Below are 62,036 nucleotides of genomic sequence, written 5' to 3' on the forward strand. Positions count from 1 at the left end.
TACCAGTATTTACTACATAAATATTCAATTGAAGCGATTCTGCAATTAATTTTTTATTTAAATTGTCATAGCATATTTTTGCAGAAACTGATGCCATTTAGTTTTAATTATTTACATTAAAAAATATCTTAGTGTCAGCATGATGTTAAAAAAAATAAGCATGTTTAAAGTGGGGTGGTTTCACATGAATCACTATCTAAATGTATCAGATACCCTCAAATGTTCACAAATGACACATTTTTACATTTAACAACATCAAAAAAGAGGAACCTGAGCTCAGAATTTAACTATGGAGCTTTTATAGCTTTTATATGGAACCCTTTTGTTTTTGAAGAATGATAAACCACTATGTAATTTACACACATTACATACAGTTCATGTAAGCACATCTTGCAGTTTTCTTTTTCTATGATAATTCTTCAGTATTTTAATGCCACTTTCAGTAAGTGACTGTATTCAGCACAGTAATGGTTAACATTCTTTCAATGGCTGTTGTACCTGTTCTACGACTTTTCAAAACAAATGAAGGGCGTCCCTTTTCCCTTTTCCTTTCCATTTCAGACTTCATTTTTATTTCACCAGTGTGAAATAGAAGGTCAGTTTTCACTTCTCCACACCATGGCAACCTGCAGTCCTCATCTGTATCTTTATGTCCTGGGGCTACCTGTAATGATAGGATTGATGGCACATTGTGATTTAATGCAGTCTCATTTTGGAGCTTATTTGCAGGGTGACATTGTCATAGGAATTCTAGAATCAGTTCATTCTAACGTAAAAGCCCTTGAAAATCGGACAAGTCCAGAAATGTATACTTGCAATGAGTGAGTATTAAGGAAAAATGTAATGTGTTATATATATATATATATATATATATATATATATATATATATATATATATATATATATATATATATATATAAGTGTGCCTCTTTCTAACCTGTTTTTTTATTTATTTATTTTTCTTTCTAGCTATGATTATATACCATTTGTAACGTCTTTAGCTGCAATTTACACAATTGAAGAGATCAATAACTCTAGCTTCCTTCCTGGTATCAAGCTTGGATATCTGATGTGTGATGCTTGTGCATATGGTACCAAAGCTTTGGAATGTGTGGAGCGCATGCTTGCTGTTAATGGGTCACCTGCTGTCCTCTCTGATTACACAAACTTCACTTCACCCATAAAAGTATTCTTAGGTGAAAGATACTCAGAATTGTCTATTCCTGTTGCAAAGCTACTCAGTCTCTACATGATTCCCCAGGTAAAAATATTGAAACTTTTTGTTTCAGCTTTACTAGAGTTGGTTTCATCTGAAAACCTGATATGAATTTGTGTTTTGGAAATACTTTTAATAATTTGAATTCTATTTTCCAATAAATTGCGATTTAATACTGAATATACAGAAATTTTGATTTTTAAAATATTGACATTGACAAAAAAAAAAGATGTGTACTAGGTCCAGCAAGAAAATAAATAATTTCGACAGACACATAGAGCGATATTTAAAAAATTGTGAACCCTTGAAGATCATGCAGCCAGTTTCTTTTTGATCCTTCAAAATAGGTTGAACAGCGCATCTTGAAACCCTAGCCTTCTTTGAAATTTTTGCCTGAAAAAGAGCTTTCTGATGCAGTGTAACTACTTTGTGGCTTGTTGCTGTTTCAACTAAATGACTGTGTTTCAACATGCATATAAAATGTATTATCATTAGCACCTGCTTGGTATAATTGGTTGATCATACAACTGACTGATCCTACAATCCTGATCCTCACTTTGTGCAAGTGTATTGCAAAGATAGTCACACCATATATACATGACATTGCCAAATGTATTGGGTCACCTGGTCATAATTATGGTATGTGATATTTGAGCAGTGCATTCCAAATTTAGTCCCAATTTGCTTGTATAACTCCCTCCACTCTTCTGGGAAGATGTTCCACTAGATTTTGGCATGTGCTTATGGATATTTGTGTTCATCAGCCACTAGGGCAGGGGTGGCAAACCCGCGGCTCGCAAGCCGCATGCGGCTCTTACGTTCATATCGAAGTTTGTGTTTGTTTGTTTTTTAATGTGCGTGTTCGCTTTGCTTAAGTTCAATACGGTATTTTTAAGACTTAAATGAGCTTGCCCCTACTGGGAAACTTCGCGGTATATCAGACCTTGGCATGAGGCCAATCGTAAATTACAGGGATGCACCGAAAATTTCCGGAAATACCTCAATCACCGAAACAACACGGCAGAACCACAATTGTAATGACGCAATAAAAAAGCGCAGCAGCACACGGTTATCTGGATAAGAGCAACATGTCTGCGGTGTGCGGAGAGCGATGTGCAAAACATGCAATGCTGAAATTTGAAGAGGAGGTGTATCTGCAAAGAGTTTTCCCAAGTCGGGTTTAATTTATCACCTGAAATACAAACATCCCGATTGCCATTCTAAATATGAGAAGAATGCGGCGCAGAAAAGTAAAGTCAATCCGAGCATGCGCACTCCGTCTGTACAGGACGTTTTTGAAAAGGCAGGAAAGTTTTCCAGTGATGGTGCTGAGGCAAAAAGCATAACACAAAAAATTATGGATTTCATTGCCATTTGAATTTAATTTTCATTTCGGTGCATCCCTAAAATATTATCGTTGGTGTGGACCTCTGACACAAATCAGGTTTCTCATGTGGCCCCTTGTGAAAATTAATTGCCCACCCCTGCGGTATATTCATCTCACACACATGCGCGTTTGACGAAAATACCATATTGAATTCTAACGAAGTGAACACGCACATAAAAAACACACAAAGTCTGTGTTTTCTACCCTGAAACACGTGAAATCAAAGCACCGATCTGTTCTGACTGACACACGTGAAAGCATTGCTTCGAGAAGCAACAACGGAATACGAGGCAGATTGGATTGAGAGAGGATTGTTCAAGGCAAGGAATGCCAAAAGTCCCACTAAGTAACATGCATTGTAAAAGAAAAACGCTATTGTAAATTATTATATTTTTGTTTGTGGACTTGGTTAAACTAAGAGTTTGTGTGTGTGAGGCAGTGCACACAATGTTCATTGTTGAAAATGACTGGCCTGTGGTCTTAGTACTGTAGGAGTCAATTTCTGTCATTATGTTGGTGTGTGATATATACAATAAATCTGGCTGAGCAGAGGTGTGTGTGTGTGTGTGTAAGAGGAAGGGATGGGTGATGTTCATGTGTGCCATGTGTATGATGTGGCTCTTTGCGGTAACACAGTCAAAAATGTGGCTCTCGGTCTCTGACTGGTTGGCCACCCTTGCACTAGGGTATTATGAAAGTCAGGTACTGATGTAAGCGAGGAGACCTGGGGTGCAGTCAGTTTTCCAATTCATCCCTAAGGTGTTCAGTAGGGATGAGATCAGAGCTCTATAGCAGGCCACTCAAGATCTTCCTCTCCAAAGCATGTCAACCATATCTTCAAGGAGCTCACTTTGTGCACAGTGGCATTGCCATGCTGGAGAAGGTTTGGGTTTCCAAGTTCAAGTGAACGCAAAATTTGATTATTGTTCATCTAAAGACGTACAATTGAGTGCCTCCAGCTTTGTGGTAACAGTTTGGAAAAGAACCACCAATGGCAGGGGAGGTCTGGTGAATACTTTTGGCAATATAGTGTATATAGATATATTTGTGTGTGTGTGTGTGTGTGTGTGTGTGTGTGTGTGTGTGTGTGTGTGTGTGTGTGTGTGTGTAAATGCCAATTTCTATGTAAATGTTTTTAATTAATATTCTTTTTTACTACCTTAACAGATTAGTTGCAGTTCTACTGCACCAGTACTGAGTGACAAATTACGCTATGCTTCCTTTTTCCGCGTTGTTCCGAATGATGTGTACCAGACTCGGGCACTGGTAAAGCTCATGACACATTATTCCTGGAACTGGGTTGGAGTGGTTACCCTGGATGATGATTATGGCAGAGCAGTCCTTGAGAACTTTGTAAAGGATTTACAGGATGAACTTGTGTGTATTCAGTTTCAGGAAGTGTTACCAAATTACTTAGGTTTGATGAATATTAAAGAGAAAATAAAGATGGCAGCTGATCGGATTGAGTCCTCGAATGCCACGGTCATTCTGCTTATTCTAAGACCAGAACATGTCCAGATGTTATTTGAGCAGATGATTAAGAGAAACATTAGTCGTGTCTGGATTGCTAGTGATGCCTGGTCTACAACACGATTTTTAATGAAGATGAAAGACATTAACAAAGTGGGAGACATATTAGGTTTTACGTTTGTCACAGGGAATATTCCTGGCTTTAAAGACTATCTGGGGAACCTTAGGCCAAGTCCAGGGGCAAGGAATGATTACATCAGTGAGTACAAACAAATTCGCTCCAACTGCAACCAGAGTCAGCAGTCAGTGAGCTCATTTCATCCAGATTGCAACGAGACAGATGATAACTACCTTCTTCACAATGTGGATCTGACAATAGCTTACACTCAGAGAGTGGCAATCTACGCCATTGCTAATGCCATCAAGAAGCTTTTAAAATGCAACAGCACATCTTGCTCTGAAAACAGTAACTTCCTGCCTTGGAAGGTAATAATCAATTTTTAATACCACTAAAACCTTTCGGAGGGGAACACTCACTGCTTACTGTAATCAACTGTATTTATAGAAATTAGAAACCTCATGTGATAATGTTCACATTCAGACATCATTATTGGGACATTTCAGACAAGCAAAGTTAAACAGTACCAAAGTGCTATGGGTTTACGCAGGCAAGGTTTTAACCACAAAATCAAAAAAATACCTATGTTATATAATGAAAATTCTACATCAAGTAACAGCATGCATACATTGTACAAATTCAGAAAAACAATTACACATAAGGTCATGAATTTCTTACAAATGTACACTGACTGTCTGCCTTCTGTATGTGTTGTTTGTATTTTACAAACTTTTTCATCACTTTTATGTTCAGCTTATAAGCATTCTTCGTGAGATAAACTTCACCGTGGATGACCAGACATATTCCTTTAATAAAGATGGTGATTTTGAAAATGGTTACGATTTTGTCATGTGGAAGAAGAACGGTGAGGAAAGAGTACTTGAAGTGGTTGGGAAATACCTTATTAGCAGTAACAATATCGATGTCTATGAGGACAAAGTATCATGGTTTAACAACACAGTAAGAGAAAAATAAAGCATTAGTATATATGATACATAATTAGCACAACCGCATCATTAAGGATTGGTTTGTAATGAAATTACACCTCTCTCTTCATATTAAGGTTCCCAAATCCAGGTGTTCAAAAAATTGTTTACGAGGAACACACAAGCTTTTATTAAATAAGCCATGCTGCTTTACCTGTGTCAACTGTACTGCTGGAGAGTATTCTGACCAGGAGGGTGAGTACAATTAAATACATGTAAAATTAAACAAAACATCCTAAAATTAAGAAACTAGTTCAATTTCAAGTTCAATATAGTTTTTCTTAAAGTTATAATCTTAAAAAATTACTATAATTTTCTCAGCGAGCTAGCTGAAGCTTGGCTTAACCACAAGAAACATGATTCCCTTGTAAACAATAATAGCTGACTAATTATATCATGTATTGGTTGATATAAAAAGTAAGAATTAAATTGAATTAAGCTCCAAAACACCTATCTTTCCCATCTCCCTGTTATGTTTCCGATGGTTTTATATCACTGTCTGATTTGAATACAATGCCTTTTTTTACAAATACAACCCCAATTCCAAAAAGTTGGGACACTGTAAAATGTAAATAAAAACAGAATGCAATGATTTGCAAATCTCGTAAACCCATATTTATTCAAAATAGAACATAGAAAACACATCAAATATTTCAAATGAAATGTCTTTATGGAAAGAAATAATGTAATTTCTAGCAGGTTTGAAAAAGTTGGGACAGTGCCAAAAATTATGTTCCAGTAAGTGCTATTAAAATTAAATATTTGGAAAAATATTTTGCAACTAATTAGGTTATTTGACAAAAGGTCAGTAAGATGATTGGGTATAAATAGTGCATCTTAGAGAGGCAGAGCTTCTCCAGTTTGTGAAAGACTGGGTCTACAAATTGTGGAAGAATTTTAGCAGAATATAATTTTTATGGAATAACAAAAAATTGCAAAACAGTTGAATATCTAATAATGAACAGTACATAATATCATCAAAGGTTTCAAAAAATCTGGAGAAATCTCTGTGCACAAGGGACCACTGCGAAAATTAATATGGGATGCCGGTGATCTTCGAGCCCTCAGGTGGCACTGCGATTAACACAGTATTAATTCTAAAATGGAAGTCACTGCATGGGCTTATTAACAACCCCAAAAATCATTGTCCGTGAATACACTTTACCCGGTCATCCACAAATGCAGGTTAAATCTCTATAATGCGAAGAAATTGGCATGCGTAAACATAATGCACTGCCATCCTCTCTGGGCCAAAGCTCATTTAAAATGTAATGAGACAAAGTGGAAAAATGTTTTGTGGTCAGACAAATTGAAATTTTGAGAAATCATTCCTCTCCCAAAACTCAAGCAACTGTCAGAAACTGCCTCCTCAGTTCCCAGATGTATACGAAAAGAAGACATGATGCTACACAGTGGAAAGCATGGCCCTGTCCTGATTTTTCTGACACCTGTTGCAGCCATCAATTATTTTTATTTTATTTTAAAATAGTAAATCTTGAGGTGTAACGGTATACAAATTCATGGTTCCGTATGTACACTGTTTTTTAAGTCACGATTTTGCTCAATTTAGGTACAACATTTATTTATTACATTTTATTGTTAATAGAATATGGATTTAAGAGGTTGCAAATCATTGCATTCTGTTTTTATTTACATGTTGCACATTGTCCTAACATTTTTTAAATGGGGAATGTATCTTAGTCCAGCTAATCAAATATATGGTAAAATTTTTAAGTAAAGGCAAGGACCGCAGACGATTCACATAAAAACTTTGGCTTTATTAGGCTTTTGCTTTTAATTAACTTTTTTTTTAATCCAGAGCAGACACCTGACTCTGTAGATAAAATATAGATCAGATAATTCTTTTAATTCAAGGAGAGATACTGGTATTTGCGATATATGAGAGATGTCGCATCAATATACAGTATGTCTAGATCAAATATAACATAGGGAATATAACACAGAAATATTTATTAAGTTTTTAGAATAACAAGCTTATCCAATGTAATATTACTTGTGGAAGCCTCTTCCTAGCACTCATTTCAAGCTATTCACTTGCACTTAAAACTGTAAAAAAAAAAAAAAAAAAAAAAAAATGAGCCGCTCCTTTGTTATTATTTATAATTAGTTAAGGTACGCTCAAACAAAAATAAAAAAAATAAAAAAAGAAGTTTAATTTTGACTCTATATTAATTTCATCACCAGATGTTATTTATGTCTAGATGGATGGATAGATGGATATATTTATTCAGTTTCAATATTTTGTTTATTTATTTATTTTCATTACAAAACAAAAAGAAATCATAAGTAATAAGTGGTAATTGTATATATAGTCTATATGTGCAAATGTTTGTGGACACCTGACCATAATATTTTTTTGTGCTTTTAAACATAACCTCTATTCTTTTGGGAAGATGTTCCACTAGATTTAGGAGTATGGCTATTGAGGTTTGTGCTCATTTAGCCCCAAAGGTGTTAGTAAAGTCAGGTACTGATGTAGGTGAGGAGGCCTGGGGTGCAACAGCGTTCCAATTCATCCCAAAGGTGTTAAGTAGGGTTGAAGTCAGAGCTCTATAGCAGGCCACTCAAGATCTTCCACTCCATCCCAAATCTGCATGAAGTTCACTTTGTGCACAAGGACATTGTCATGCAGAACATGTGGTAACATTTTGGGGAAACACCACATATGGCAGGAAAATTGAGGGGTCGCAATACTTTTGTTCATTCATAAAGTAGGGAATATAAATTTGTGCTAGTCATCCTCCTGCATTTAAACTTATAATGTTCCACTTTTTCTCCACACAGATCAAGCCTTGTGTAAGAAGTGTCTAAACGGTACTTCTCTTCCTGGATCATCAGAATGTGTGGAATGGCGGCTGGGGATTTTGAATTGGTCAGCAGGGCATTCTATTGTGGCGATAATTGGAACAGCAATAGGCATACTTCTGTTAGTGTCCTCAATTATCATTTTAATTAAGTACAGATCGTATCAAGTAACACAGGAAAATTTGATTTTGCTGTGTATCATGCAGATTGGATTAATTGTAAGCTTTGGAAGTCTAATAGCCTTTTTAGGTGATCCAAGCTCCCAACATTGCATGACACAACAGGCAATGTATGGTCTTGGATGCACGCTCGCTATATCATGCATTCTAGTTACAGCCTTCCATTCATTCTTAATCTTTATGTCCATTGACCCATATACACAGCGCTACTTAAGCAGGTTTAATAAGTCTTATGTCAACATATTCATCCTCACTGCTGTTCAAGGTCTCATTTGCCTTTTCTGGTTTATATTTGATCCTCTTACAGTTTACGAAAGTCAATCAAAATACGATCCTCTTACAATGAACCGTCTGTGCAATCAAGGGTCATTTGCTGGCTTTGCCATGATGCATATATACATTGCTCTTCTGGCTCTGTTTTCTTTCATACTTGCCTTTAAAGGAAGAGAGAATGAGACTGAGCCTATAGCCTTCAGCATGCTCTTTCATTTGTTTGCCTGGCTATGTTTTATCCCACTCTTTGTTGCATATGAGGAACAGCGGCCAATTATTCAACTCTCTGCGATTATGGTCTCCAATTACGGAATCATCTTCTGCCATTTTATCCCGAAATGGTACAAGATATTTCAGTTGCGGACCAATCAAGACACACGTAGCCCTTCAGTGGTGTCCTTCCTGAATCAATCCACCTCTTAATACCATTATTATGACAACATGGCAATAGAAACCATAAATATTATACAGAAATGCATACAGTATTGCAGAGCACAGAAAGGTATCTCATGCAGTGTGAATGAATCCCATTACTAAAGCAAGAAACACAATAAACACAATTCAACCAGTCTCATTTCACTGCAACCACAGCTGAAGCATCAATATTAACCTCATAAAATGACCCCGGCTTTTCTGTGCATTTTGTGCATTTTTTGTGTGCATGGTGGCACACAAAAATGCCTTCAGCATGCTTTTTATTAAGGCAGGTGTTTATTAAGGCATGCTAAAGTGCAAATACTCAGGTTTTCCTGAGTATTTAAAATTAAGGCAAATTGTGTGTTTTTGTGCAAATTCTACAGAAAAGAAAATGTATTTTAAAAAAAGGTATTTTTGAGCTTGTGCAGTTTGCTACAGATGCAGTTTGAGAGCTCTGAATAGCACCCTTTCTGAACATCTAATCAAAGAAAGTGAAAATGCAGATGTGATTGGTAGTTTTCTGTATAAATAAAAGTATTAGCTATTATTACCAAAGCATATTATTACCAAATTGCCAAGTCCACAATTGAAAAAATCAATAATTAAGTCAGTAGATGCAGGGCAAAAAAAACCCAATGATTAATAAAGAGCATAACATTGGAAGGATAACAATATTGAAAATCTTTAATCTGAATTGAGTTTGTAACGATTTGTATGTTAAGAAGTTGTCTGTAAATTGAGTTGTAATTGAATTGAACAGTATATAAAGGCTCTTGAAATTGTGAATTAAAGTTGAAGGTCTCTCTCCAAAACTAATTGACACTCTAGAAGGAAGATTTTAAATTAACACTTTACAGCTTAGCATATGACTCAATTTTAAATTTTGTATTATACTTCGCGTGAATAAGTGCTAATAATTTTTATTTTTTGGCGTAAATGATTTTTGGTATACATGTCCTTTTTTTTATGAAATATATTTGAGTTATTGTATTATTAAGGTTTTGCTGAAGGGTTTTTGGATATATTTGGATATATTCAATTATTTGTAAATGTACAATATAAATTGTACAATTATAAATATAAATAAATAGTTATAAATTCATCTTTTTCTTTTTTAGATCATTTTTTATTTATAAACCTTGCACAAACCTTTTTAGGTAATCTTGTTGATGAACAAAGATTACACAGGCATATGGCATATGGAGTCCAAAAGGAGATTTGAAATACAAGCTTAGGTGCTCTTCAAGTAAATCTTTTTACTTGGAGTTGGATTTAATGACAAGTTAATTTCTAAATAGCAAGTCTATCATGCGTAAAAATATCTACACGTTGCAATAACATTATTGTTTTACCACATGTACCTTTTTTTGTGGCATTGTGCATTGGGCCTAATAGCTTACTTGCTGTTTTTGTAGCAGGGTCAGGTCGATAGCCCAAAGCCCATCCTCTTCCTTCTTCTTCAGCTGGGCTTGGGAGGGTCCCAAGAGTGGCAGCCTGGTATGGCTGGGACTCAAGCCAACAACCCCAGATCTGAAGTCTAAGCTACCACCTCACTCACATATGTCCATTTGCTTTTCTCAAATCTACATAGAATTTCAACTAAAAGATGTATGTGCACAAAAACCATTTAGCATGTTTAGCACAGGAGCAGACAAAAAACAGAAAACTACAATTTAACCACTGGAAAAATAAATAAATAAATAAATAAATAAATAAATAAATAAATAAATAAATAAATAAAAAGAAACACATGCAACCTTCAATAGATCTGTTCTGTCATCATAGAATATACTGAATTACAGAAAAAAAATTAAACAATAAGGCAGATGATTATATGATTCGAGTTATAGATAGAAAGAGCTATTAGTCTTCCCTTTTGATTAATCTTTGGCAGCCCGCAAATACACTACATGGTCAAAAGTATAAAGATACCCAACACGTTGTCTTTGTATGCTATAGCATAAAAAATATTATTAACTGTAACTAAGCAGTATGCTTGACTGCCAGTAGTGGTGTACAGTAACAAATTAAATGTAATTTGTTACTGTACTTAAGTCACTTTTTCTCGTATCTGTACTTTAATTAAGTATTTCCATGTGGGAAGACTTTTTACTTTTTCACTACGTTTTACAGTTAAATATCTTCCTTTTTACATCTACATTTCATGAAATCAGTCATTACATTCATACATTCATTTTATCCATGAGTAAATAAAAACTGTTCAAACACACAGCAAGCCAGTGATTGCCACTTGGTGGTATTTACCTAGCACAAACATACACTTTAGCATCAGTACAACAGCAAGCAGAACAATTTGAGAGTAATAAACGATGAAAGAATCTCCTGACTTTAACTTGCCACAACACCTATGGCCATATTTACATGATTTTCTCTGCTTAAGTACAGTAACAAAGTATTTGTATTTCGTTACTTCCCACCTCTGCTGGTTGTATTCCACAGATACAATCCAAAGTCTAGTGGAGAGTGTAGGTAATTAAAACAGCAGAAGTGCTCTAAATCTGTTTTGCAGAATTATGTGTTTTGCATATGTGTTATGTGTATAATAGTATATGCATTAGTTATTGTAGTATTGTATACTAATAGTAATAAGGAGGAAGAATGTAAACCAACAGCCACCTTGTTTTCATAAGATTAGGCTCTTACGTGTGCACTTTATACTTTTATTATGGCCATCTGTACATACTAAGAGCAAGGATCCCCAATCCCCCTTTATCCTCTCAGCCACTTGACTATTTGAGGACACAGCATGGATGAGAATGGACTGGTTTATTTTTAGGTGAATACAAACGAAGAAAATCTTGATAAAGCATTCCAAGGCAAAAATTACATCCTAAGGCGAAGGGATTTTTGGCAGATTTACCCAATTTAGGGAAGCATCATCTTTTTTTGAAGGATAAAATCCTGTAACAGCATGAAGACACCATCAGCGGACATGGTGGAGAAAGCATAGACATTAATAAGGATTTGCTGTTTTGTTTATCTTCGACTACACTGACACCACGTTGATCATCATAATGGGCTGCTCACCATCCAAAGGGCATTTTGCTGGAATCTATAACCATCAAAACAATGCTCTGCAGTTTGGATCAAATGAAAACAACGTTAATCATTTCTCTGGTGGGACAGAAATTAAGAGCCAAGCCGAGACACCGATAGTTTCCAGTGGATTAACTTTATTACAAGAAGAAAATGCTGCTGTACAACTCCAAGGTAAAAAGCCCACAGAGTCTGCTATAATTATGGGAAGTGCTGATATAGGAGCGACAAAGTTGCATTCCCAAGAGGAATTATTGATGAAAGAAAATTCAAACAGAAAGCATTACAAAACAGAGAAAAATGATGGATGCAAAAGAAGACAGAGAGAGAGAGTGGGAAAAACTGTCTACATACAGTCAAATTTAGATTTTCCACAATCCATGCTAAAAGCTCACCAGGCAGCCTATGCATATCTTAAAAATAATATCCCTAAATATGAGTCTCTCTTAGGGATCTTGGAAAAAGCAACACAGACACAACTTTCTTTACAGCCTATGGTCACCTTATTAGCATTACAATATGAGGAAATAAACCAGGCCATAGATGAAGTTGCCTCGGAAGGAGAGCAGATGCTTAAAATGCATGGATACCCCATGTCCTTGCCAGCAGTACAAAATTATGTTTTGGTAAGCCAAGACATGCCAGAGGCTGAGATTAACTCAACTGAAAGTTCTTCAGATCTCCTGCAGCAAATGCTTCATCAATTGATTAAAAAAATGAGATTAGTGGGAGATTGTGTAAAAGAGCTGGGGGAGACATCCTTAGAAGAAACAGTCGACTACTATGGCTCACTTTACCAATTGCTGTCCAGAAAGCTGGAGGCAAAGAGAGCAGCAGAGTCACATTTAAAACAGGTATTGGCTTGTGTGGAATCATATGCTTCTAGAACACTAAATTCAGAAGACTCTGCATTGCACAGTGAGGACAGTGGCATTGGTGTAGAGAATGAGTGCCTCAATGGCTCAGTAAGACATTGCAGCAAACTTGAGAACTCTGGAACTGGCATTCAGTCATTATATGGCTGTCCTGAGGACAGTTTACCAGATCATCCCTATGTTAAAGGGAACAAATATGATGACGTTGACAACAATATTGTCAAAGAAGACAGCAATGAGGATGAAAAAACAAAACATGAACAAGGGAACAAAACCGATGTGACAGACAGAAAAATCTCGACTACGTCTAAGGCAGACTCAAGTCAGCCACACCAAGTAAAGCACCAGAACAAGAGGTCAACCAATAATACATATGATTGGAATTATAAGAAAGAGAGACACATCACTAAATCAAAAACTGCAGAAGATCTGGCTGAATTTTGTCAAGCAAAAAAGCACAGACATTCTCTTTTATGGGGTGCACAGCGGTCACTATCAGCTGATTGTTTATATAGAAGAGTAAATGACTATATGGTACAGGGACAGAATAAAATCCCAAATGATAACACGAAACCTGAATGGATTAACAAAAAGCACAGTCCATCACAGTTCTGTGGTCTTCAAGATGGAAACAATGGGCCATTTAAGAAAGTTGTAACATCTTGGACTATTCCCTTTTCACCGTTACCCCCTGGTAAAAATGCTGTGAAAAGACTCATTAATACATTTAGCCAGGGGGTTTGTGACACTTCCAACCAAAAACCCCTTAATGAGCCTACAAGAGGCAACTTTTTACCTGTAATAAACAATTACAGGGCAGGTGTTACCACCAGTGATAACAAAAATACTAACAGCTATAAAGTTGTCCAGCGATTTCAAGTGAGATCTAATAATATGGACAGCCTTCCACCTCCTCCTCCAGAAGTAATGATGGACAACTCTTTTAAAAGAGATGAAAGTACTACCAGGGATGAAGATGACCGTGCATCCCAAACTCAGAAGTGTTCCACACAAAGACAGAAATGTTGTATTTCACAGTGTCCACGAGCATCAAGACAGACAGTATCTTTACCCCCCAGCCAGGCTAGTATTTCAAGGGGCTACCTGAATATGAATGAAAGCCACACAGAGCAAGACCATGGCCTGTCAATTTTAGATAAAGATGAAGAAAAAGATGAATCAATTGGCCCTTTCCAGCACTCTCAAGCAACCGGTCAATTATATCATTCCACTGATATATTACCTAAGTTAAGCTTATGTGATGAGGGTAGTACCAAGTCTTTTTCTGAGAGGGTGGAAGGCAGAGTGAGCTTGGGAAGCAGGGACTTAGGTGAAGGGGAAGCATCAACTCTTTATGCTAACTGCCACTGTCCAACTATTCCTCCAGTCACCAGAGCTCGAGTCCCACCCTCAAATTATTCTACATGCCTCAAAGTTTCAAATGCTACTGCTTTACCTCCATCCCCTGCCTGTCCTGTCAACAGTCAGGAGGAAATATTTACAGCCTCATTTGCTTCCCACATACCGAGGTGGACTAGAAGAGACAGTGATAATGAAAATGGCTTCATGACTGCCTCTAGTTCTAAGTCATTTTATAATGCTCGCTCTGTGTTTAGTCAAGAGAACCAATCAGCCCTCAATCTGTCAAGACTTCCTGTAGGTCCACATTACCAAGGCCATGGGGAGAGCCAAAGGTTTCCAGAGGGAGACTGCAGGCTCCTTACCTGCCCCAGATATCCCAAAGAAGCATTCCTAATAGGACCACTCTAGCTGACCACCAACTCTTGGTACCTAATGTCACAGAGCCCGACAGCCTGGACAATGGAGGTACCACTTTAAATAATAAGAGGTAAATGCCCCACTTTTGTCAATAAACTGTGTAAATTGTATTTATTTATTTGATAGACTGTACGAAATATCAAATTGCAGACTCTGTGATCCAACTTCATAACATTAGTCTGCATATGTTTAGTATTGTCATTTATCTACATGCAGTGGCTTATATACAATGGATTGAAATATCATTTCTCTAGGACCATGGTGCAGTACAATAGGAAAGTGTACAGAAGTCCGTAATAACGATGCTTGGGAATAATAAACCAGTTATGTGTCAACTTGAAATGAACCTGACTGCTATGTGGCATGTGATGTCTTGTTACTCATTTACAGTAAAAAAAAAAAATTCACATTACCTTAAAAGAAACTGGGTAATTGCATTTTTCAGCCAATTTAATGGAAACTGCTATGAGGAAAACATTTAGAAATTGTCAGTTATTAAATGTTGTTCTGAACATCACTCTTGATCACCGTAGGAAAACCGCAAAGAATCAGTTATTGAAATTCTCTGCATAACTGAAATGCTTTTTAGACACATAGCTCTGAGGTACTGACACATTCAAGATCATTGGTACAGTTTTGAACTTGAGATCTGAATGTAGAGTATACATGCACAGCAGTGGTCCTGCAAATCTCCTACTTATCATAATCTTATTAACAGTATTAAGACAATTGCAGTTTAGTCTAATTCCTCGTCTGTCTCTCTGTCGCTCTCTTTCTCTGCCATTGCTTAACTACTGCTCTGTAACTTAACTACTGTTTTTTTGTCCTGATGTCCAAATGTAATTGCATTCTTAAAATGGCAACTGAATTGTCAGACAATACTAAAAAAAAAAAAAAAAACATTTTGGATTTGTAATAGCAGTCTTGTGACTATAAAGGTTGTTTAGTGGTAATTCTAATTTAAGGTCGGTGTGAATGATGGAAACATTCCCTGTGTTTGAGACCCACATTAGAATATCTGCACAATTCATAAGGCATTTTCAAAATTCTATGATTACTATGATTAAGATGATGAATATGAACACAGCATATCTTCACAACATCTCTCCACATATAATATTCCAGTCTAACTATTGTCTGTGCTTTCTTCCAGGAATGAATATGTAGCTAAGACAGCCCAGTGCTTAGAGCAGAAAATTCCAGTAATCTGCTCAGTGTCTGGTTCACAGGAGGCCGAGGCCAAGATTATGGATTAAAGGGATTAAAATCTTTTCTTTTCAGGAGACTGAGCTAAAATGTGGCTACACTAATTCAGAGGCTAATGTAGCTAAGAAGGGCCTAAAAAAGTACATAGAAAAAGAATAAACCTAAAACAGTCAACTTAAAAAAAAAAAAAAGATAATTTTAAATAAGATCAGTCAGCTTTAGATAGTTTACAGGTGAAACACTGTTCAGAACTAATTATGTTTTTGTTAACAATTTATGCTAGACACATATATATATATATATATATATATATATATATATATATATATATATATATATATATATATATACTGTTATTGTTTATTTTAGACTTTTTATCTTGTTACATTGTCAATGAAATTCAAATATTGAGTTATTTATTATTTGTATAGTTCAAATACATCATCATGTAGATATTAAATGTGTTATATAACTAATGTTTTAAATGCCACTTAGAATTCTTAGAAATTGCTGGGGTTTTTTTGTTGTTAATGGAATTTTGAATCAAGTAGAAATCAGAACAGCACATCCTTCTGTATTATGTATTATTTTGTATTATTTAATGTATTAAGTATAATTTATAAGTAATACTTTTCAGCTTTAGTCTTTTCATATAATACCTGCTGATCTAGATTATCTAAACTTCCAAGGCCTTTGCTCTTTATGTTTTAAGGTCTGAATTATGTCAGGGTCACTACTGGGCGATGCATATGCTGGGTTAAATGAACCAAAGTACTTTTTTAAATGCTTGGAAGAAACTCATGTGTCAGTACTCTTCCAGTACATTTTCTGATGCAGTAAAGTCTTCATAAAAGATCAATTTTCTTTTGGTGATTTAGTGCATCTGACTTTGAAGCATCTTTCAATAGTGGAGAACCAAATAATAAAAGGAAAATAAAACTCCATATTGCAAACACTGCAAGCTGCATTACATGTGTGTAGGACCGTTTTTTTTTTTTTATCCCATTTCCAAGAATATTCTTCATACTCATAAGTGCATTTGACCTAATGAAGTTTAGTTTAAACAAGGCTGGTTTTGTTTCCCAATACTGCAGCATCCCTTTTTTAAATTATGTCCTACCAATTTTCTACCTGATTGCCCACATAAGCGAAAAATCCAGGCTGATTGTAAACAGCTCTGAAGACGACGCTAAACAAGGTCACAGTGACACCTAGTGATCAACTCAAAGGTCAATGTAAAATAGTAGCGCAAGCATAATACCAGTGGCAGGCTGGCATTTGGAAACCGGGGCCTTCGGTGGGGACTTACCCGACTTAATTTACCTCTTAATACCACCACTATCACGTCGCAATTATAGAAACCATCGATACTATACAAAAATGCTATATATGAATATTTCACATATGGAGGGTGAATACCATTTTACTAAAGCAAGAAACCAAGTAAGATATCTCCAAACCTCTAAACTACAACTGCGCCACCTACGTCATCTGGAGCAGTTCAGAATCACTATTTGTCTAATACCATAACAAAAACATAAAAATGTAAATATATACAACCTACTCACCAGAGATACATAGTCATAATTTGCACCGCTCTTCAGAGGCTGTAAGCCAGTGGTACTGTTTGTATTCACCGGTCTGGAAGTGGTAAACAAACCCTTTTCGAGACAAGCTAGCTAGCTTTGGGGTTTGTGCATGTATCGTCTTTAGGGCATCACCAAAAAAGTCTGAAAAGAGTTTTTGATACTTCATACCTAGAGGCATCTAAATTTTTGACTGTGCTAAACTTTTAATTAAGAACTGCAAAGACTCTGCTTCATTTTCCTTCCTTCTCATTGGAAGAATGAGTGCTGAATTTAAACTTCTTTTCTCCCTGGTGAATTATCAAACATTGAACAAACACAAAACTTGGTAGGCATGTTCTAATCATGATCTGGGATAAGTTTAATGACTACCTATAGGTCAGCATTTACAATAAGATGCTATAAATATTTATTGACATCTGACATGCATTATTGCAATTCCTGCTCCAAATTTCTTAATTTTTTTCATAAATTGAATTACAGTCTTTGCATGCTGCTTCTCATTTGTTTATCCAAACCTTTTCTTGAGGGCCAAAAGTAAATGTGGCAAAAAGATAAATCTTCTCACCATCGTACTTTGGGAAAACTGAATAATGTTTTGATACATCAAATCAGCAATTTCCTCTTGTCTCTGTTCTACTGCCTGTTCTACTTGCTGAATGTTCAGTGTGAAAAAGCATGCAGCAACTTGAAGTGCACGTGTACAATAAATAAAAAATAAACTCAAATTCATTTTTATTGTCTACATTTATAAAAAAAAAAATTTACCTTAAAAAGATAAGAAAATTTATGTCAATGGCATTCCACACCACAGGCCCTAGTTTGGGCATCTCTGATCTAGACATTTACTCCTACAGTCAGAGAATTTCACCACTGTATGTGGTCAAAACCTACACATCAAAAGTTTTATCTATGGTTATGGTCCTGTTGTGATTGCTTAGACAGCGATAGTCTGTTAACGTGCAGCTCAAAACATAAATAAAACTTATAACAGTAATCTTATTACAAATCTTAGTAGTTAGTCTTGAGTGACCTATGTGGCATCATATGTACAGTCTGATTACTGTGAGTCTGTATCATGCCTATAATAGGAATGATTTCATATACATATACATACATATATATATATATATATATATATATATATATATATATATATATATATATATATTTCACTTACTTTACATAACTCTTACAATAAATAATTGAAACTACAAATCATAATTAATAATTTTCCTTAAAGTTGTTTAGCCCTCCAATGCTGTTTTAATTGTAATAAAATAAAATAAAAAGGTTTCCTGTTACTGTAGTCACACTGCTTGTACTTAGGAATGTACATAACACGTACATTTCATCAATGATTCAACTGCTGAATTTAGCTAAAAATGTACAAAAATTGTCATCTTTCAGCCGACTAATGGGTTTATGGGTAATGGGTACTGATTTATTTTTTTTGCAATTGCAAATATAATAGTATATACAAACTAATAATGTGATAATGCATCAATATGACAGTAGATACAGTGTAGCCTGTATTTTGTTTAAGAATCCAAAAAGATGTAATGCTTGAGCAAGACCATTTTATTAAGATCAAATGAACACATTTATCACCACGGAAAAGAAGACAAATAATATATACGTCACTCAACTAAAAACAAGAAAAAGAATAATGCTAATTAAAATGGTGCTGGACTGTGTTTACCATTAACATAGGGTCCTTACTATCAACCAATTCCAAAACAAGGTGTATAAATAGCGAGCAACCATCTACACTCTGTCTTCCCTTTGTGTCACTCTCTATATTTGAGGGCTGAAATAGGATATGCTCTGAGAAAATGGAATCAAAGACATCAGCATCTTGGCAAAAAAAGTGACACTGCATTCTGCTGAACTAGCAAATACATCCCTCACAGAGATAACCTCTACCTGTTCTAAGCATTAATTACTAGCTCAAATCCAGATATATAAAGCCTAAACTGCAAGTGTACCTGAATAAACTTTAAACAGTCTGCCAGATATTTTGTTTGTTTGTTTATCTTGCTGGCTTTATGGATCTACAGAGTGGCTGCTGGATAACAGGCTTGGTTTGCTGTTTTTATAGCGACATACAGGGGTGCCTGGATTGTTTGGTTGCTTTACAGATCTGTCGAGGTCACAGGTATGGTTCTGTTGCTTTATAGAGCAATATATAAAGCCATGAACGTGCTGCTGAATTGGTTTTGTTTATTAGCAGTCTCTAAGCAATGCCAGACTGGCTTGTGAGAAGCAGATACATTGTTCAGATGTTCAGATTGTGTTCGAACACGGCAGTGACTGAGATGAGCAGCGCAAGAGAGAGAAAGAGATTTCGAGAGAGAGAGTTAAAAGAGAAGAGAGATTCAGGAAGCATCAGATGGCACATGTTCCTCAAATCCCTCACTCTCTCTTACAAGCGCTCTCTCTAGGATGACACGCCCTTCTTTGTAGCGCTGACTGTCTTCAGTGGCGAACTCATAGATCCAGCCCAGCTTACTGTTGCAGTTTTTACAGCTGACATCGCGGACCATGTGCCGCCCAGTGAGCATCACTCGGTCCTGAACATCGCTGTACTGCAGGTTCACCACCTGGAGAGGAAGAAAGTTTTCATAACATGAAATTTCCTTCCTCTTTGGGCATATGCTGTAGAAAATGAGTAATGTATGCACGTCTTACTTTTGACCAAGAGGTGTCACTGTTGTTCACCACATCGGTTATGTCCAAGTTCCACGCTTATTATTTTCAGCCTATAGTACAGTGCATCCAGAAAGTATTTACCGCGCTTCACTTTTCCCACATTTTGTTACAGCATTATTCTAAAATGGATTAAATTCATTATTTTCCTCAAAATTTTACAAACAAAACCCCATAATGACAACGTGAAAGAAGTTTGTTTTAAATCTTTGCAAATTTATTCAAAACAAAAAAAAATAAATAAAAAAATTACATGTACACCAGTATTCACAGTCTTTGCTCAGTACTTTGTTGAAGCACCTTTGGCACCAATTTCAGCCTCAAGTATTTTTTAATATGATGCTGCGAGCTTGGCACAGCTATTTTTGGGCAGTTTCTGCCATTCTTCTTTGCAGAGCCTCAGGTTGGATGGGAAGCGTTGGTGCACAGCCATTTTCAGATCTCTCCAGAGATGTTCAATCGGGTTCAAGTCTGGGCTCTGGCTGGGCCACTCAAGGACATTCACAGAGGCATCCCAAAACCACTCCTTTGTTATCTTAGCTGTGTGCTTAGGGTCACTCCCAGTTCCTGCTGCTGAAAAACATCCCCACAGCATAATGCTGCCACCACCATGCTTGACTGTAGGGATGGTATTGACCAGGTGATTAGTGGTGCCTGGTTTCCTCCAGACATGGCATTCAGGCCAAAGATTTACATTTTTGTTTTATCAGACCAGATAATTTTGTTTCCATTTTGCTTAATTTTTAAACACTGGAGCTATTTCAGATTAACCTTAGGGTTCTTGGTCCGGGTGAATAAGGCTCTTCTTCCCATTTGCTCAGTTTGGCTGGGTGGCCTGCTTTAAGAAGAGTCCTGGTGGTTCAAAACTTCTTCCATTTATGAATGATGGAGGCCACTGTGCTCAATAGTTCTTCAATGCTGCAGACATTTTTCTGTGCCCATCCCCAGATCTGTGCCTTGATACAATCCTGTCTCAGAGGCCTAGATAATTCCTTGGACTTCATGGCTTGGTTTGTGCTCTGACATACACTGTTAACTGTGGCACTTTATTCAGACAGGTCAGTGCCTTTCCAAATAATTTCATATAAACTGAATTTACCACAGGTGGACTCCAATGAAATTGTAGAAACATCTCAAGGACGATCAGTGGAAACAGAATGTACCTGAGCTCAACTTTGATTATAATGGCAAAGGCTGTGAATACTGGTGTACGTGAGCTTTAATTGTTTTTTTTGTTTTGTTAATACATTTGCAAAGATTTCAAACAAACGTCTTTCATGTTGTCATTATGAGCTATTGTTTGTGAATTTTATCCATAAGGCTGTAACATAACATGGAAAAAGTGAAGCCCTTTGAAGATTTTCTGGATTCACTGTACTTTAATTAATCCAAGAAGTCAAAGGAGATTGCACAAATGAAAACATGATAATGTAAAAAAAATAATAATAATTACTGCCAGTATAATAGTAGCAAGTTTTCTTCTCTAAAGCCTGATGAAGCTGGAGAATACAGAGCCAAGATCTTTTCAACTTTCTTCTTCAATTCATGTTTTCAACTGGGTTTTGTCTTTTATTCAATCGTGCTTAACAGCTCAACATGAAACCAATCTTGGGTTTTGCTAAAAAGCTCAATTGTTCTCTCATATGACAGTATAACATTCTTTCAGGAATATTGTTGTTAAGCAGTGGCACTAAAAAGCAAACAACAGTGCACCATGAACCCCTTGCCAAACTTTTGATCAGGTATAAAAAAATAAAAAAGTCGTTTCTTTTTGTCTTGTAACATATCAAAAAAATTCCTTGTACATCTTAAGAGGTCATTATGAATCTGTGCAGGCATCTAATATAATGTAAAGTTTGATCTTTTAAAAGTTTTGAAGCTTGACTATGCATTCAATATTTCAGTGATCTTTATGTATGTAATTGTTTGACGTGTTTGCATGCTTTTGATAAACTCTGTATACAAATTATTACAATTTATGTATACAAAAATAAAAACTTTGAGAAGACTCCGTGTGAACTTTGACAGCTGTACAAAATGCTTTGTTGCTTCCCCACCTACTATCTTCCTGCAAATCACTGGTTTGGCGAAAACATACAGACTGGAAGTAACTGTCTGACCTTGTTGAAGAGGAAAGCTCGGCCTGTTGCTCCTGTGAAGCGTGTGGAGATGAGCTCTGAGCGGTTGGTCAGGATTGTGTCACAGTTGGCACAGGAGAAGAGGCGAGTGCCTCCAATGTGGTCCAGGAAGATGCGGCCCATGGCTCTGCAACAAGGAAGGCAAAGACATTTTTTAAATGACTCAAAGGACTTCATAAGAACATGAAAAATGGAAAGTAGACTGTCTGTGTTGGTGAGCTGCACTGTTTTCAGATGAATGTCGGGTTTTTACGGATAGCTACAATATGTTTCATTGAACGGTTGTGACATCATTTAGAAAATCCCATGTTTGGAGAAAAATTGTATACATTTTGGCCTGCTGCAGATAGATTGAGAGCTGACTGAGTTTACAAACTATTTGTTCTTCAGTCAACAGATTCGACAATTAGATATTACCTAACATGTAACCTAACCCAGACACTAAAGCAAAAAATAATCCGTATATAAACCTAGAATAATCCGATAGACAATAATTATTACCCCTTTTCTTTCTTTCTATTTTTTTTTTACACGACGGTAAAAAAAAATACATTTCGCCAGTAGGTTTGCTAACAGCTAACCTTAAGCTAATCAGTTGTTTGTACGTGACGACGTCTCACCGTTTTCTTTTCCTTTTCCTTCTTTTAACTTGGGATTAGCAGCTTGTTTGTTTTTAAACAAGCTAATTTCACTTATAAATTTCGATGGACCTTCTTACTCTGTAGTCTGTGTCAAGGGTTTTTTTTCCCCCTAAGCCTTCTTTCAGACCGTCCGTCTGTTTTGGTGCTATGTTGATGGTGCTCTCAGCTGTTATGGCAACATCCGGTGCTGCGTCGGAAATCGTCTAGGTGCAAAAAATACCCCCGATCTGTGCACATTGTACGCATGCGTGTTTTCATGCGGTCGTTCGGCTGCGGTGTTGCGTCGGAGAAGGTTTCGGTGCGACAAGCGAATGGCAATGTGTGCGCGTGCGCGGTTAATATGCAACAACAGAAGCGAAGTTAACCCACAAACGTTTACCTTTTAGTCTTATTAATCAGTTAGGTTGATTAAAAGAAAAGTTAGTCAGAATAGTTGTAGGGGGATTTCAGCGTTGTATTTTCACACAGTAAATTAATATTGCAAAAACACAGCACACAGGCACAGCTCACTATTGCAGTCAGCAAGCCGTCAATTTGTGTTCAGGCTCATGTCTGAGAAACGCAAAGACACAAACTACACGACTTATCTGTACGTTTTGTCGAGGACACACCCACAATTGTATTAAAAATCATCTCCTAGTAATTTAAGTATTCACATAAACCATATGGTTCTGGAAAAACTTGCAGAGACCTGAACATTACATGTTACTTCCTCAAACTACAAACAAAATTTGGATCACACAATTGTCTAGAATGTCATTGTCTAATGAAGCATTGAGATTTTCTTTATCTGAAACTACAGGACCTTGCTAAAACCTAGCATAGCACTGCCCTTGTGCTCAATGTGAGGTCCATTGAGACTTAGTTTAACCAGTTTCCACAGGGAAAACCCATTTGTTCTTCACACAGCCCTGACCTTAACCTTTTTCAATGCCTTTGAGATGAAGTGGAACACAGACTAAGCACCAGACCGACATCAGTTCATCCACTAGTGCAGCCAGCGGGCGACCTTGTGTTTTGGCTCATGTCAGATAAACTTAAAACACAAACCACACAACTTCCCTGTAAGCTTTGTCAAAGACACCTCCACAATTGTCTTCAGAATCATTCCCTAGTAATCCAAGTACTTCGATAGACCATATGGTACTGAAAAAATGCAGATACCTGATTGAAACATGTTTCTTTCTTAAACTGCAACAAAATGTTGATCACTCATTTAGACCACTTTGTGAACAGCTTAACTGTCCTGAACACTTTGCCTCTCTATTCATTTAATACTTAGGATTCTCATCCACAGGTGCATCCTTGATGCAGGAATGATATGACAGGGCATCAGATATGGGATGCAAATTCCATATGTAGTGATTGAAGAGAGATGCATTTACAGCAATGAAAAATGAAGCAGGAGGATTTGGACACTTGGGATACCTCACTCTCTGAATTTTAAAACCAAAGCATGGCCTCGTGCAAACGCATGAAAGCTTACCTACACCTTGGCGACTGAATCTCATTTTGTTTTGCCAACTGACACTAAAAGGGTATGCTGATATCACAAAATAATTAAGGTACACAAGGTACACAAATTCAGTGACTGCATGGAACAACAATAAACAGGCCACACTTGTAAAAATGTAGCAGGAGTGTAAATATTTGCCAAAGGAGAAATGTTGTCTTCTTATTCACCTCAGCAAATGATATCTGACAGTAGCTTCTTCCCAAATCCACTAGCTAAACAACTACCCAGTCAACATGTCCATGTGGGCCCCACATGGGTTATCTGGCTTATATGGCCATCACGTGGGCATGGGGTCATTTTATGGGCTGAAAGTGGGCCCCAGTTAGGTTGCCCTGTATAGGCCACATTTGGGCTATATTTAGCTATATTTGTCAAAAGAAATCTATCATTAAATTATTAATTTGATGATAAATTCAATTGATATGTTTTTTGCGTGTTTTATAAGATCAATAGATTAACAAAAAATGTATATATTAACAATAACATAGTATGACCTTTGGTCAAAAAAAAAAAAAAAATTTGGTTGTGCAGCTTACAGAGTCTCTCATTGGCTCCTCTGTCTCCCGCCTTCTCATTCTGAAGAAACGGTCATCACTCACTACCACTGATCACCTGACCTGACCTGGAGAACCTGACATCACTGTCACGGTAAAAAATTATGTTTTGTTTTAATCACATTTTACTGATGATTTTATTTAATGTATACTTCTGAAAGATATGTGGTAATTAAAGTTACAGGCACGATATAAAGAAGGTAAGTGTGGCGATTGAACTGGTTTACCTCAGAGATAAACACCTATGGAAAACTAAACATTCTTAACGATTAGCAGATAACTAGGACATTGTCTACTAAAATGTGGAAATCACGCATGCGCATAGACACCACGAACTGAGATGTGTTTGACTTGAAGCTGTGCAGTGCAGACTGACAAATTCGAGAGTAGACAACTTCGTATTCTTCCGAATTGCTTTCACTGTATTTTTATGTCAAGCACGCTCAGGTTTGTGTAGTCAAGTCGAACACTTGCTGTGTTAGCTCCACTAAGGCTTTTAAAGACAAAACATTGTTATAAGTAAGTAACTTGAACTAATTTTACAGTGGTCAGTTCAAATTCCCGGTCCAAAGTGCACCAGTGTACCAGGTGTACCAGGTGTACCAGTACGAATTTAATAACTGATCTGTGTTCAAGGCCCCCACTAATTATTCTAAACATTAATCACAACAAAGCCTGAAATTTACCATATTGATGCATTTAACATTTTGCATGGTATTGTGTAATTTTAACATCATTTACTCAGATCAGTTGAGAGTTTGGGCAAATGGTGGATTAGAAGGGTTTTTTTTTTAGTTTTGATAGTCTTATGCTCGTGTAATTTGCATGCTTTATACATACAAATAATGGGTTGTTCCCTGGTTGATGCAGTAGCATGCTCTACTTTATATTAATTTTTTTTCTTTACAGGTAGCCTGAAGCAGAACCCTTTGCTGAAAACTGTCAGTAAGAAAGAGCTGGAGACGGCGCTTGGTAAATGGTTCACAAATGCAAAAGACAGAGAAAGCAACCGTGCTTTGAGAGCCCAGCGGGACCATGATCGGAGGGCAGTACAGCTGGAAGTGTAAGTCATATAACCTATAGCTAGGGCTGCACAATTATTAATATTTTATCCTGATCACTGTTTTTGCCTCTGTTTAATTAAAGGCATACTCCACCCTGAAATTAAAAAATATCTTATAAATTACTTATCCTCAAGGCATCTTATACGGTGGCTGAGAGAGCTCAACATGCTGCAACTGAAGAAAACACATCCAAATAGAAAAAAACACCAGGAATTATCAGTTTGACAACACATGCTGCAAACCCCCACAATGCAACCAAACACAGAAACACGCTGCAAATCCTCACAACACAACCAAATAGCACAGATCACAAAATAAATGTTTCAAGGGGACCACAAGAAGTGACATCATTGTTTGTTTATGATTCCTTGGCCTTTTGGATATTATTATTCTAAATAATCTAATGAAATACACAATTAACTGTAACACGTTATGTTAACTGGCAAAGCCAAGGAATCATGATCAGGTTGTTAAAATAATCACCTTTCAGATCATCAACAACACCACAGATGAATAGACACTGAACAAGCAGTCCCGTGGTCGTCACTTGTTGGGTTCCCCATGAAACATTTATTTTGTGGTCTGTGCTATTTGCAGTGCAAATTAACTGGTTGTGTTGTGAGGATTTGCAGGACGTTTCTGTATTTAGTTGAGTTGTGAGGATTTGCAGCACGTGTTGTTTAACCGATGAAGATGTTTTCTTAATTTGCTGGTGTTTTTTCTATTTGCATATGTTTTCTTCAGTTGCAGTGCGTTGAACTTGCTGGGTCACTGTGATCCGCAGTGTGACTTACATCTTTCAGCTGATCAGAATCATTGTTCTAATCACTGGCTTTTGGCAATGGCCAAATATTTGTTTAAGAGTCAAGTTCAGACGCAAGGTTGATATTTTAATTGTTACATTCATATGTTTTGGATTCCATGACAGGTCCCCCGGCATAAATTATTACTGTGCGAGGCAGAGGTGGGAACAATTCACTGATGAGATTCTAGGATATGTCTTAATTATATTGATGCATGTTTTTTTAGATGCTGCTGTGAATGGTAGTATTTTAAAATGTACTAAACTGCCTTTTCTGTCTTCTCTTTCTTTACTGTTTTGTAGGTGTGCAGCCGAGGAATCTGCATAGACCCACCAGTGAACTATTTTACTCAGTAATTCTGTTATTTCTGTTTCTTGTTTACTTGAATTAATTTGAATTAAATGTGATTTACACATTCTGATATTAAGTCATTTATTTTTCACAGTTCAAATACGCAACCATGTAATTTTAAACATAGAGCAGCACATAAAATCAACTAATATTAGTTCTTTGTTTGGTCAGGCACAGTTTTACATTGTTTGAAATGGTTTGACAGTGGATTTTTCATAGTAGCACATTAAGTTCACCCACAGAAATCAATGATGAAATTAAAAAATGGGACCCAAATCTCACCCACTGTGGTCCCACAACAACCATATAAAGGGGCCATTTGTGGTTTGACCCATGATTGAGTCATTTGGGCACCATAAGGGTCCTTTTTGTTGCCCACTTTTTTAACACCTATTTGGGGCCCATATAAAGAACACCTATACGGGTCCCACTTAGAGCCCACCATGGACCCATCAGTGGCCCCTCTGGGCTAACACACATGGGGCCCATGTGGAGCCGATGGACAAATTTCTCTGGGCACCATTTGGGTTGCCTTTGAATGGCCCAAGTGACAGCCCATCAAAAACCCACATAAAAATGTTGGCTGGGTAGTAGCCAGCCATGTAATCAGGAGAATCATCAGCTCCCAAAGCATCATCTGTCATCCGATCTGTCCGCAAATGTGAACAAATTATCCAACACCCCAGCACTAGTCTCTGCTTTCTGTCCCTATGACTCTGACCTAGTCTCTTTAGACCACCATGGCTTAATTGCTTCTTCCTTTTGTACTATTGCTCTCCACTGCTTCTCTTTCTCTCCCCATCCCGAGGCTTCCTGAGGTTTGGCCAGCTCCAGTCACGTCCCACCTCATGAAGATTATGGACTTTAAAGAAGTAGATGCCAAACTCGCAAGAACCATCTAGAGACGTACCAGTGCCAATTGGATCCCACTGCATGTGTGGAGTTTGACATTGGACCTCCTGGAGTGTTTAAAGGCTCTGACATGGAGAAGCTGATGCTGGATCTGTGATGATCACAAATGTTGACCTCAGTAGCTCCTACTTTTATACCAAAGACTGTTGAAAGAACATTTACTTATAATCTTATACTCCAGTGCTTATGTTCGTTCTCACTCTCCAGTGTTCTGTATTGTTGAAAGATTTATGATCAAACTCTTGATGTCACCCAAATGAGGATGGGTTCCCCTTTTGAGTCTGGTTCCTCTCAAGGTTTCTTCCTCATAACATCTAAGAGAGTTTTTCCTTGCCACAGTCGCCATGGCTGCTCATCAGGGATAAATGCACACCATTCACCTTGACTGTTGATTTCTGTAAAGCTGCTTTGAGACAATGTCTGTTGTGAAAAGCGCTATACAAATAAACTTGACTTGACTTGACTTCCTTTTCACCATGCTATGCATACAAAAATTCTGCTAATGCCAGAGGCCACTGCACTGAGTCCCACATTGTTGTATGACATTTTTCCACAAAGTCTTATCTCATTACTCCTGATATCTGATGTCAAATTGTGTCAGTTAGAATGTACTATTTCTTTCCTCAGGTGGAGTGAATTCAAGCTCTCGGGGATGATAGGAAGTTCTTCATAATGAGGCCTGGAGCCATGAATTTTAGGATCACCAGAATTCATGCAAGCAGCAAATATTCCTATTGATCACCTGAAGGTGCCACAATCTGTACAGTCTTACTTGTCATTTGATCATTGGCTCACAGCATTGCTTGGCACATTATGACCTTTCACTCTGTATCTGGTCTTTCGAGACTTAAGTATTAGTATCCTACATTTTAATATTAAACTAGGATTTCAGCACTATCGTCATGTTATTATTTTATTTATTTTTTATTTTTTTATTTCCTCAAACTGGAGACACGTAGGCAGACAAACATACACTCTTGTCCTTTTGCAGAGAAAGTTGTAGAATTTTATTTTCTTAATTGTATGTCTTCTGTGCCAATCTCTCTACTTCTGTATGATAAGAACGATTAAGGGTTTAAAGATGGATGATAAATTATCTTTTATCTGTCCTATAGCCTTAATTATCATAAAATAGTGAGCTGTTGTTATGCAACGACATGTCCTTATGTTAATCTACCTCTATTTATCGCTTTATCTTTTGCTTTATGTTTAGTTTCTGCAAAGCCTCACATTCACCCATATTTTTTTCAGTTGATCTTTTCTCTCTTCTATCTGTTATCATCTCTTTTAATCTTTTCAAGGACACACTAGCTGGCACATCTTTACACTATATTCAGCCTATTATCTTTGTATATTGTATCTATCTATCTATTTATCTATGTATCTGTCTCGCTATCTAGTTGCCTAGATACTACTTTTGGCTACCAATTTGTCTGGTAAATACCTGCTTTTTTATTTATTTAACATGTTTTAGATTGGCACAACTAATCCGAAATGCTAATTCTAGTTAAATAGCTACATAGAAAAGATATCCCATACACAATATGATAGCATTACCTATAGGCTGAGCAGGAACTTTGATATATTTAACCCATATTCATTTTAATCCATTACCAAAATTCCAAGTGACATCTTAAGTTTAACACAGAGCTTAAATATTATAAAACATAAAAAAAAATGGTTAACTAGCTAGTTCACACAGCTAGATAAATTTTTCTGCATGTTAGATGTTAAGCTGTGAAATAGCAAATGACTACTAGTTTGAGTATTGGCAGATCATCGACTGTTAGCTCTGAAACATTTAAAACTGAAGATATTTATAAATTACTCAAGGGATGCTCATCTTCTTTTCACTGTCTCAGACATTTTTGCTGCACAATTTTGAGCCAGAAGTGTAGATCCTTAGGTCTAAATTTGTTTACTGGGTTAAATGCATTACTTTGTATCCAGTAATGGCAATACTTTTCTCTTTCTCAAGCAAAAGTACAAGTACCATTATTTAATTAATCTTTAAAATACAATTACAGTGAACTATAGTACCATAATGCAAGTAAATGTAATTCATTGCATTTCACCCTTGGCTGAGCTTTGCTCTACATTTGGGTGTTTAAGCCCCGCCTCATCAATACTTCAGAAATCCTTTACTGATAAGAGATGCGGCTGTCAATCATGTCTTAGAGGACCATAAATGATCATAAAAACTATGAGGACATAAATGTGCAAGTGTTTTTGTGGTTCTCTCTCTGACAAATTCTCCAGAGTTTCCAGAGGCTGGTATGAAGATGATGGATGCACGTCAGATGTTCGTTCTTTTGTCCTTGCTCTCAGGTTGTTGTGCTTTTTATATTATTCTTTCACATTTTAAAACACCTGTTTTGATAGGTGGGTCTTTAAAAATAAAAACTTCCTCCTTTTTTCAGTGCTTTAGGACATTTTTGCTAATTTTCAAAACAAGCATTTTGCAAATGTCTAATGTCTAATCTCTGCTGTACTGTTGCTTCTTTATTTATGTGCAAACATCATTAAGTAGTTTATGATGTCAACTTTTTTGTGTTGAATTTTAAAATCTTTTCATAAAAAAAAAAAAAAAATTATAGATGCTATTTTATTTTCTCTAACAGGACTCAGGCCTGTTTGGAAAGTTACCAGTGATCATGTAAATGTGGCATTATAATATAAAATAACATCATGGTTGGTTTAGGGTTTCAACCTACTTTTAATGTAAAATAAACCTTAAATTGTAACCTAATAATCAAACAACAACTTTCTACAAGGGGGGGTATTATGGTATTATTATGTGATATTATGGATTGGACTTGGACTGTTTTTTATCACAGTAATAGAGTGTGTTTGACCCCACCGAATGACTTTTGTATTTGTTGTAATTAAATTTTTTGTATATGGGCTATGTGTTGGTATCTAACAATGACTGGTAAAATTAAATCATGAATTGGTCACAATTGAGGTGCATTCACAGTTAAAAAATAAGCATGATTTTAAATATCATAAATTGTGATTTATAATCAAATATTATAATGTGAAAATTTCATATTACAAAATACATGGTTTGCATCTTTCTGAATTAATACACTATATGGACAAAAGTTTGTGGACATGTGATTTGTGTCTGCTTTTTCAACACCTCATTCCAGTGTGCTTGTGCTCAGTCAGCAACAAGGCTTTTAGTAAAGCCTGGTTCTGATGTAGGGTAAGGAGGCCTGGGTTGCAGTCAGCATTACAGTTCATCCCAGAAGTGGTTAATAGGGTTGATGTCAGAGTTCTATAGCAGACCACTCAAGATCCATAACAACCCATGTAAACCATATTCTAGTGAGGCTGGCTTTATGCTTTATTGCCATTCTTGAACAGGTTTGGGTTTCTTAGTTGAAGTGAAGGAAGTTTTTAATGCTATGTAATGCTACAAAGACATCCTATACAGTTGTGTGCCTCCAACTTTGTGGGAACAGTTTGAAGAAGAACCACATATGGCTAAAAAAGTCAGGTCTTATAATACTTTTGTCCATATAATGAATCTGATTAGAAAATAAATTTTCACATCATAAATGACTTTAGAATTTGCAACCTAATTCTTTTTTAAAGTACCACTTCTGTACATCTAAATTTACATTTACATTGTTTGATGTTGAGGAGTTAATACTATAATAAATATCTCAACTGAAACAGCATAGTAGTAAAAAAATTTGTTTTACTGTAAAATTTGATTGTGAAAAAAATTTAACTAAACTATAACAAATGACTCAGATTGATATATTTTTTTTAAATATCTGAATGCACTGGATAAGGAACTTAAAGATGAAAGATATTCTTTATCAGCATCCATTAGATAAGTCCGACCTTCACTATCACAGAACAGCAGGTTGTCTTGGTGCCAGAAATTGCAAGTCATACTTATTACTTTCACCTCTTTGTGCACTTTTGAACTTTACTAGATTTCGTATATACAAATGTTCCCTCACAATGCCATAAATGAAATGTTAGCAGTTGTTGGTGCAGAATATAATGAATTATAAACTTGGCACTAAACTTGGAAACTTATCAAACCATCTAAAAGAAATCATATTAGTTGAGACCTGTTTGGTTGTTTTCATCTTCAGGGGCAGTGTTTGGTCGCAATTTACCTGAGAAACCCAACAAGGTGAGTTACAGATGACTCTGCACAAAACTGTAATCCCTTCAAAATATAGAGCTGCAAAATTTGGTTAAAGGACATTAAATCATGTAATCAGTGGTGGCTCACTGGTTGGGGCGCTGTGCTAAGTGAACAGTCTAACATGGTCCTTCATGTACTTGCATACGAATGTACTGCAAGTTCATTCTTATCATTTTTGGCTATCTGTCTGATATCTCTCTGTCAGAGACTCTACTGGCCTTGTTCTGATACTTCTGTTGGCACAGTCAAACCTTCTTCAGGTAACACTCTTTTGATCTTATATAAAAATACACAGTATAGTGACCTTGATGTATAATAAGGGGTATTTACATGGAGTTTGCATGTTCTCAATGTGCTTTTGGGGATTCTTTTATGTAGTCCTGATTTTTCCCCAGTCCAAAGACATATGCATATGCATATGCTTGCCAAATTGTTCATAGTCAACAGTTGTGTGAGTGTGTTTGTGCAACTGTGCCCTTTAATAGGTTGGCATACTGACATGTGCCTCTACTTTTTGCCCCACATTCTCTGGGATAGTTTCCAGGTTTGATCTGTGTATGACAATAATTTTTTATTTGGATCTATGGATAGCCTTTATTCCTGTACTGGTATATTTTGCACTGATTTACTCTATACACACAATTTTTGTCTTTTTCTGCACCGTTCAGTGATGAATACAATCATCTTTGCATCACTACATGCAGGGCCTTGTATGTTCTGTATAATATTACAGAATTTGCACAATTTATATTATTTTATTTTATTTTTTAAATATGTTTACTTTAAATTTCATATATATATATATATATATATTATATACATACACGTATATATACTGTATATACACACGAGTATATTAGTGGGGGAAACCACATTTTTACACAAATATCCTAATATTGCAGTGCATTCACTGAGGCCTGCGGACATTACAGTTTTCTCTGGTGTTGGACTTCCGCGTGCCCCAGGGTAAGACACAAAATCTTTATATGCATGTGCATGTGTATGCAATAAAGTGAGCAATATTTCTAAATGGTGATGATCCTCTTGTTTTTCTGCAGCAGTGTAATGTCATCAGTTATAAGCAGCCTTCACGGTAAGTTGATCTATACTCACTTGTGTGAGCGTGTGTTTGTGTATGTGTGTGTCTGTGTGTTTATGTTGTTGATGATGATGATATATGTGTTCTTTGGGAGTGAGTGAATGTAATTGATTTATAGTTGTTGTTTTCTCAGATGTGATGTCCATGTTCAGTCCCGAGTTTTCCAGTGTGTTACCTGATGGATTTAACTCTGTACAATCCAGGTACACACAGAGAGAGAGAGAGAGAGAGAGAGAGAGTGTGTGTGTGTGTGTGTGTGTGTGTGTGTGTGTGTGTGTGTGTGTGTGTGTGTGTGTGTGTGTGTTACTTATTGTTCTCTATGTGCCCAGTGGTCTGGTAAATCAGGCTGAACAAGCAGTTTCCCTACTGAACTCCCAACAGGTAATATTCTATAATATAATGTAAATAATGAAAATGTTTTCTATTTTATACTGGTTTATTTTATAAGCCTGTTTTTCAATAATAATTTCATGTATTTTAAGTTCAGGTTTTAAGTTTTAATTGTTTTGTAAATACATTTTTAATTGTACATTACATGTGTGTGTTTTAGTCTGACTGGAAGCTGGTGATTGTCTTCATACCAGTTGATCGACAGTGTATGTGTGCTGAGCAGGTTAGAGAGCAAACACACACAAATCATTTATTACCATTTATTACACATTCACTAACACTAATTATATTATTAATTAAAAGCCCCAGTATAGACTGTCTGGCTTTTGCTGTCCCTATGGAGTTACCCACATCTGTATTAGTTAGGTCATATAAAAGCTAGTGACAATTGAGCAGCTGTTTAAGATGAGGCAGCGGCTTCACACATCTCAAAAGAAGCTTGTAAACAGTTACTGTGCTTGGGTGTGGCTTTTTTCAGGTCACTATTGTGGCACAGGAAGTGGATGCTGCTCTACAAGTGCTGCACTCTGAGGTGTGTGTTTGTTAAGGGGGGTGCAGGGGATGACTGTTGTGAAGACAGATAATTTACCACTGTACAACATTTTGTTTCTGTTGCTGAACCTTCCTCTTTTTCAGCTAAAACAGGCCATAGTGAGTGTTGCCCTCCAGGAAGCTGAAGATAACAACAGACACAATAGGTAATTATAGGATCATATTCAATATAAAACCCAATGCCTTATCTTCAATGTGTGCACTCTGATACTACAATTCAATTTCTTTATATTATATTATTAGGACAAATCTATGCAAATCATGCAGGAAACATTTTTCTCCATGAAGAGTATAAGCTATTAAATGGGACCACCAAGTCTTAATTGAACATTAAAGTGTGTGTGTGTGTGTGTGTGTGTGTGTGTGTGTGTGTGTGTGTGTGTTGCCAGAATGTGCTCTTGTCCACTGGTAGATTCAGTTGAAGAGCTGCGCTTGGAATTTGCAATTTATTCACATGGTCTTTTGGTAAGAGTGCTACTAATACTACTACTAATACTACTGATAATAATAATAATAATAATAATAATAATAATAATAATAATAATAATAATAATAATAATAATAACAATAAAAACATTTCCCTTTGTAAGATGCTATAAAACCATGAATAAAATGCTCCATTATAAACAATAGTGATAAATTATGTATAAAGTACAAATCATCTTACCTTAACACTGTATGTATAATCAACGGCCAGATTTATCCATCACTTAAATTTTTTAAGTAAACAACATGGTTTAATTTATACCCATTATTATAAATTGGTGTGTTAGAGAAAGATAAAAACACAATCATTTTAATATTGCATTTTCTGAAATAGACTACAATAAATGTGGATTTTTTTTTTAGATGCTGTGATTTATATTGTGTCTTCATATAATGTATTGTAAATTCAAATTTCTGTCAAATTTTTGTAAGAACAAAAAAAAATACTGTTTTAACACATAAATAAAAACTTTATGCATGAAATACTAACAAAAAAAATCTAATATATAATAAATTATATACTATAGCTCTAAAACTCCTACATTTTCTAAATAGTAGCATGTACAGCATGTTGCATAAAAAATAATGTGTTGTTTCTTTTGAAATCATTATTTACATTTCAAATGTTTCCTTACACCTGGTTTTTGGTGTTTTTTTATTTTCCCAGGAAGTTTTAAAAACGACACTTAGAGAGAAGGACTGGTACACCAGAGAGGATTTCACTGTGCAGCTTCAGGACATTCCTCTGTTTTCAGATGTCAACCGTGTAAGAATGTTTTATTTGTTACAGCAGTAAAAGAAAGATTATTACAATGGAGAAATAAAAATATAAAAATAACCAACAGGCTTTTTCTTCCTTTATTTGTGTCTTGTCTGAAGTATGAGTTGACTTTAGAGATTTTTGAGAATCAGAATGACCTTCAAGCACAGATACTCTTTCGGCAGCTCTGGGAAAACCTTGTATGTCAAAATAACACACAAAGCATGGATATCCATCAAGCTTCATATACAGAAGCTAATTTTATTTTTTATTATTTTTATTTAACTGTTTGCAGCTCCAGCCAAACACCAAGAATGAGAACCTGAACAACTTTAATATACCAATGATACGGTGTCCAACTGAGGTATGATTCACAAGAAAATTGACACTACAAACTATTTAAAAAACCATGCAGCAATGATCAGAATGTATAAATGTTGGTGTTTTTAAACATGTATTAGCAACAGCACACACTCGCTCTTATTTTAATATATCTTATTATACAGCATCAACCGTTTCTCAGAACAGAGAAGAACTCTCCATCCACAATGAGTCCATCATCCAGAGAAGCTGATCCAGCTGCTGATAATGTAAATATATTCATTTACATCTTTACTAAGTCAAATCTCCTGAAATGAAATCACAGAGAGTTCATAACGATATGCTTAATGCAGTGGCGTGCTGTGTTTCACACTTAGGCCTTCAGTGGTGTCCTATTGCTGACGTTATTGTACACCTGATAGATGGCCCCGTTGTCACCAACTCGAAATCAAATTGGTTAAAGCGACAGTTTCATTGTCATGTATTTGATGCTACAGATGCCAACGCTGTTAATTCTGAAGGCATCAATGCAGATTTATTTTACCTTGGCAAGACATAATGGCTGAAACCCTATAAACCCTGCTGGGCCCTTGAGCAAGGCCCTTGACCCTCAAATGCTCAGTTGTATAAAATGAAATCATTATCCAGACTCACTCTGGAAAAAATATGTCTACCAAATGCAATAAATTTAAATGTAAATCCGTTCTGTTTTTGGTGTTATTGTAGGTATTGGGCACTAACATGGATTGTGAAGACCTAAGTCCCTCCAACACAATCCCAACCTCAGGTATACACACACTCACACACATCCTAAACTTTAACACAACACATTTTTATTTAATCTATGGCAGAATTACACCTTTGAGACACATGCCAATTAACACTCAGTTTCTCTTTTCTCATATTAAAACAGTTCTTAATAATTACACTATGCATCTTGTAAGATACACATATATATATATATATATATATATATATATATATATATATATATATATATATATTAGCTTATATCAGAGTACACAAGGTACTATTGTAGGTTCTATGAGACATAAATAAACAAACCAGAACCATCAATTTTCATTAGAACTGAATGTTATTTTTTAAACTTTATTTGGTTAATTTTGCTAAGAAAACATTAGTAACACTTTGGGAAAGCTATATAGCAAATAGAGCACCAAACATTTGATATTGGACGATTTCAATTAAATTAAATTAAATTATATTCTAATATCAGGATGACTAGTGTACACCTAGTAAGAAAAGTCATTAGTGTTTTTATCATTTATATTCTCCTGATACTGTATTACTGTATAGTAACTATGAGTTGTCATTAATATTTTGGGTTCTATTTATAAGGGAAAAGCTGTTTGTCACACTTTAATAGCATATCATTTCAAATTATAACCATACAAACTGCTACAAGGCCGTGTACCTGGAAATATTGCTTGTCTCTACAGTGCATGCATTAAGGCCGGCTGACATCCGAGTTGTGGGAGCAGTTGGTGATTCCCTAACGGTCTGTAAGACACACACACACACACACATTAACTTAGAGAACACTTTAGCCAATATCCATTTGTGTTACCTAATTTCACTTTCAGTATGATCATTTTGGATCTGAGCATAAAATATAGTGCTCTTTTATATCATTATTATTGTGTGTTATCTATAAAAATAGCTCTGAAAATAGTGACAACTTTCAGTTATAGCAGTGATTCATATAAATGTACTGCTTCTAATGCATTATCTAAAAGCAAAATATATTTTTATATATTTAAAAATATATTTTTTCATATATATATATATATATATATATATATATATATATGCTGCCTCAATATAATATATACTGTAATCCCAGGCAGACTGAATGATGTTGAGAGAAGGGCTCATAGTTCTTAATGACATCGACTATATGTTTGGGGTCGTTGTCCTGCTGCAGAATAAATTTGGGGCCAATCAGATGCCTCTCTGATGGTAATGCATGATTGATAAGTATCTTCCTGTATTTCTCAGCATTAAAGACACAATTAATCCTGTCCAAATCTCAATTTACACGTCTACCATGCTTTACTAATGCCTGCAGACACTCATTATTGAACCACTCTCCTGCCCTTTGGCAAACAAACTCTCTCCTGCTACAGTCAAATATTTTTAATGAATCATTTTTCATTAATCCAGATGGACATGCTGCCATGTTCTTATGTTCTCGTGCATAGTTGAGTCGCTTAACCTTGTTTCCATGTCAGAAGTATGGCATTTTGGCTGTAATTCTTACACAATGACAATTTCTGGCCAGATGTCTTCAGACAGTAAATGGGTATATCTGGGTCTCACTGGATTCTGCCAGTTAATACTGATCCTACAAAATCCTTAACTTTGTGCAAGTGTAGTCTTTTATTTGGTACATGGTGCTTTTTTCTGGTTAGGTACAGCATTTAATTACAAGTCACTGCTCTCCTTTAAACATTTCTCAATTCTATGTGAAGGCAGGGAATGGTGTTGCGTCTACAAACCTGGTGGATGTGCTGACACAGTACAGGGGATTATCATGGAGGTAACAACAACAATGTTACAGCTTTGTGTATAATGCTTTGCTTCTATATGATATGGTATAACAATAGAACAACAGAAAGTGAATAGAATGTGGCATCAGTAACATAATGTTAAAATACATTGTAAAAATCACAGTAAAGCATAGCACTACCTATATTAGTATGACAGTTTCCTTATTATATCACCATATCACTATAGTCTTACTTTCACTGTTTTTTGTGTTTGACAGCATTGGAGGAGACGGCAACCTGTCTACTGCCACTACACTTCCCAGTTCGTTTAAAAAACTTTTTGACTTCATAATTTATTTAAATATTATATTATTAAAGGTGAGGTCAGTGATTTTCAAATCAGACTAGTTTTTGTAGTAATGGTGAAGTCCTTCCCACTCATGACAGTGAGACATCTACACAAACTAAATCTATAAAGCATCCTGTCTTTACTAACATTAAGGCATTCTAGCCTAGCTAGTAATTCGCTTGCCTGGCTTTGGATTGAACCCTGAAGTAACTGGCTAACTTCAGCTACATTCTGCTAAAATCACTGATAATACAAATATATGAAGTATGTTGTCTTATATAAATTTTACATTTTTCACTTATTACAGTTTTCTGTTCATTCTCTGTCAGACATCCTGCGTGTATTTAATCCGGATCTTACAGGATTTTCAGTTGGAACAGGGAAACAGAACAGCAAACAAGCTTTCCTTAACCAGGCCGTGGCAGGAGCCAAGAGCTCGTGAGTTTATTACTTGTGTCCTTTAACTGTTTTTTTTTGTATTACATTATTAATAAAAAGTTAACATACTTGATTTGATTATCAGTGACATGCAGAGGCAAGTTGAAGCACTGGTCCAAAGAATGAAGACTGATAATGTAAGGAATTACTTGCACTCATCAACTGTCATTATATTATATTATATTATATTATATTATATTATATTATTATTATATTATATTATATTATATTATATTATAATCTATTATCCAGTTGAATGATACTACTACTAATAATAATAAAAATAATAATAATTGTCTTGATCATGATAGTAATAATCATAATGATAATAATCGGGATAGCACTTATAGTATTTATATATGAAATGTTATTGACTCTACAAGTGTCTTGATTGTTTTCCACAGCGTATCAATTTTTATTCAGATTGGAAGGTGATCACCATGTTCATCGGAGGCAATGATTTTTGTGACTCGTGCCAAAAACCAGTATGTCCATATAATCCTAAACATTTTTTTTTACTTCATGTATTGTATATTATAAATTTTTATAGATGACGTTTATGTACAACGTTTGTTTGTGCTATTATATTTGGATTATTTGTAAATCATTTGTATAATATTGTAAATAGCATCTTACACATAGATATGTATAGGTTTTGGAAAATATAACTATATATGGAACTATATATGAAACTGGACATTTTTGTAAATCACAACTATATAGACAAATAAACAGGCAAGACAGTCTGTTGTTTCATTCTGTCTTTCATTCACAGATGTATTTTTCCCCGGAGAACTTTGTTAACCGAATTAAGGTAGCACTGGACTTCCTCCACTCTGAGGTGAGATTTCAAGTCTATTTATAAAGTCGCAAATATGAACCCAAAATAATCCCTTCGCTAAAGAAAATATATTTTGGTAGAAATGATTGGGGAAAGTTTCATGTGGAATGTTTTATCTATATTGAGTGAACATGTCTGGATAATACAATATGATGGACTTCATCCATCCAGGAAGTATTTCTGCCTTAAACCTAGTGTTCCTTGGATAGGCTCCACTGGATCCACTACCAACCTGACCAGGATGAACTGAAAATGAATAAAGGAACAAATTAAAAATGAATCATGAATATGATGGGATTGAGATAGTTGTTCACACTGAAATAAGAGTAAAAATTGGTGTAATAAGTGAATATCTTAATTAGGCATATAAATAGGCCTATTCTAATGTTTGATGTGAACAATAACTAAAGCTGTATCCTCTGAATTACATTTTACTTTTTTGCATTGTGCTACTTCCATATGATTGGATGATTAGATAACTGCTGGAATGTGCAGGTATTCTCTTATTAAAGGAGACAGTGTTTTATGTGTTGAATGTTCAGGTTCCTCGTGCTATTGTTAATCTGGTGGAGCCAATTCACATCACCCCACTGAGAGTTATGCACCAGGACTCCACTCTGCGCTGCCCCACATGGCTTGTGAAGTGAGTGTGAGCATGACTATGTAGATCTGTAAATGACTAAGTGACTTTAAAACAGGAAGGACACAAAATAAATTATTAATAAATTATTAAAATACTACTGTTACTACTATTATTACTACTACTACTACTACTGCTACTTATAATAATAATAATAATAATAATAATAATAATAATAATAATAATTCTTGGTTCCATAGCATACTCTGTTCCTGCGTTATTTCACCAGAAGATGGATCAGACGCTTTGCAGGACATAGAAGTTCGGAATAGAGCTTATCAGGTGAAACACTGATGTTTATCATTATGCCACAACAGAATGCAATCTTATTTAAATTGCTTAAAAGATTTCATGTATACGGAAGTACGGAAGCGCATTGCATTCACAAAGAAAATTTTTTTTTTTCTTAGCAGCTATAATATGGTTTAGCCTGATGACTGTATATTAGTTTTATTAGCTACTGGACATTTCCTCACTGACCTGCCCCTCCTGCTAATTCATTTAGTTATGGTAAGTCTTGCTTCAGTAAATAGATATGGGGCATTACTATTATTATTATTAGTAGTAGTAGTAGTAGTAGTAGTAGTAGTAGTAGTAGTATTAGTATTATATTTTAACATTGACTACTAAAATATGTTACACATTCTGACTGATAAAACAAACTTTTATCAAGTGGACAGTCAGAATATAATAATGTAATATAATATAATATAATAATCATTAAATTATAATAATTATAATAATGATAAAATCATCAGATGTTAAAATATTATAATAACAGTAAAAAAATTAATAAAAAAATTAAATAATAATAATAATAATAGTTAATGCTCTGTATCCATTAACTGAAGCAAGACTTACCGTAACTAAATTAATTAGCAGGAGTAGCAGGTCAGCAAGGACATGTCCAGTAGCTAATTAAACTAAGATATTGTTAGATTTTTATTATGATTAATTAATTATGAGATACCTATCTCATAATTATGAGATCAGGATCGCATAATTATAAGATATTGTCATAATTACAAGATATTAAGTCATAACTATAAGATATTAAGTCATAATGAGATCCTTTCTGTGATTTATTTTTCTTTGTGAATGCAATGCGCTTCCATACATATAAAAGACAGCTTTTACAAAAATATCTGGGTAATAATGTTGTTTAACATTATGTCAGAATCCATTAAAGCTCTGTTTACAATCAGTGGGCTATCATAATGTATATTTCATAGTAACTAGGTATATTTCATGGTGATGTTTTATATGAAGTATTAATACACATGTTTACCTTTGAGTTAAGAAAGATGACCAATAAAAGAAGAATTTGAAAGCACTCTACAAAAAGCACACGCATACTCTATTGCTATAGTTAAAATGCATGCAATTACTGCCTCAACGAGGCAGCATGTATATATCTATTAATAGTATATATCTTTTTTTTTTTTTTTTTTTTTTTTCTCACACTGTTTAGCAGTTTAGCATTTTTATTTTACCTGGAAGATTTTACCAGACTGGTTCACTAATAAACCTCCATTTTGCCAGTGAGCTAATAAACTATTAGTTTTGTTTGTAATTGAACTAATAGTACTAGTTTGTTTTCTCTTGCTACAGTAAGTTTACCTTAATAGCCAGCTGGTTTTACAGAAGCTTAGCTAAACCCTCTTTATAGTGAAACAAGAACAAAACACGTTGATTTATATCGGATTTATAATGTACATTATGCCCATTAATGTTGGTTTGTGTGGTTTTATTTTTTTTTTTCATGTGGTATTCATTTTTTTGTGTGGTTTTGTCAGAGAGTGCTGAGAGAGTTGGTGGAGTCTGGCCGTTATGACACACACTCTAACTTCACTGTGGTGCTACAGCCTTTTCTTAGGGATATAGCAGTTCCAATGCTGGTTAGAAACAAACATGCGCACACACACACACAAACACACACACACACACACACACACACTCACGCACTTACTCACTAATAATAATAATAATAATAATAATAATAATAATAATGACACAATCTATACTTTTATTGAGCAGTTAGTGAGTTTTAATATCTCTCGCTCTCTTTCTCTCTCTCAGGATGGACGACCTGATCGATCATTTTTCTCTCCTGACTGTTTCCACCTCAGTCAGAAGGCACAAACTCTAATGGCCCGTGCTCTGTGGAACAACATGGTTAGTTAATTCAAATTCACAAGATGCCTGGAAAAAAAAAGCATAAAACTACATTAATGCTGCATGACCTCAAATATACATTAATTCATCTTCAACTTTTAATGATTTCCCTTTGTCCCCAGATAGAGGAGCTGGAGAATAAAACTCATAAACAGGACTTTTCTATAGGACTTCAGACTAAATGTCCATCACAGGTAAAACTGCTCTCACATTCTTTTCACACACACACACACTTACACACACACACACACACACACACACACACACACACACACACACACACACACACACACAGCAGGATTGTGTCATCAGTGTTTTAGAACTTTATTTATTGTAACTTTATATTATGTTGTCTTCTTTGCCAGACCTCACCCTTTTTTCAGACCTTTGTGAACAGCAATTACACATATAAAAGCCCACTGCCCCCTCCACCTCAAATTCCAGTATGTACTTTTATTCATATATATATATATATATATATAATTATTATTATTATTATTATTATTATTATTATGTGATTATTGTCTTACCCAGAACTGGGGTAGTGATTTCTCCTGCACAGAAACCAAGCCATCAATCAGCATCCCCAACTCAGGTAAATGTAAGAGAAAAACAGAAAAAGAAGAGGAGTAACAGGAATAAAAAAAAGACAATAATGATATTACTAATAATAAGCTTTAATGAATTTATGAGTATTGATTAAGTAGTGAGTTGACAGCCGTAATTTGAGACCTTTTTTGCGAGCAGTACAGTTTGGTTAACTAAATAAAGGTTTAATCATTGTAATATTATTTTTGTATACGTTTAGTTCATCACTTGCGCCCTGCGGATATCAGGGTTATTGCAGCACTCGGAGATTCTGTTACTGTAAGTTCTGGAAGTGCTAATTGACTTTTATCAGCTGCACCATTGTCGTATAATACGTGACTACTTTATCCCTTATCAATAAATGAGATATCACTATCACCTGCCGAGCATGTTTTGCATAAGATTTCGAAGAATCCTTGCAGTGCTCAGGCATACAAAATTCATTGAATTTCTATTTATAATTTTATCATATTTATATTTAATTATATTTATAAATTTGTGTGTTCTCTAGGCTGCGCTTGGAACAAAATCACAGAATTACACTCAGTTCCATACGGAATACAGGGGAGTTTCATGGAGGTAAAATACAGAAATTTTCTTTCATGTGTGAAGACCAAGTGTTATGTAAAATGTGTAAAATAGGATTTACAATATGCTTGATGTAACTGTGTGTGTGTGTGTGTGTGTGTGTGTGTGTGTGTGTGTGTGTGTGTGTGTGTGTGTGTGTGTGTGTGTTTTCAGTATTGGAGGTGATTATTCATTGGACACTACTACAACACTGCCAAGTGAGTTTTTCTTAAAATTAATTTGGCATTTACAGTGGCTGGTGTGTCCATTTTGGTGTGTCCCATTTTTGCACTGGAGGCTAAGCTTGACAACAAGTAAAGAAGGTTCATAGCTAGCAGTGTGAAATTCATTAAATAAATATTTGTAACATCATTTGAAAATAAACCATTATATAAAATAATTTTATAGATATATGCAAATTGGAAGTCTATTATGATCTGGGTCACTTCTCACATTTCACCTTTAAGCTGTGGGCCATTCCTCTTGTCTAGTGTATGTGTTTAGTAATATCAATCTATTGAACAAGAAAACCTTGTTCAGGCCATCTACAGCTTTATTTAATTAGTAGCATCATTTCATTCTGTGTTTTTACCACGAACAAGTATGTTTGATATATTAAAATCGGTATAAGGTGATTTTGTGATGATCTTGGCATCCAGTTTGCATGAAGCTATAATGTTAGTTATAATTTATTATAATTTCAGACAACAAACATAGCTGGCTGTATTTATTTGGTGTAGGCAATGTTGGAAAATGTGTGTTTCTTGACAGATTTAGCTCATGCTTCTGGTTAAATTAAATAAACATACAAATATAAGCAGGATATTTAAATGTTACTGTTGCCTTGCTTGGCAAAACTACAAATGAACAAATAAATAATTGGTAATATAACATATCCCACAGCACAACAGTATATATAAATAAAAGTTTCTGCAGTGACATAATACTAAACTAAATGTGTGTGTATGTGCATGTGTGTGTGTTTTACAGATATCCTGAGACAATTTAACCCATTTCTAAAGGGCTTCTCTACTGGTGACGGCGTGTCAGCAAAAGATGGCTTTAACATGGCCGTGTCTGGAGCCACAGCCTCGTAAGTATTCTCAGCTTCATTCTGCTTTTACACTTTTGCTGAAAAATATCTGATTATATGAGCCCAACTGAGGTTCACGTTACAAACAGCTTCTTTAAGGTTGCAACCATAAATTCAAGTTGTCCATATATTATTTTCTATATTTGTGTTTATATAGCTGTATTAACCATTGTGGTCTCTTGTCCCTTTTAGTGGTCTTATAGATCAGGTGAACAGACTTATTCAGGCCTTAAAATCCAGTGAGGTGAGGAAAATTTTCACTTTATCACAGTTTGGGCTTTTTAGGATGCAATATTATGAAAAAAAAAGTGTAATTCATTTTTCTTTTTTTTTGGTTGTTTAATTAGATTCAAAAAATAAAATTAACATCCCATTGTAGCTTAAACCTGTCATCTGTTTCTTGAATTTGGGCCACTCTGTTCTCTATAACATAGCATTTTCACTGTTATCCCCTTCATATTCCCTTATTACAAAAGTACCTAATTGAAATCAACCCATTTTCTGCAGCATGTAGATTTCAAAATGGACTGGAAGCTAATTACTGTGTTTGTTGGGGTCAGTGATTTATGCCAGTATTGTATGGACCAGGTATGTTCTTGTTTGTTATGCTTAAAGTATTGTGGTTATACTTGAAATTGTTTATCTGTTAACACTGTGTTAATATTTTTCCTCCTTTACGCAGAACAATTTTTTACCACAGAACTACAGTCATCACCTCACGAATGCTCTGGATCTGCTGTATAAAGAGGTCAAGAAATTCCCACTAAAATCAGTTTACTAGTTAACCCTTAGTTGACTCAAAAACTGTAAATAAATTGCAGGAAATCTTGTTTAGATTTGTTAGATCTGATTTCAACAAATCAATCTACCTACAGTAGGTTTTGTAGTGTATGAACTTGTTTAAATATCTTGCAGTCCTTAGCCAACACCTGATCCGAAACAATATACACATTAATTGTGATCTACACTGCCAAAGGTTTTTGAAGTCCCTCAATTTGATGTAGCCCTTAAACAAAGATTAAGACAATGTTATCATGATTGTATAAGTAAGATTATATAGTGAGTAGGGGTAATAAATCATTAACATTATGGTTATCTTAAGTTAATTGCCCTCTATTTCCTCCAATGCAGGTGCCTCGTGTTCTAGTAAATGTTCTTACAGTTCCAGAAATCGAGGTCTTAAGGATGGTCATGAAGAGTTCATTAGGCTGCAGTTTTTTCCCCAGGTTTCTGAACTTTTATCAAATAATTTCTGCATAAAGATTTATGCATTCCATGAAAAGCCTCTGTCTAAAAATATTTTCTAAACTACAAAAGACACAGTACTGTTAACAGTTAAAAGAAAAGTCTCTATTTTCCTGTTAAACATGGAGGGTTGTGTTTCTACTATAAAATCTAAAGATACTTTTAGATAATGAACACTGCTAAACCATGAACACTACAAGAGAGTTGATAAATAGCTAAAGATTTTGAGTAGTGATATGAAAATAATGCTGATGGCCTTCAGACCTGTCATTGAAAAACACTCACTAAATTTAGAAGAGTTCAGCAGGACCATGATGCAGAGCTTTTCAAGGATATGTATGTTTTAATTCAGCCAGTACCTACTATAGGTAAAGTATTCTGTATTGTAAAGTCTGTCCTTATATTTGTAGAATCTGAAACAAATCTGGTCTGATATACCAACTCGTGGTAGCAGAAGAATTCTTAATGTATGAATACCTGCTGTGGGATCTGCCGCCTGTTACTACTACCTCTGATCCTGGCTCTTAAATGGCACAACAAAAAACTGCTTGAGCAAAAGCGCTAACCCATGCTCTTTATCTCATTATTCTCTCTTCTTTAAATCAGACTGAGACTAACCAGTCATTTGATGGCCTGTGAATGCAGAAAAGGGGCATTTGATGTTGTCCTCTAATTGTGTTAGACTGCACTGCATCATAGCATAATCTACAGTTTAAAAATACTATAGTTGGTTTTGTGTCTGAAGCACATGTTTGCCCTCTATTGGAGGATTGGAGGAAAGTCTGTTGTGGTTGTTGGTCTGTAGTAGTGCTTGTGACTCCCCTTGTCTAAGCTGGTTCTTGTATTTCTTGATTTACATTTGATTTTATATGGCTACAATACATACTGTACATACAGTGTGTCATGCAGATGTATCTGCTTAGTTGTGAGTCTAAACTTGGGTTACATTAGGTCTTAAAAAATCCTACTTTAACAGATCTGATCTTGGCCTACATTTGGTCTTGATCTAACTAGAGACAAATGCAGTTTGATGTAATATATGTATATAGATTTTTTGGAGACAGTTCAGTTTTGTCCTCTAGTCATATGGAGTACTGATAAATTCATTAATCAAGATTGGCCTCCATTTTATCCAAAATTACAGTAGAATCAGTACAGAAGTCTAAAGTTCTAATTTACTTACTGTTCTGTATGTTCTGATCTTTATTTTCTGGAGTGTATTGTTAGTCAGGCCTTTAGACCTTGTGGAGATCCTTGCAGTTCTACTTTTTATTTATGTGTCTGTGGTTTTCAGAGATGTCTGTCCATGTCTAATGACTCCAGCTGACAACTCATCAGAGCTGATGGCACTAAAGCTCATCAATCAAGAATATCAGGTAACTCGAATAAAAGTTGTTGTTTTTACAAGATTTTATTATAGAATTTTGACCCTGTAGTCTATATAACTTTTTAAAATGTTTCATTCTAAGACTGACATGATCCCAGGGTGTAATGAATGGGCTGTCTTTTAACTTTATATTACACTTAACCCCTGCCTGTTAGACTGAGTTGGAACGGCTAATATCGGGGCAACGTTATGATGGACATGAAGATTTCACTGTTGTCCTTCAGCCTTATCTTCAAAACACAACCATTCCTTCAGATAAAGTGAGTGTGTGTTCAATTCTTGAACACTGGCCTCACAATATGGCTCTGGCTGATTACGAAATGCTAACAATTCACTTTATTTCCTGTATTTTACATATTCCAGGATGGAAATCCTGATCTTAGTTACTTTACATTAGACTGCTTCCATTTTAGCGAGCGGGCACAAGCTGAGATGGCCATTTCTCTTTGGAATAACATGGTAAGGCTCTAAACTGAACTGATCTCTATCTAGAAGATGTTTTAAAGTACAGTACTTGACACATTGTACATTTTCCATTTGTATGTGACAAATTAAACATGACCTGGGAAACAATGTTACTTACTAATAAGTTAGTATATTGTTGTTTTTGTTGTTGTTGTTGTTGTTTTGAACTGGTCTTTTCTTTGGTTTTTGTGGTTCCATTCCCTTTAATGAAATTTAATGAAAGGGAAAGTTTATAGGACTGTGGTGAGACCTGCGATGTTGTATGGATTAGAGACAGTGGCACTGAGTAAAAGACAGGAGGTGGAGCTGGAGGTAGCAGAGCTGAAGATATTAAGGTTTTCATTGGGAGTGATGAGAGTGGACAAGATTAGAAATAAGTTTATTAGAGGGACAGCGCATGTAGGATGTTTTGGTGACAAGGTGAGGGAGGCGAGATTGAGATGGTTTGGACATGTGCAGAGGAGGGACATGAATTACATTGGTAGAAGAATGCTGAGGATAGAGCCACCAGGAAGGAGGAAAAGAGGAAGGCCACGGAGGAGGTTTATGGATTTGGTGAGGGAAGACATGTAGGTAGTTGGCGTAAAAGAGGCAGATTTAGAGGACAGGGGGGTATGGAGACTGTTGATCCGCTGTGGCGAACCCTAATGGGAGCAGCCGAAAGAAGAAGAAGAAGAAGATTCCCTTTAATGCAAAGATATCTATAATCCATCAAATGACTGTGAAGTCACTGCAAATTTACTGATTGCATTCTTATTTAAAATGTAAAATCCTAAAATTTTGAGTAAGGAAAAAAATATACATCAAAATATAAAATTCAAATAAGCCAATATATTAATTGGTAGATAATAGGTGCAATTGGTAGCTTCACCGCTCCAAGGTCTTTAATTCCTTCCTGAGCTTAAGTTACTTCACATGCTATGTGAGTTTCTGAGCTCTTCTCTTTTCCTCCTGTTCATAAACTTGCATGTAGCTGGATTGGAATTTCCAGCTGTGTGAATGTGTGTTGAATGTGCCTAGTAATCCCCACTGCAGGGTGAATTTTTCCATGTTGCACCCAGTATTCCAGTTTATTATTTTTTGCATTAATATTGCACACTGTTTCCCTGTTTGTCTAGTTGGAACCAGTTGGAAATAAGCAGACCTTTAACAACTTTACATATGATCGCACAAAACTTAAGTGCCCAACAGAGGTGAGTGTGATCGGTCATAACTGATAATGGATTGTACAACAGTAATAGATACTGTTCGGAGAATAATAAAGATGTGTGTATTGAAATGTTATGTTCAAGTGAAGTGAAGAAGTGCTTTGATAATTATATACAGTAGGATATTTCTATTGCTTAAACTTTTTTTTGTCTTTCATGCTTGTTTTCTCCATGTCAGACTCTCAGACCATTTATTTATACCAAGATGAACAGCCACCCTGATTACTTCACAACATCTACAAGCACCCCAGTGTCCAGCACCGCAGTGTCCAGCACCCCAGCTCCCTGTACTGGTGGCATTCCTGTGTGGGTACCAGCCATATTTGGGGTTGCAGGTTTACTCCTTGGTTGGGGGGTCACATGGCTATTTATGCGCCGGTTTATTAAGAAGCAGAAGAATGAAGCCAAAGTAAGGGAAAGGGAAACAGAGATTAAGGGAACTAGCTTCTAGCACTGAGATACAATTACACTGCCATTGACTTTGGACTGCAATGCCTTTATCAAATTGGTTGTGTATGTTTATGACAAGATAACACACACACAAGGCTAAAAGGGTTTCATGCAAAAGGGTACCTAATCCTTTAAGTGTAGCTTCGCTACTGTTGGTATCTAATCTATGAAGCAGCTGTAATGGCAGTCATGTTTTAAAAATTTCTAACACCTACTTATTAGACACCTACTCATTATCACATACTCGTATTAGAAATGCACAGTTGCAATACACAAATTGATCACAATACAGTGAAATATTTGTCTTAACATATCCCAATGAGCTGGTGTCTAAACATGGTACGCCATGATACAGTGCCCTGAAAAAAAAAGTTGAAGATTAAACACCTAATTTTATTTTAGAGTTAATGTTACTCGCCAATGTGTCACACTTTCATCCTCAGAACAGCTTCACAATAATTATCATATGATTATATATGATATAAAGGCTTTGCAACTTTATGTAACCCATGAGGAATATACTATACTGTAATTCTCTAGATCATTGTAATTTTTTTTGTAATAAAAAATATAATTTTGTACAAAACTGTAGTTTGTCTTTAATATTACAATGTGTGAATTTGATACTGGAATGCAATAATAATAATAATAATAATAATAATAATAATAATAATAAATAGTACTGTTAATGCTTTTTGTGGTTGCAGAAAGGTGGTGAAGGTGCAGGAGTTTAGGTATCTGGGGTCAACAGTGCAAAGTAATGTAGAGTGTGTTAGAGAAGTGTAGAAAAGAGTGCAGGCATGGTGGAGTGGGTGGAGAAGAGTGGCAGGAGTGATTTGTGATAGAAGGGGATCTGCAAGAGTGAAAGGGAAAGTTTATAGGACTGTGGTGAGACCTGAGATGTTGTATAGATTAGAGACAGTGGCATTGAGTAAAAGACAGGCGGTGGAGCTGGAGGTAGCAGAGTTGGAGATTTTCATTAGGAGTGACGAGGATGGACAGGATTAGAAATGAGTTTTTTAGAGGGACAGCGCATGTAGGACGTTTTGGAGACAAAGTGAGAGAGGCCCGATTGAGATGGTTTAGACATGTGCAGAGGAGGGACATGGGGTATATCGGTAAAAGAATGCTGAGGATGGAGCCAGCAGGTAGGAGGAAAAGAGGAAGGCCAAGGAGGAGGTTTATGGATGTGGTGAGGGAAGACATGCAGGTAGTTGTTTTAAAAGAGGCAGATGTAGAGAACAGGGGACTATGGAGAAGGATGATCGGCTGTGGCGACCCCTAATGGGAGCAGCCGAAAGAAAAAGAAGAAGAAGAAAAAGTGCACACAACACAAACGTCCTATCAGGTTCCGAACTGTGTTTACATTAGAACTGTTAAATTGTAAATAAACAGATTTGTTTATAAGTTTTTGCTCCTGGGTTGATCTCGTACATTTTTTGTTTGTAGCAGTAATGCACCACTAATTAGTTAATACTGCCACCTGCTGTTCACTTTGCGTTCCTGTTTTTGCATTATACCTGTACTATGAATCCGGGAAAGATATGTATGAAAGTCATCCAGTGCAATATAACCGCTTTGATCATTTCACTGCCCTTGAATTTGAATCAAATTTTATATGTGCAAGTATTGAAAAATGTTGTTATAATTAAAAGAAACTGCAAGTTGGCAATGAGCAACACATTTGATGCAAATACCAAATATATAATCAGAAGGTAGATATCCCAGATACGTTTTTTTTTTTTTTTAATGGCAAGCAACGGTTCCATACAGGAAATACAGCAGCATATTAAACTTAATTGGCAGCAGCTTGTGAAAATACATTTTGGTAAAGGGGGGCAGTTGTTTCAGCTGTGTTTGATACAGTAGGTGTGTTTTTAAAGTACAAGGCAAACTCACAAGATCTAATGTCAATAACCACGGTTGTAGGGTTTCAGCAATATTTCCAGTCTAAATGCCCATATTGTCCAGTAAGAGTCAGTCACTGAGTCAGTAATGGGAATCTGGTGTGGTGTTCTGCTGTTGAAGCCCATTCACTTCTGACACTCAGAGCAGTCTGGGCATTCTCTTCTGAAATCTAATTTCAACAAGTTTGTTAATAGTGCAGACATTCTGCTTACAAGATGGGGGTGTTTGCATTTTGCATCATTCTGAACTCAAATTTTGAATATTGAATATTGTTGTAAAAAAATGTCCAGTTCAGCAGTTTATGGAATACCCAAACTGGACCATGCTACAATTAAAGTTATAGAGATTACACTTTGTCTGTAAAGCTCGTGCCCCGTGTTTGCATAATGCTGTCACTATTGTTCTTGTCGTTTAATAGGTACAACCTTTCTTAAATGAACGACGCGACAGACAGAACTTTTATTCTTCTCCCAACAGTACCGTAACATACCTAATATAGGTTCCCAATCATACTATATGCCTCATAACATTACCGTAAAGAACATAATACTACAACCATATGATTGGCACGTAGATAACTGCATGAATGTGCATGTGTACAAGTGTTTCTAATTAAATGGACTCTGTGTGTGTGTGTGTGAAGTGTAATAAAAGTCACCATGTTTAGCAGCTGTGAGGATGGGGCGAATAACACGCATAAAGCATTCCGATTGGCTGTTCTGCCGGAGGTCAGAGTTCGTGAAGTTCAAAAGCAAAATGGCTGCCGAACCCGCACGAGAGTGGAGCGATGAGAAGCTGAACAGTGAGGAAATACCTAAAAAAGACATTATCAAATTTCTGCAGGACAATGCATCACATTCGGTATTTACACCCCATATTTGTGTTGAGAAGCTTTGCATGCAATTGAGCTTCATTCCGAAAATAATGCATGCAGGTTAACGTCAATATAGAGTGTGTAGGGTGCAGTACAGATGGCTTCCTAATACTGAATGTGTGGGCTGTAAAAATCATTTCTAAATTGTTTGTACTAAAGTGAAGGCTATTTGGAGGTCAGCATATTGTATTCAGTAGTGTACAATCTAAATAAGAGTCGTTTCAGTGTGACACTAGAAAAAAAAAAAACAGCAGACTTGTCTCACCACTAAACATCTTCCATCTACACATTTGTGCTCTTGTCCAATATAATGAATACACTGTGAGAAATTCTCATCATTCCTGTGTTCTTCCAGTTTCTTGTTGAACACAAACTCATGGGAAATATCAAAAATGTTGTGAAGACTGCAAAAAAGGAGCAGCTCGTTCTCGCCTACAACCAGCTCTTTGAGAGCAAGGTAAATACTATAGGGTTTCATTTTCATGACCTCCGAGAAGATATTTCATTGTGCATTGGCGTTATCTTGGTATAAATATGAAAATAACCAGCCCATTTGGTGAATACGTGGGCAAAAGATTAAATGACGAGCTGTTTTTATGCTGGATGTTGGCAGAAGTTTAAAGGCACAGAAGTGGAGCAGGTGTCTGAGCAGGTGAAAGCTGTGAAGATCGACGAGAAGCCCAAAGACGCAAAAACAGAAGTCGTAGATGAGGTAAATATTGTTAGATTGCATGCTGTATGGTGTTACTTGAGTGACCAAGAATGACGTTCAGCATTAGGAAATAGTTTCTTCTTTCAGAAAGAAAATAATAATAATTTTTTTTTCCACACAGGGCCCCCCAAAGTTCACAAAGTCAGTGTTAAAGAAAGGAGACAAGACCAACTTTCCCAAAAAGGGAGACACAGTGTCATGTTGGTATACTGGCACGCTTGAGGATGGCACTGTTTTTGATACCAACATCCCTTCAGGTTCAACTGCTATACAAATGGCAATATTTGTGTGTTTTTGTACCGTTTACATCAAATATGGTTAACATTCACATGTATTCAGAGAGAGAGAGAGAAAGAAAGAAAGAAAGAAAGAAAGAAAGTGCTAGAGCGAAACAGACAGACATTAGTGAGGTTAAGTAGTGATTGTCAGTGTTCTAAGTCACTCTAAAGATGTTTATTGGGGTTGAAATCAGGAGTCTGTTCAGGACACTTAAGTTCTTCCAAAATTTAGAAAAATCTAAAAACTACACTATACAAAGACATATAATATAATTGTGCGCTTCCAGTTCTATGTTAAAAGTTTGTAAAAGATCAACACAAGTGTGAAGCACAGGTGTCCACATACTTTTGTCCATACAGTGTATATGAGAGTTGCTGCTTTACAGTAGAGACTTGGCTCGTTTAGTGTGTACAGATGAGTAGGTGTGAACCCTTTCATCAGGCTTAAAAAAAGTCAACCACAAAATATTGAATATTGAATTCTCCCTTTCTCTCAATTTGTAGCTATTTAGAAAATGTTATTTCTATTTTTCAGAATACTATGTAAATAATCAGTTTTTATCCTGAAAGTCAAATTCCACTTATCCCTGGCTCTCCTCTATAAACAGGCAGTCAATATGAAATTGTGGGCAATGTGGAATAGAGCAACATTTCAACGAAAGGCATATTTTTCAAATCTGCTTTCAATTAACAATTGAATCCTATAATAGTTTTTATACAGTTGAAATTACACATTGATTATAAATATTGATATGATTTAATATACATGGTATTAATGGCTGACATTTTCCATGAAGTAATCGACATATGAGGAACAGACCCCTAATTTATTGATAAACATTAATTATCCATAACTGTCCTTCACAGCAGCACGGAAAAAGAAGCAGACTAAACCACTCTCCTTTAAAGTCGGGCTTGGCAAAGTTATCAGAGGGGTGAGTGGTTTCTGTTTATCACATTATCATATGCTTTTTTTATTGGCCGTTTTTCTTCACTGCTGTTTTGACACTCGCGTGTTAACTTGCAGTGGGACGAGGGGCTCCTGGTCATGAGCAAAGGCGAGACTGCACGCTTGGAAATCGAGTCAGAATGGGCTTACGGTAAAAAGGGGCTTCCTGATTCCAAGTATCCTTTCCTAGCATTGAAATACGGTTTTAAACATGTGCTAACCAACTTGCTCATCCCACAGACTATTTAAACACATTGGAGGCCTGTGAAACTGATTCTGAATTCCTTGTCAGAACAGCAGCAAAAAAATGCTGTTACAGGAGAATAATTAAAAACTAGGTGTTGGGATGCTCCATTAGTGCAGAAATGGATGTTTTATACCTCAGCATTTTAGCATCTGTCTATTTTCTGTTTATTAATTAAAGAACCCCACATCATATATGTAGTTTATGTAACATCCATGAAACAAACTGTTTCATGTTCGCATTTATAAACAGTAAACATGTGGCAGCATTTTTTCTTTTCTCTCTTGAAGTTATTTAAAGGGGGGAAAAACCAGTCAAATTAAACCTGCTACAAAGAACGAACAGTAACGGTTCACTCTAAAAATGTGGGCGGAAAAAAAACTCAGTTAAATCCATGAATATGCATGGATTTAAAACATGTTTAAATAAATCATTCATCATACAAGTCCTTGTAATTATAGAATATACCCAAAGGATGGTCTTGGAAATCGTTCTGTAATATAACACTTTAATTTTAACTTCTGTTTATCAATTAATAAAGGATCAGATTCAGTTTCCAATGTCTGCAATCACTACTGAATGTCTGTCTGTACCACTGAAATGAAATAATGTGTGCCTGTTTTTGTGCTGCAAGTTGTGAATTAAGTGATGCAGCATTCAGATTGATATTTTACCACTTATTCATGATTAAGGCATTACAGTATAAACACTGGTTTCCTCAGGCTTGTTCTGCCATCATTCAAATCTAAATCTCAGGCCAGAGGTTTAAGATTGAACTGAGGTGGTTTATTGTAATAAATTCTTACCATTGCACAATTTTCCTTAATTCCTAAACCAGAATCCCACCAAATGCAAAACTTATTTTTGAGGTTGAACTGGTGGCCATCGATTAGGATCACGGCTGAAACATTACAGCAGGACTCTGGCATGTTTATCAGCGTTCATATTAAACTCAACTGTAATGCACTGCAACATACTCTATACTACAGGTCATGATTAAAAAACAACCATGTTATACTACACATGTTAAAGGAAATTAATAAAAAATTCTGAGCTGGCTGTGTGTTTCTCCTTGCTTCATTTGTGCAGTTCTCTTGCATTTAGCAAAACACCCTCATCCAGAGGAACTTAAGTTACGCTCAGGATTTGGAACCCTTTTAATCAAAAGTCCAAATCTTAAACTTCCTTTAGTAATAAGAATAACAACCTTGATTCAGGTTACATGATACTGAAGGTAGACAAGAAAAAAAAAAAGTACACAGCTGTACATGTATCCTGCAACTTTATTATGAACACATGTTACAGAAGAAAAATTAAGAGTTGGCATTAGGACCCTTCTTCTTTCCGAAGGTGGGCACCACATTCACAAAGCGCCTGTTGTACTGGATACGACGCTTGGCGCGGCCAGTCTTCTTTTTCTTCTTCTCTTGCTTGTCCACCTGAAACGAATAGCAGAGACAAGATATGCTTTTAAAACCGACATGACTGTGTGAACATGTAAACACTTTCAATGCAAATACCCCATAAAATAGAGTTTTGCTAGAGTGCAGCATAACAAACGGATAGTGTTTACCATGACAATAAGACCGGGTCTTATATTAATTTTTGCTCCAAAAGAGGCGGTAGAGCTTATTTTCAGGGATGTCGTATTTTCATGTACAACAATCTACTGGTACACTTAAATCTATAAATCCTCCACTTAGACACAACCTGTACTCCGATTGCTCATCTGTTTATTGTACCTCTTGTACGAAGGCACCCGCTTGGGTATTTGCAAATACTAACTGTACTTATAAATTATATTACCGATAGTATTTTTTTTTATTCAATACATCATATGTTTATGGTACTGGCGTAAATGCCGGCTGACTATCTTAACTAGGGCTTATATTACAAGTTACACTTGTATTACACTTTATTACGCTTAAAAAAAATCATGCCAGGGCTTCTTTTCGGCACAAGTCTTATTTTCAGGGAAGCACTAATATTTGCATACTTGTAGAGGAAAATCTAAAAATAATGAATACCCAACTACTTTAGAGTTTAGGAAAGAAAGCCTGGTACAAACATTTCTCATGAATTAAAAATATTTAAATAAGGGGGAAAAGTTTATTAAAAAAAAAAAAAAAAAAGGGCCATCCAACAGGGATTTCATAAATTACAAGATCTTAAAAAAAGTGCTTAATGCTGCAATAGCTTTAAAGGTTTTATGGTTGAAGACGACATGGGTCATTCTCAAACACACCATATTATTGTAAGCCATTAAAAAAAAAAAAAAAAACCCTTTGCACTCACCTTGGGTGTCTGTCCTCGTACTTTTCCAGCACGAGCCAGAGAACCGTGGACCTTACCTGGAAAGAGGAAAAGATATAAAGCTTGTTTAAATATGAACTCATTGCTCTTCTTTAACTACGAAAAACATGTGATTGGTGATCCTTGCATTATTAATGTACAATCATGTCCAGCCAATATCTAAGCACAAGCCGCCTGCTTGATTGCATGATTGTACATCTTTACTTGAATAATATTTAGGGATCTCACTGATCTGCACTGAACATTAACCCTGAATAACAGCTCCTAAATGCTACATATAACTCGAAAGACTTTAAATGTGCAAGTCCACACAGAAGAGTGGTGGAACACGGTGTACTTGCCTCCCAGAAGCCTGCCAACAACATCCAGAGTACATTGCTCTGAAACTCCACAGCTTACAAGGGTAGAGGCATCTTCAAGAGGTGTGCCAGACAGGAGAAGCACCTGGTCCTCCACACACAGACCCTCCAGAGTCTGAACATGGGCCTGAGACAAACACAAACCACATTTAGTCAGCATTGTTCATATAGCACAGAACACATGCTGCATTATTCAATTCTCAAAGCTGAAAAGGTGACTACATTATCATGGCGGTAATTTTACAGGTGCTTAGTGACTTTCCCACCATCTTCTAGACCTCAAAAAACCTCAAACCCACCCAATTACCTATTGTTTCCACCATGCTCAGCGGTTGTCTAATAATTTAAATCCTTTCCGGAGGCTCATTTATGGTTTGCCAATATTTAGTCTTCTAGCTAGTGTATCAGTGACCCTCCCTGAGTTAATAAACAACACCTGAATCAGTACATAAAAAAATGCATTCTTTTTATACACAGTAAGATTGTTCTACTCAATGTTCAAACTGTTGGCTGTCCCCAATAATAAACAGCGGCATCTTTTTCTACATTTTCCACTGTTTGGATGGCAATTAAAAATTGTAATCTAGTATCAAAAGATAAATGATAAACGGAAATTTGATCAGCACACTATCATGTATTTCATGAAGCTCGATTAGGGTTGATTTAGGTTTTTTTTTTCAAACCAACTTTGCTTTTGAAGATTGAATTTGCTCACTGTGGGCCTTCATTAGTTAAAACTAATTTGGACAAAGTAAATGAGATGGATGTACTGCTCACCTTGATTTCCTGGACAGTCTCGTGTCCTGTCACCTCGAGGGTGTGCAGGTTCTGTGCACGCACAAAGAGCTGCATGGTGATTGCTGAAAAAGAACAAAAAAGGAAAACTAATTAAGCATATAAAAGGTTTTTTTATCATTGCTTATAAACAACTGACAAATAAATACATAAACATGGTAGACTGACAAAATAGGAAAGGAAAAACAAAGATTAAGGATTATGGAAAGAGTTACAGATAAAACGTGATCTTTGTGTTTAAACAGTTGGATCAATAGCAGCTACTGCTAAAGTTCTTGCGCAAAAGAGATCTTTATTTTGAATATTTACATTTCGCAAGTAGTAAAAGATGATCTAGTGTCGATACTTAAAACCCAGAGCTACGTCCTTCCAAGACGCATTCACTACAATTCTTACTCCTAATGAAACATAAAAACGTCTTGCCATAATTTATTTGCACCCCCTTGTGACGTCATAAACGAAATATCCAAAAGCATCGCCTGTAAGCTCTGTACACCAACCCTAACCAAGATCAACTCGAAAACAGGTATCGTGAGAAAAAACAAATTAAATATAACTAACATGACCACAAGTTATCATTAACTTTATTCTGTTTCCTCCGTCACTTTTCACTTCCGGGGCCCGTTTTCACAAAATGTAAACTACCCATAATCATGCTGACTACACACAGAGTACTAATAATACTTAAAAAAAACGAATTAAAACAAACAACCCGTTTAAAGTAATCGATTTGGGAATGAGGACGTGTCGTGTAATAACGGTTGTGTGTCACACACGCCGTGTGCGAAGTTAGCTTTAGCATGGGCTAGTTCACCACTCACAAGCCCGGGGCACGCGGTCAAAAATATACCTATAATAACCCCTATATACAACACACTACCCTGAAAACTCGCACAACACATATACATCAGTTTATACACGCACATGAGTGATATCTGAACCCGACACTACACGTGAAACTGCAGTTAATAGATAAAGACAGAGACGGGCCTCACATCGCACGGTGCTGATCGGTCCACACGGAGCGAGGAAAGGACCAGCGACGTGTCTGATGTGCGCATGTGCGCGGCGAAGAACTCTGGGTAGGCATGACGTCACTATCTTAAAAGCGCCATTTTTTTTTGCCCCAGAGCAGTGCGTTTAATTAGAAATACATTTATTATAGTGATGGAAAGATCGGATCGTTTTAGTATTTTTTTGGGTTATCTGGTTTATCAAAATAAACGAATCTTTTTTTGGAGTAATTTAGTTCATTTCGTTCTTTTGATCAGAAATAAAATAAAATGCTACATTTTCAATAAGCAAATCCCCCAATACGTCTACAATCCCAATATCTGATTTTAGTTCCGATAATAAAAATATGACAATGCAGCGAAGGACAAACTTTAATAAACATAATATTGAAATTTCATTTTAGAAATTTTTATTTATTTATTTATTTTATTTTTCGTAATACTCCTAAACAAACTACGAGAGAAAAAACTAGTAATTTCCCCGTGTCTTCGTGGTTGCACGGAAAGAGAAAAGGAAAATCAAAGGAAAACTAAAACAGAAAAAATGACGAATTATATTTGACACAGGAAGTTGACATTTTATGCAACCAGTCGAACGTGCCAAAAGGAGGCGCTAGATAGCTGAAAGATCAAACAGGTTCTTCTTCTTCTTCTTCTTCCTCTTCTTCTTCTTCTTCTGCCTCTTCTTCCTCTTCCTCTTCTTCTTCTTCTTCTTCTGCCTCTTCTTCTTCTTCCTCTTCCTCTTCTTCTTCTTCTTCTTCTTCCGGCTTCTCCCACTAGGGGTCGCCACAGCGGATCATCCGTCTCCATACCCCCCTGTCCTCTACATCTGCCTCTTTCACCCCAACTACCTGCATGTCTTCCCTCATCACATCCATAAACCTCCTCCTTGGTCTTCCTCTTTTCCTCCTTCCTGGTGGCTCTATCCTCAGCATTCTTCTACCGATATACCCCATGTACCTCCTCTGAACATGTCCAAACCATCTCAATCTCGCCTCCTCCACTTTGTCTCCAAAATGTCTTACATGCGCTGCCCCTCTAATAAACTCATTTCTAATCCTGTCCTCGTCACTCCCAATGAAAACCTCAAAATCTCCAGTTTTGCTACCTCTGGAAAAAGAAATGTCATCTTTCTCAATATCAGAGTGCTTAGAATATGGGGAGACTGGGGTTTTCAGCAAGAAATGTGAGAGATTTTGTGCTGAAGCTCCTCCCATACAAATGTACCATATAACTGCAAGCAGCTGATGAGGCCAGAATATGAAAACATCAGGCAAAGTTTCACGTTAAGCGTTTTTCCAACATATAAAGTAATTGCTTAATGTGAAGTAAATTGACAATAAAAGACCAAATTCAGTACACACCTCATTATTACCCATTATTTTATCTTGTGTGTTCAGGAGACCAAGTAGAAAGGGAGTAAGGCCAGGAACATTGGAAGGTTTAAACTGGTCTTTCATGGTGTGGATGGAAAGGGAAATGGTGAAGGGGTGATCCTGGAGAAAGAGTAAAGTAAGCATGTAGTGGAGGTGAAGAGAGTTTCTGATATGGTGATGAACGTGAAGCAGGAAGTTAAAGGGGTGATGATTAATGCCATCAGTGACTATAGAGTGAGTTAAAAGAAGTTGTGGAGAGTGTACCTAGGAAAGATAGATTGGTGATTTGGGCAGACTTTAATAGGCATGTAGGTGAAGGGAACAGAGGTGATGAGATGATGGGTAGGTATGGCCTTAAGGAGAGAAATGTAAAAGGGCAGATGGTGGTAGATTTTGCTAAAAGGATTAAAATAGCAGTGGTGAATATGTATTTTGAGAAGAAGGAGGATCATAGGGTGACCTATAAGAGTGGAGGAAGATGCACACAGGTGGACAGGTGGATGTTCTATGTAGGAGATGCAACCTGAATGAGATTGAGGACTGTAAGGTGTTGGCAGGGAACTGTGTAGGCTAGACAGCATCGGATGGTGGTCTGTAGGATGGCTTTAGAGGTGAAGAAGAGGAGGAGACTGAAAGAAGAATAAGATGGTGGAAACTGAAGGAGGAAGACTATAGTGTGAGGTTCAGGGAAGAGGTCAGACAGAGGCTCGTGGTGGTGAAGAGGTGCAGGATGATTGGGCAACTACTGCAGAAGTGATGAGGGAGACAGCTAGAAAGGTATTTGGTGTGACATTTGGAAATAGAAAGACAAAGAGGAAGTGGGTGGAAGAGGTGGAATGAGGAAGTGCAGGAGAGCACAAGGAGAAAGAGGTTGGTAAAACAGAATTAGGATCAGCAGAGTGATGAGAAAAGTAGGCAGGAGTACAAGGAGATGTGGCAGCAGGTAAAGAGGGATGTGGCGACAGCCAAGGAAAAGGCATATGAGGAGCTGTGTGACAAGCTGGACGCTAAGAAAGGAGAAAAGGATTTGTACCGATTGGCCAGGCAGAGGGACAGAGCTGGGAAGGATGTGCTGCAAGTTAGAGCAATAAAGGATGGAGATGGAAATGTGTTGACTAGTGAGGAGAGTGTGTTAAGATTGAAAGAGTATTTTGAGCAGCTAATGAATGAGGAAAATGAGAGAGAGAAGGTTGGATGGTGTGGAGATGGTGAAGCAGGAAGTGGATAGGATTAGTAAGGAGGAAGTGAGAGCAGTGATTAAGAGGATGAAAAGTGGAAAGTCATTTGGACCAAATGACTTACTGGTAGAAGCATAGAGATGTATAAGGACAGATGGCAGTGGAGTTTTTACCCAAATTTTTCCACAAGATTTTGGAAGGTGAGAGGATGCCTGAGGAATGGAGGAGTTTGCTGGTGC

General features: G+C 36.1%; 6 protein-coding genes across 13 annotated transcripts; 4 read left to right on the forward strand and 2 right to left on the reverse strand.

The window, feature by feature from the left end:
• The first annotated feature begins 276 nt into the window (after positions 1 to 276).
• On the forward strand, positions 277 to 10,980 carry LOC124376534 (G-protein coupled receptor family C group 6 member A). 3 transcript variants are annotated; one of them, XM_046835666.1, is made up of 7 exons: positions 277 to 821; positions 970 to 1,261; positions 3,771 to 4,559; positions 4,945 to 5,151; positions 5,255 to 5,372; positions 7,983 to 8,124; positions 10,291 to 10,980. In XM_046835666.1, exons 1-7 carry the CDS (start codon positions 523 to 525, stop codon positions 10,547 to 10,549), a joined length of 2,106 nt encoding a protein of 701 aa, XP_046691622.1. In that variant the 5' UTR covers positions 277 to 522; the 3' UTR covers positions 10,550 to 10,980. The 3 variants fall into 3 exon arrangements, with proteins under 3 accessions (XP_046691622.1, XP_046691621.1, XP_046691620.1); XM_046835665.1 differs by having other exon boundaries at positions 278 to 821; positions 10,288 to 10,980; XM_046835664.1 differs by lacking the exon at positions 10,291 to 10,980 and having other exon boundaries at positions 283 to 821; positions 7,983 to 9,878.
• A 625-nt stretch (positions 10,981 to 11,605) lies between these two features.
• Positions 11,606 to 16,071, forward strand: pcare2 (photoreceptor cilium actin regulator 2). Its single transcript, XM_046835748.1, has 2 exons — positions 11,606 to 14,653; positions 15,737 to 16,071. The coding sequence occupies exon 1, from the start codon at positions 11,908 to 11,910 to the stop codon at positions 14,572 to 14,574; it is 2,667 nt and encodes an 888-aa protein (XP_046691704.1). The 5' UTR covers positions 11,606 to 11,907; the 3' UTR covers positions 14,575 to 14,653; positions 15,737 to 16,071.
• A 2,864-nt stretch (positions 16,072 to 18,935) lies between these two features.
• Positions 18,936 to 23,092, reverse strand: ypel5 (yippee-like 5). 3 transcript variants are annotated; one of them, XM_046836927.1, is made up of 3 exons: positions 22,941 to 23,092; positions 22,205 to 22,349; positions 18,936 to 19,978 (listed from the first exon to the last, which is right to left on the reverse strand). In XM_046836927.1, the coding sequence occupies exons 2-3, from the start codon at positions 22,343 to 22,345 to the stop codon at positions 19,754 to 19,756; spliced, it is 366 nt and encodes a 121-aa protein (XP_046692883.1). In that variant the 5' UTR covers positions 22,346 to 22,349; positions 22,941 to 23,092; the 3' UTR covers positions 18,936 to 19,753. The 3 variants fall into 3 exon arrangements, with proteins under 3 accessions (XP_046692883.1, XP_046692882.1, XP_046692881.1); XM_046836926.1 differs by having other exon boundaries at positions 22,804 to 23,069; XM_046836925.1 differs by having other exon boundaries at positions 22,843 to 23,065.
• A 1,595-nt stretch (positions 23,093 to 24,687) lies between these two features.
• On the forward strand, positions 24,688 to 50,339 carry LOC124377462 (phospholipase B1, membrane-associated-like). 3 transcript variants are annotated; one of them, XM_046836960.1, is made up of 48 exons: positions 24,688 to 25,027; positions 25,843 to 25,996; positions 26,926 to 26,961; positions 27,103 to 27,152; positions 28,691 to 28,811; positions 30,323 to 30,391; positions 32,179 to 32,219; positions 32,440 to 32,494; positions 33,137 to 33,200; positions 33,293 to 33,327; positions 33,467 to 33,536; positions 33,663 to 33,714; positions 33,884 to 33,946; positions 34,202 to 34,255; positions 34,360 to 34,421; positions 34,665 to 34,740; positions 35,429 to 35,527; positions 35,641 to 35,721; positions 35,817 to 35,885; positions 36,028 to 36,111; positions 36,569 to 36,629; positions 37,303 to 37,361; positions 38,335 to 38,402; positions 38,631 to 38,674; positions 39,031 to 39,139; positions 39,225 to 39,276; positions 39,544 to 39,624; positions 39,915 to 39,980; positions 40,523 to 40,623; positions 40,821 to 40,902; positions 42,417 to 42,518; positions 42,700 to 42,795; positions 42,918 to 42,989; positions 43,161 to 43,238; positions 43,330 to 43,390; positions 43,604 to 43,662; positions 43,895 to 43,962; positions 44,125 to 44,168; positions 44,941 to 45,043; positions 45,236 to 45,287; positions 45,551 to 45,631; positions 45,726 to 45,791; positions 46,175 to 46,269; positions 47,583 to 47,664; positions 47,831 to 47,935; positions 48,039 to 48,134; positions 49,259 to 49,333; positions 49,527 to 50,339. In XM_046836960.1, the coding sequence occupies exons 6-48, from the start codon at positions 30,340 to 30,342 to the stop codon at positions 49,797 to 49,799; spliced, it is 3,288 nt and encodes a 1,095-aa protein (XP_046692916.1). In that variant the 5' UTR covers positions 24,688 to 25,027; positions 25,843 to 25,996; positions 26,926 to 26,961; positions 27,103 to 27,152; positions 28,691 to 28,811; positions 30,323 to 30,339; the 3' UTR covers positions 49,800 to 50,339. The 3 variants fall into 3 exon arrangements, with proteins under 3 accessions (XP_046692916.1, XP_046692915.1, XP_046692917.1); XM_046836959.1 differs by lacking the exon at positions 26,926 to 26,961; XM_046836961.1 differs by lacking the exons at positions 24,688 to 25,027; positions 25,843 to 25,996; positions 26,926 to 26,961; positions 27,103 to 27,152 and having other exon boundaries at positions 28,477 to 28,811.
• A 2,070-nt stretch (positions 50,340 to 52,409) lies between these two features.
• Positions 52,410 to 55,822, forward strand: fkbp3 (FKBP prolyl isomerase 3). Of its 2 annotated transcripts, none has more exons than XM_046836845.1 (7): positions 52,410 to 52,567; positions 52,936 to 53,037; positions 53,194 to 53,292; positions 53,414 to 53,549; positions 54,438 to 54,505; positions 54,598 to 54,695; positions 55,602 to 55,822. In XM_046836845.1, exons 1-7 carry the CDS (start codon positions 52,463 to 52,465, stop codon positions 55,654 to 55,656), a joined length of 663 nt encoding a protein of 220 aa, XP_046692801.1. In that variant the 5' UTR covers positions 52,410 to 52,462; the 3' UTR covers positions 55,657 to 55,822. The 2 variants fall into 2 exon arrangements, with proteins under 2 accessions (XP_046692801.1, XP_046692802.1); XM_046836846.1 differs by having other exon boundaries at positions 54,441 to 54,505.
• Positions 55,823 to 56,028: 206 nt separating this feature from the next.
• On the reverse strand, positions 56,029 to 59,364 carry faua (FAU ubiquitin like and ribosomal protein S30 fusion a). Its single transcript, XM_046836847.1, has 5 exons — positions 59,226 to 59,364; positions 58,213 to 58,295; positions 57,418 to 57,562; positions 57,059 to 57,114; positions 56,029 to 56,202 (listed from the first exon to the last, which is right to left on the reverse strand). The coding sequence occupies exons 2-5, from the start codon at positions 58,285 to 58,287 to the stop codon at positions 56,077 to 56,079; spliced, it is 402 nt and encodes a 133-aa protein (XP_046692803.1). The 5' UTR covers positions 58,288 to 58,295; positions 59,226 to 59,364; the 3' UTR covers positions 56,029 to 56,076.
• Positions 59,365 to 62,036: the final 2,672 nt, after the last annotated feature.

The sequence above is a fragment of the Silurus meridionalis genome, chromosome 23 (assembly GCF_014805685.1).
Source record: "Silurus meridionalis isolate SWU-2019-XX chromosome 23, ASM1480568v1, whole genome shotgun sequence".
NCBI classification, from domain to species: Eukaryota; Metazoa; Chordata; class Actinopteri; order Siluriformes; family Siluridae; genus Silurus; species Silurus meridionalis.

What these genes read in the sequence shown, in the direction of transcription:
- LOC124376534 (XM_046835664.1), top strand. Translation starts at nt 523, where the DNA reads ATGAAGGGCGTCCCTTTTCCCTTTTCCTTTCCATTTCAGACTTCATTT. An exon ending in TATCATGGTTTAACAACACA is followed by an intron (nt 5,152 to 5,254) that starts GTAAGAGAAAAA and finishes CTTCATATTAAG; the next exon opens with GTTCCCAAATCCAGGTGTTC. An exon ending in AGAGTATTCTGACCAGGAGG is followed by an intron (nt 5,373 to 7,982) that starts GTGAGTACAATT and finishes TTCTCCACACAG; the next exon opens with ATCAAGCCTTGTGTAAGAAG.
- pcare2 (XM_046835748.1), top strand. Translation starts at nt 11,908, where the DNA reads ATGGGCTGCTCACCATCCAAAGGGCATTTTGCTGGAATCTATAACCAT.
- ypel5 (XM_046836927.1), bottom strand. Translation starts at nt 22,345, where the DNA reads ATGGGCCGCATCTTCCTGGACCACATTGGAGGCACTCGCCTCTTCTCC. An exon ending in GAGCTTTCCTCTTCAACAAG is followed by an intron (nt 19,979 to 22,204) that starts GTCAGACAGTTA and finishes CTTCCTCTCCAG; the next exon opens with GTGGTGAACCTGCAGTACAG.
- LOC124377462 (XM_046836960.1), top strand. Translation starts at nt 30,340, where the DNA reads ATGAAGATGATGGATGCACGTCAGATGTTCGTTCTTTTGTCCTTGCTC. An exon ending in GATAACAACAGACACAATAG is followed by an intron (nt 34,422 to 34,664) that starts GTAATTATAGGA and finishes GTGTGTTGCCAG; the next exon opens with AATGTGCTCTTGTCCACTGG. An exon ending in TGTTTTCAGATGTCAACCGT is followed by an intron (nt 35,528 to 35,640) that starts GTAAGAATGTTT and finishes TCTTGTCTGAAG; the next exon opens with TATGAGTTGACTTTAGAGAT.
- fkbp3 (XM_046836845.1), top strand. Translation starts at nt 52,463, where the DNA reads ATGGCTGCCGAACCCGCACGAGAGTGGAGCGATGAGAAGCTGAACAGT. An exon ending in AGGACAATGCATCACATTCG is followed by an intron (nt 52,568 to 52,935) that starts GTATTTACACCC and finishes GTGTTCTTCCAG; the next exon opens with TTTCTTGTTGAACACAAACT. An exon ending in TGATACCAACATCCCTTCAG is followed by an intron (nt 53,550 to 54,437) that starts GTTCAACTGCTA and finishes TGTCCTTCACAG; the next exon opens with CAGCACGGAAAAAGAAGCAG.
- faua (XM_046836847.1), bottom strand. Translation starts at nt 58,287, where the DNA reads ATGCAGCTCTTTGTGCGTGCACAGAACCTGCACACCCTCGAGGTGACA. An exon ending in AGACTGTCCAGGAAATCAAG is followed by an intron (nt 57,563 to 58,212) that starts GTGAGCAGTACA and finishes TGTTTGTCTCAG; the next exon opens with GCCCATGTTCAGACTCTGGA. An exon ending in TGTTGGCAGGCTTCTGGGAG is followed by an intron (nt 57,115 to 57,417) that starts GCAAGTACACCG and finishes TCCTCTTTCCAG; the next exon opens with GTAAGGTCCACGGTTCTCTG.